This window comes from Ascaphus truei, chromosome 3 (assembly GCF_040206685.1).
Source record: "Ascaphus truei isolate aAscTru1 chromosome 3, aAscTru1.hap1, whole genome shotgun sequence".
Classification (NCBI taxonomy): Eukaryota; Metazoa; Chordata; class Amphibia; order Anura; family Ascaphidae; genus Ascaphus; species Ascaphus truei.
In genome coordinates, this window is record NC_134485.1 from 420,666,842 (window position 1) to 420,738,930 (window position 72,089).

General features: G+C 47.2%; 2 protein-coding genes across 6 annotated transcripts in view; both read right to left on the reverse strand.

The window, feature by feature from the left end:
- Nucleotides 1-2,733: 2,733 nt before the first annotated feature.
- On the reverse strand, nucleotides 2,734-55,238 carry LOC142490443 (sialidase-3-like). 5 transcript variants are annotated; one of them, XM_075592759.1, is made up of 4 exons: nucleotides 28,357-28,467; nucleotides 25,624-25,843; nucleotides 14,527-14,741; nucleotides 2,734-4,440 (listed from the first exon to the last, which is right to left on the reverse strand). In XM_075592759.1, exons 3-4 carry the CDS (start codon nucleotides 14,722-14,724, stop codon nucleotides 3,481-3,483), a joined length of 1,158 nt encoding a protein of 385 aa, XP_075448874.1. In that variant the 5' UTR covers nucleotides 14,725-14,741; nucleotides 25,624-25,843; nucleotides 28,357-28,467; the 3' UTR covers nucleotides 2,734-3,480. The 5 variants fall into 5 exon arrangements, with proteins under 5 accessions (XP_075448874.1, XP_075448876.1, XP_075448873.1 ...); XM_075592761.1 differs by lacking the exons at nucleotides 25,624-25,843; nucleotides 28,357-28,467 and adding an exon at nucleotides 55,066-55,233; XM_075592758.1 differs by lacking the exon at nucleotides 25,624-25,843 and having other exon boundaries at nucleotides 28,357-28,487.
- Nucleotides 55,239-68,081: 12,843 nt separating this feature from the next.
- Nucleotides 68,082-72,089, reverse strand: part of LOC142490445 (sialidase-3-like) — a 17,933-nt gene continuing 13,925 nt past the window's right edge. The window contains exon 3 of the mRNA XM_075592764.1: nucleotides 68,082-72,089. This exon is cut by the window's right edge and continues 439 nt beyond it. Coding sequence (XP_075448879.1) covers nucleotides 71,527-72,089 — 563 coding nt within the window. The 3' untranslated portion in view covers nucleotides 68,082-71,526.

A 72,089-nucleotide genomic window follows, 5' to 3' on the forward strand; every position in this document is an offset into this window, starting at 1 on the left:
AAAAAGACTGAACAAGAATGGTGTTCATGGAAGGATAGCCAGGAGGAAACCACTGCTCTCCTAAAAGAACATTGCTGCCCGTCTGAAGTTCGCCAAAGAGCACATAGATGATGCACAAGATTTCTGTAACAATGGTCTCTGGACAGACGAGTCAACGGTAGACATTTTTGGCCTCAATGAGAAACGTTATGTTTGGCAAACACCAAGCACCGCGTTCGGACAAAAGAATTTCATCCCAACCGTCAAGCATGGTGGTGGGAGTGTGATGGTTTAGGGCTGCTTTGCTGCCTCAGGACCCAGACGGCTTGCCATCATTGACACAATCATGAAATCTGCATTGTATCAGAAGATTCTAGAGGAATCTAGATTCTAGAGGTCCGTGAGCTGAAGCTGAACCGAAAGTGGGTCATGCAGCAAGACAATGATCCTAAACATACAAGCAGGTCTACAAAAGAATGGCTGCAGGAGAAGAAATTCCGCGTTTTAGAATGGCCTAGTCAAAGTCCGGACCTAAACCCCATCGAAATGTTGTGGCCGGACCTGAAGCAAGCTGTCCATGCCAGGAAGCCCTCAAATATCACAGAGTTGAAGCAGTTCTGTAAGGAGGAATGGGCCAAAATTCCTCAAAACCGATGTGAGAGACTGACCAGCAGTTACAGGAAACGCTTAGTTGAAGTCATTGCTGCTCAAGGAGGCGCCACCAGGTACTGAATGTAAAGGTTCACATACTTTTTCACACATGGATATTGAATGTTGAATAATTGGTGGATAAATAAATGTTGAAAAAGTATAATTTTGTGTCATTTGTTTCACCAGGTTATCTTTATCTATTATTAGGACTTAGATTAAGATCTAATCACATTTTAAGTTTGAAATATGTGAAAATCCTAAGGGGTTCACAAACGTTTTCTCGCCACTGTACATTACAGATGACATTTAGGGGGTGTTCTTACATTTGGAGCAGATTTATTTGCCACAAAGAGAAAGAAAAACTGCCCCCGTTATGGCCACAAATGTTGATACATCCCATTATAATATTGCCCCCGATATTTCCTCCCCTACCCCTACTATACCCAATCCTTAAATGTTATGGGGCATACATTAAACAAAACTGGGACAAAGCACCTTGATTCATTGACATAAAGTGACATTCAAAATGACACAATTTGTGCCTTTTTTGGAGCAAAGTTAGTTTGTCACTTGATACATATAACCCAATGTTGTATCATTTTAGGAAGGCTTCAGCTTTGTGAGTGTGCATTATAGAGGAGTCAGAGGATGTGTCATACTTCTCTAATGATGTGTGCAGTGGCGTAAGTACAATTTTTGGGCCTCCCCCCGCTCCTCTATCTCTCCCCATGCCTCCTCTCTAAATCTCCCCCTTTCTCTCTAACTCTCCCATCCTTCTCTCTAACTCTTCCACCCTCCTTTCTAAGGCTGGGGCCATGGTGCCTTTGCCCGCGCATAGGCTGGGAAGTGACCCGCGTGAAGCGGGTGCTTTCCCTGGCCATGGTGGATGGGCCGTGGTGGGTGTGCCTAGGGGCGTCACGGAGCTGGTTCGCCCTCATTGTGCGAACCACTCATGTGACCGGCCTGTCACGCCAAGAAATCAATTTCAACTGATTTCATAAGCAACGTGCGCCCCCTCCTGCTTCCGCGCGCACCCGCCCCGCATGGACGCAATTACTGCCTCCACACAGTCTGTGGCACCGTGGCACCATGTCCCCAGCCTAATTCTTCCACCCTCCTCTCTAACTCTCCTCCTTCTCGCTATCTCTCCCACCATTCTCTCTAACTTTCCCCTCCTCTCTTCTCTTTCTCCTCTATAACTCACTCTCCCCCTCCTCTCTAACTCTCTCACGCTCCCCCCTCCACCCTAATTCTCTCACTCTACCCCCTTATCTCTAAGTCACTCCCCCTCTCTCTCTCAATCCCCCCTCCTCTCACACTCAATTCCCCCTTCCTCTTACATTCAATTCTACTCCCCTCCTCACACTTAGTGTTGCCAGGTATCCAGTATTGAAGCAGACTGTCCTGTATTTGGAAACTCTGTCCAGTAAACAATTAGAGGTAATACTGGACATGTATGTGTATACCGTTATTATCTCTCTGGACATAGTGAGCTGACCGGCTTGGAGGGCCGCGGGATTTCCCTGATCAGGGAGAGAGCAGGGCTGTGGCTAGGGAGCAGGGCAGCTTCCTGCATCCTGATTGGCTGCTGCTGGCTAATGCAGCCAATCAGAAGGAGGTTTCTGGAGCCTGAGGGTTGAACCAAGGAGAGGAGGAAACAGCATGGAGCAGAGAGATGTGTACGGGTGTGTCTCCAGAGCGTTTGTCTCGAGCGTGTGTCTCTTGAGCACGTCGCACCTTTTACCATTGTGTCCAGTATTTTTGGAGACTCCACCTGGCAACCCTACTCACACTCAATCTCCCTCTCTTTCACTTAACTCCACCCCACCCCATATTACCTTGCTTTGTGGGCAATGTGGGACAGGGGCGAAGCCTCAAGTCTCACTTCGGTGGTAAGCTGGGGCCACGCGGGCGGATGCAGAAGTTGGGCTGGTATATGGGTACATCAACAAGAGGGGCTTGGTGGAAGGGCTCCCCGCAGCAAACAAAGGCCCCGACAGCCTGACACAGAGGTAGGCCGGACCCCTGGCCATGCCCAACTTCCAGTGCTGGCCAGCCGTGGCACCCCCCTCCTCCCGGCTCTCAGGCTCCCCCCCTCCCGGCTCTCAAGCCCCCCTGCATAGCGTTTTGCAGTAGTGTAGTTATGCCCCTGGATGTGTGATACTTCTCTAATGATGTGTGATACTACAGTATAACGATGTGTGATACTACAGTATGATGTGTGATACTACAATATAATGATGTGTGATACTACAGTATGATGCGTGATACTACAGTATAACGATGTGTGATACTACAGTATGATGTGTGATACTACAGTATAATGATGTGTGATACTACAGTATGATGCGTGATACTACAGTATAACGATGTGTGAAACTACAGTATAACGATGTGTGAAACTACAGTATAATGATGTGTGATACTACAGTATAATGATGTGTGATACTATAGTATAATGATGTGTGATACTACAGTAAATGAAGAAGCGCTGATTGCTTTGTGTCCACGGGCAGCAGTTTGTGATATTACAGCACTTTTTCTGATAGTGATTGTATATTAATGTGTGAGTGGTTACATAAATTGCTTTCCTTCTATGACATCACCATCTGTTTTTTTTCTGAACACAGAAAGGAGTTTGGGTATGAATATGCAAAACACCTCAAAATAGAAAACTTTTAGCTCCCATAATCCTTTTACTCTTATTTTCCTTTAACCTGCTGTATGACACAGTTTTTATGTCTATATCTTGGAATGGACGTTGAAACCAAAGGGACCGTGAAGTGTTAACAGGAGTAGAAGACAAGCACCTCATTTTAGATGAGGCTGTTTGTTGATCTTACTTTTAAGTCATTTCCTAAATCTTGCAAACAAGCTTTTCTTCTTCTTAATGTTTTCCAGAACATCTTCTAAAGTAAACAGACAGAAATTGATCTCCTCATGCAGGACTTTTTCTCCACTTTCAAATAAGATGGCAAATGTGTTAGCATCTTGGCAGTCAGCAAGGTCTGAATAACCACTGGGACCATCGTAAATAACCCAAGGTTTGGACCAGGACTCGGACAGCAGTGGAGTCTTATTTAAGTGCACCCCAAGAGCTTCACAAGCTTTCTTTGAGGGGTGTGAGAACAGAAGCCAATGACTGTGCTCCTGCCCGGGTTGTTGTTCCCCTAGAAAGCTAACAATACTCCCTTGACATCCGCCCTTCGTCTCTTTCAGCTTTCTGCTCTTCTCCACAAACTTGAATTCTCCACCAACGTTTAGGATTATCGCTTCCACCCTTTTATCACCTGTGGATCGTGCATTGCAGTAGATCATCTTCTTGCTATCCTCACACACAATTTCCGCCAGCTCGCATTCACCGGTCTCATACTTGCAGATGCGCTTGGATACGCGCCACCTGTGGCCCTGGTCTTCACTGTAGAGGTAAAACGACTGTGGTTTAGCAAACCACCAACGTATCATCCAATACTTAGCAACGTAGGCATAGGCGGGTATGATGAGTTTCCCAGACTGTGTCTGGATGCCATGTCCCGGAGCCATGAAGAAAGTGGCCAGATTTCTAATGCCACTGGTCACCTCCTCTGTCATGTTTGTGATGGAGCTCCATGTTTTCCCAAAATCCCTGCTGGTGACGTAGCACAGCTTGGTGGCGTTCCCCCAGGTTATCATGTGGTCCTCAGTAATCCCATCTGGTATGCAGTTAAAAAACAAGAAAACAACTTTACTGTTCCCTTCGTAGACAGGGCAGGGGTTCATTGTACGATGTTGCTTCAGAGTGGCTTCATGTAAACTTTGAAGACCTTCCCACTGAGGACAAAAAGAATATTAAGAGTTATATCTCGCAACACTTTCCTGCGCATGTGAAAACGCAGACTGGTATTTTGTACTCTTGGGGATGGAATAATAAAGGTGGGATCTAAGTGAATGCACAAAAATATCTTCAGAATTTGAATGTGGCTGGCTCTGCGCCGATGAAATACACAGTGGTTACGGTTTCTGAATTTGTCCACAGCGCTGAAGCACTGAAGAGATCAAAGCATCAATCGGGTTCCAGAGATATCAGCTGGTTTATCTGGTGGACACAATACGGCTGCAGGTGTCAGCCCCAGTCCAGAGGCCAATAGCAGGCTACAATGTCATTGGGAATATTGGGAGATAATCTTGCAAGGTTCTATTGGTCATATAGGTTATATGCCACCCTTAGGCAAGTACTAATAAAGACGCCCCCTCCCCCCCAAAAAAAAATTAGATAGAAAATTGTTCTCCCACCAAAAAAAAAAAAATTCCCCCCAAAAATGTTAAACAAATTTATTTTTCCCCTAGATAGGAAGCAGGGGGTCCCCGGAGCTGAACCGCATTAATTTTGGCATTGGGTACCCCCTGCTTCCTGGGATACTTACCTCCTTAAGGGTGCCTGTACCTGCTGCTCAAGTTTAGCTGGCCCATCTCATAGGCGGCATCCTATTGGCCCATGTGACCTAAGGAGGTAAGAACCTCCGGAAGCAGGGGGGTCCCTGGAACCGAGATTCATGCGGTTCAGCTGCGGAGACCCCCTGCTTCAATCCTACCTGTTAAAAATATGAAATGTAAAGAAAAGGAACGCAGCAGTGCTGCTACACTCTCCCTTTTGCCGGCCCCTGAGACATGCCGCCCCTAGGCGGTGCTTTACCCTGGGTATGCCGGGGGACTGGGCTGCCAGGAGGGATTCATCAAGGTCGGATTACTGCAATATAGCCCAAGTAGTATAACATAAGCAATTGTGAGGGGACAGCTGCTGTGAGCAACAGAACTATTACTTTTGTATAATAAAAAATGAATGTGTTTTTTTTTTTAAAACTAAATCCAGTGTAATTATAATCTCATCTGATTGCCCTACACGTATTGCCCTACACGTATTGCCCTACACGTATTGCCCTACACGTATTGCCCTACACGTATTGCCCTACACTTATTGCCCTACACTTATTGTCCACCGCTTTTATTTGTCTGGCAAATGATAACTGCATTTCTTCCACAAAAGAGCAAAGAAAAAATGTGGGGATGAACAAATTCCTTGCACATAAGGCTGAGATTATAGTGGGCGTGCGCCTCTCGCCCGAGCAATGGGGAACTCGGCTTCCAGCGGGGTTATAGAGAGTGAGGGGGAGGGGCAGTCTTTATTTCTTTCCCTTATTCTGATGGATTTATTGAAGTTAGTTTGTCGTATGTTAATGCTTATGTATACCTATCTGTAGGAGTGTTGTCATGGAACAGGTATACCCCTGTCTACATTTCTGTTTCACCCCCCCCCCCCTTTTCCTCGCAGCCCTGCTTGTCAGCTTATTAGTGCCAGCTGTATGTGTTTGGTTCTGCACACAAAACACAGTGCCATTTCCCCTCTCCCAGCAGCTTGCTGTGTAAAGATGCAATATTATTGCAACATGTTGTAGCTTCCCCAGACACTCCTGTGAGTTGCCATGGCAGCCCCAGCCTTTCTCTCAAATGGGCTAGTCTGCTTTCTCCCCCTCTGCTCTGCCCACAGATGGTCTGTCCCCAGACTATCTCACTACCCAGCTTTCATTGCCATTTCCTTTCCACCATATTCCCTGGACTCGTGAGTACCTCACTGTAACCCCTGTAATGGTGCTGCAGGATTATCTTTTCACCTCCCTTTACTACTGAGCACACACAGAGATTTAGACCTACACCTCTACACAAGCAACTGTATTTACCTGCTTTCCCCAAAATAAAGTAAGAAAAGAAACAGACCTTGTCGTGCTTGGAAAAGAGGGCGAGATGACACTATCTGAGCTAAGTCATCACCACGTGACCCTCTGGCTTCCAGAATAGTGAAAAGATATCGTGTGCCTTACAGACACTTACAGGAGCTGCTACTCCAGACTCCATTATATACAGAGCGGCCTCTACAGCAGTACAAGCAAGCAGCTTACACAGCTAATACAGAGCAGCCTCTACACCACACAAAGGAAGCACCAAGTAGCTCAAACTGCAAGCAGCCTGCAGCCTTAACAGACAAGCAGCAGCCTAAACTGCACAGCAGCCTTGCAACATACAGTGCTTCTTACACAAACCTAACTGCCTTTTTCTCTGTCTGAGTTCACCCTCTGCACAGCCCTATAGTGAGGAGCCACCTTCCCACCTACCCCTGCGCACGTTCCCACGGCCAGCGCCATCAAGGGCCATGCCGCCGGACACCCGCCAGGACACGGGTCAGAGCCAACGGACACCTGTGAGTACAGCTACCCCTACGCTGCACGCTGCAGGACACCGCTCGGCATCATCTGAGACAGACGCCCATCGCTGACAAGGTAAAAGACCGCACGCCACACGCACTGGCAAAAGGCCTACACACACCTGCAGCATGGCAGAACTCAGAGCCTCACCAGACATCACGCAGGAAAGTGAGAACGCCGTGCAACCGCAACAGGTGCAGGCAGGCGCAAGGCCCAATTGACAGTCACACTGACACAAAAGGCCCGCGAAAAATATGAGACTGACATTGAAGCGCACCGCGCTAAATTAGAGTTGGCCTTTGAAACAACCGCACTTGGGGTATGCAATGTCGCCGGCGCTGGCAATTCTGTACAACAGCTCGAGCAGGCAATAACTCAATTAAAGATAGATCACGCACGCTACCAAGAGCTGTCAGAGGCATACGTCACTTACTTGGCCAGGGCTAATACCGGCGAAAGCCTGCAAGAAAGGGACTTACAGCACAATATTGACTTGACACGAGACAGCCACGTGCGAACCGCCATCGTAGACGCCCAAAGCGAGAGAAAAGAGCTCCTCCTGGAGACCGCATCGCAGCACTCGAGCACATCCAGGCACTCATCAAGGTCAGCAAGATCAGCACAATCCAACGCGTCCAGCGCAAGCGTAAGCGCTACCAAGGCGCGAGCCACCGCAGAGGCCGCACGCGCCAGGGCCGAATATGGTCGGAGAGAGGCAGCCGTAAGGATAGAAAGAGCGCGCATAGAAGAGGAGGAGCAGAATGCTGCCAATGCCGCCGCCACTGCTACTGCCGCCGCTGCCAATGCCGCCGCTGCACGTAAAAAGGCAGAATTGGACGCGGACCTAGAAGCTCTAAGCAAAGAGGAGGACGCCGCTGCCGCCATAGCCCAAGCTGAAGTCCTAGAAGCAGCCGCGACACAGGACGGCGGGGAGCAACCGTACAGACGGATTGCCTCAGAGGATCCAGTCCGACGCACTGAAGACTACGTAAGGAGCCTCTTCAGTGTAAACACCAGTGCACCATCTCAACACGGATGGAGCGACTCCACAGACACCGCAGACCCGCTAGGACCACTAGGAGAAGACGCTGCTCCATCAATGGCACATGCTGCCTGGGATAGCCACAGCCGCAACAGTGATCCACACGCCAGCACGCACGCAGATGCACCACAACAGGCTCGCAATCCAGGTACATCCACGCGGGAGAAAACAGCCCCTCACACTAGCCAGCAGCCATCACGCGTCCACGCCAAGGAAGAGGCGACCGCACAAACCGTCCCAGCAACTACCTCAGAACGGGACAAACACGCCGATGCCTCAGGTCTGACAGACATAGCCAAGTACATGATCCGGCGCGACCTGGTACAAGCTCATCTGCTTCGACGACCGCCCTGAGAACTACCGGACGTGGAAGTTCACGTTCATAGACGCAATCAACAGCTTGGACTTCTCAGCAAGGGAAGAGCTCAACCTGTTAGTCAAGTTCCTGGGGAACGATTCCAGAGAGTACGCAAAAAGACTGCGGGCAGCGAACGCGCATCAACCCCAAGTAGGTGTGGACCTAGTGTGGGAAAGGCTGGAAGAATCCTACGGCAGCCCCGAAGCAGTCGAGGATTCGCTCTTCAAAAGAGTCGAAAGCTTCCCCAAGATCACAACTAAAGACTACTCGAAGTTACGAGATCTTGGAGACCTGCTGCAAGAACTGGAGTTCGCAAGGAAAGACCATTCCTTAATAGGTCTCAACGTCCTAGACTCAGCTCGTGGAGTGAGACCCATCCTGGAGAAGCTACCCTTCAACCTCCAAGAGAAATGGATCTCACAAGGCTCCAAATACAAAAGGGAGAAGCAAGTCGTCTACCCCCAATTCTCAGTTTTCTTGAGCTTCATTCGCGAAGCAGCAAGGACGAGGAACGACCCCAGCTTCTTCTTAGGTGCGCAAACCACATACAGTGCAAGCAGCCTGAGGAGCGAGAAACCAGCGACGAGATATGGTAACCCCCAAACACCCATCTCGACCCGCAGGACGGACGTGCCTCCCACGACCCAAAATACTCCCGATCAGTCGGTCGCCGGAGACAAGGAACCAAGGGACCCAAACAGGGAATGTCCCATACAGGGAATGTCCCATACACAAGAAGCCACACCCACTCAACAAGTGCTTTGGGTTCAGGATGAAGTCCCTAGAGGAACGCAAGAGGTTACTTGGAGAATTCGGAGTTTGCTTCAAGTGCTGCGATTCCACGACTCACCTAGCCAGGGACTGTAAGGAAGAGATCAAATGCACAGTGTGCGAAAGTGACAAGCACGTGACAACGTTACACCCAGAGGCGATGACACTCCACCAACTCAAGAACTCATCCTCCGTAGCGGAGCATGGCGGGGAGAAAGAAGGAGAGTCAACATCCGTCACATCTCAGCGCACTGAGGTATGCGGAAAAGAAGGTGACAAAATGTCCTGCTCCAAAATATGCCTTGTCGCAGTGCACCCCCAGGGACAACCTGAGAAGGCTATTCGGATGTACGCAATCCTCGACGACCAGAGCAACCGATCGCTGGTCAGGTCAGAGTTCTTCGACAGGTTTAACATACAAGACGGTGCTTCTCCTTACACTCTCAGAACGTGCGCAGGGAGAATTGAGACCACAGGGAGAAGAGTGAATGGCTACACCATATGCTCAATAGACGGCAAAGTGAACATGCCCCTTCCCACACTCATCGAGTGCAACCACATGGCCACAAACAGGGACAAGATACCCACACCAGACGTGGCACTCCATTACCCCCAGAGAGATATATGACAAATAACACAGATACAACACAAACAGTGATTCCCTGGCGCACTATCAGATAATAAACCTGACGAATTGGAGTAGTCCCATGAATCAAAAGATGATATAGAAGAGATCCACAGTCCACAATGTCCCGTTCTTTTACACTGGACGCTTGTCTGGAAATACAAATGAAACAACCATTGCGCAGTACCCTATGGTCAATGTTCCACACCCCCACCGTTGCTATCTACTTACTTAAAAATAGATAAGAATGGGCCTCAAAAGGTTTCTTTAAATCTCCACACGATTGGCTCCAACTGATTCCTGCTGCTGGTATCACGATTTACACTTCCAGCATCAGCATCACCATACCGATTGGGAACAAAAAGGGGCACCAATAGTGTAACACTATAACATTTATTATTAAAAAAAAGGACAAGCATAAAAACATGCACTCACATGCCAGAATGCCCTATGCGTGTCCTACAACGTGCCGTCCACTTCACATGTAAGGATGCCGAGTGATTGCAGGAGGAGGCAGGAGCCGGCGTGATTCCCCGTTTCGTGGCCGCGACTCGGAGCGCCTAGTCCCTCCTCCGATGACGTTCCCCGTCAATCAACCTCCTTTCCTTCCACAGGGTCTGCACGTCGCAGCACGTACAGCAAGCTCCACCCTACGCGCGTTTCGTGACTCTGACGTCACTTCTTCAGGGGTATGGAGCTGTGGGGGCACTTAAGGTGTTTTATACCTTTGTGCAAAGCTGACATGGGGTTCCCATTGGATGAATGTCTGATTGGGAACTCCTACTAATTGTCCACTTGTTGGCTGATAACAGGCAGTTCGTGTGTAGCAGGTTTAACCACTTCATGCCTGGACAGTCAATAGCACTAAATGATCACATTCTAGCATGCTGTGAAATACTTTACAAAGACAAAATTGATACATCAGTGCCAATGCATCTATTAAAATACATAAGTAAAACTCTAATAATTATAGAAATAAAAAGTATTTAGCAACCTTGTGGCTTATTATTTCAATGTGCGAGTTGGCTATTTATACTAGCTCACTGTCAATGACAGCATATAGGACTCAGAGGTGGAAGGAGATTACTTTAATTGCAAAAATCAGATAACCTGGTTAGGCAATACTCAACAACAGCAGTATACAGACCTAACTGTCCCTCAGAAATGCTGCCAGGTCAAATTCGATGTTGAGTCCTTTCGGGGTTAAGGTTTTGAGGGTATATATCCAGTAGCTTTCGCGTCTGGATATAAGATTGATTTTATCGCCCCCCCCTCCAATTCTGCTTAGGGCAGTCAATTCCTTTGCAGATTAACCCTTCCGGATTTTGTCCATGTTTATTTTTAAAGTGACTGGAGACACTATGTGTCTCCAGACCCTTTTTGATATTATAGACATGTTCCGCAAGACGTCGTTTCAATGGTCTACCTGTTCGCCCTACATATTGTAGTCCACAAGGGCACTCTAACAGGTAGACCACAAAAGGAGTCTTGCAGGAAATGAATGATTTAATGGGAAATTTAATACCTGTAACATTAGATTGAAATTGCTTGCATTTACTGCTGTACCTACAGCCAATACATTTATCACATGTAAAGAATCCGTCCAATTCCTTAAGCCACGTTGTACTTTGTGCTTTTGTGGAATTAAACGGACAGCTCGGGGATAGTTGAAGCTTTAAATTATTGGCCCTTTTGAATACTATTTGGGGGTGTTTAGGTAATATTGATTTAAGGATTGCATCCCCCTGTAGTATACTCCAATGTTTTCTAATTATTTGTGTTATTTTGTTTGACATCCCATTATATTTGGTTATGAAGGGGATAAACTCTACACCATCTGGTTGTTTTGATTTCTTATTGTCCATACAGATAAGGTCATTTCTATCAATGTCCTTTACACTCTCTAAGGCCTTCTCAACCATGTTAGGATTATATTCTCTCTGGATGAATTTATCCTTAAGATCATTGGCCTGCATCTCAAATGTTTCTGGTTGAGAGCAATTCCTTTTAGTTCTTAGGAACTGGCCCTTGGGAATATTATTAATCCATCTATGGTTGTGATGGCTAGATGCCAAGAGATATGTGTTGGCATCTACTTCATCGAATTGAGACCACAGGGAGAAGAGTGAATGGCTACACCATATGCTCAATAGACGGCAAAGTGAACATGCCCCTTCCCACACTCATCGAGTGCAACCACATGGCCACAAACAGGGACAAGATACCCACACCAGACGTGGCACTCCATTACCCCCACCTCAAAGGAATAGCCAACCACATCCGGCCGGTGGAACAAGGCGCCAAGATCCTGCTGCTGCTCGGTAGGGACATCATGAGGGTACATAAAGTCCGTAAACAGCATAACGGACCCCACAACGCGCCATACGCCCAAAGACTTGACCTAGGATGGGTGATAGTGGGCAACACGTGCACCAACAAAGAGCACGGGCAAGACTACGTTGACGCCCGCAGAACGGTGGTGACAGAATGTGGACACGCATCTCTCTCTGAACCATGTCTTGGCCATCTCCAAGTGACCGAAGGGCCAAGTGAAGAGAAAAGACAAGGTCATACCCCTGAGACCAACAAAGACATCCTCACGCCGATGGGATGCGACAATGGCTTAGGATGCTCAGCAGTCCAGACAGCCAAGGATGATGAGTCGATTCCACCGAAGGAAGAGAGTAACCTCCCAAAGGTGACCGACAAAGGGATCGTCCAAAAAACAACAAACAATCAGACAATACTCCCGCGAGCAATGGCACAACTAAGACGTACAGTTGTTCCTCTCCACAGAGTATCAAGCAACAGAGCAACCAACTGCCACGGCTGGCATAGCCGCAAAAGATTGCGCCCCACTGGTGAAGCCACAGTGTCAAAAGGACTGTCCCCTCACACATCCAAAAAGAGACAGCCACAGAGACATTTCATAAAGGGTTTTACTAGGGCAAAAGAGACCGTTCTTCGTTACGTCGGGGGAGACAATAACCTCCTGATGGCAGTAAACAAAGAAACACAAAAGCGTTTCACCAAACTACGCGGAGATGTTCTCGTGCAAGAGAAATGTACCGATGAACTACGGTGCACAGCATTCCAGACAACAAGGGACGATGACAAGCAAACACCATCAAGGGAGGATAGAGGATTCCCGAAGTTAACAGTCAAGGAGCTCTCTAAAGACGGACTAAGCAGTTGGGTGACTCCGCTACCAGTCCGTTCACCAAAAAGACGCCTCCTGAACAATAGAGAACCTGTCATCTCTAGGCTCACTTCGCTCTGCCGCAACCCACAAAGGGAGCCGGAGATCAAAAGCAACTTTGTGGCCTTCATCCAAAAGATATTCCTTACCGGCCACGCAAAGCCAGCACTTCTAATGAAGAAAGGTGAAGAATGTCGGTACCTCCAATCACCTGGGGCCTACCACCCTCAGGAACCCGATCAAGTCCGGGTAGTGTTCAACCCTAGCGCTCAGCTCCAGGGAGACTCCCTGAACGACGCCCTCCTCACTGGACCAGACTTGACGATCAGTCTTCCAGGGACATTAATCCGCTTCCGCATGGAACCAAAAGCCATCTCCTCCCGCCAAACGCCAGGTGATAGGATGACAAACTACCATGACTGGCACATCCACGAGGTGATGCACTCTGTAGAGAAAACTACAGAGTCAAAGGGACTGTTCTCTCACAAAGTTGAAAGGAAACAGTGCCAGAGACTCTTACAAAAGACATTGTGTTGCATCAAGCTAACCAAGAGCTGTGCAGCCACCCGGCTTCCCTTACTGGAAGGTTGGCCAAAGAACTTTAACGCCAGTGGTACCGGCCGGTATCACCTTGCTATGGGAATATGGACTTTTGCATTGTTATATTATGTTTGCATTGCACATATGTTCCACATAGCCTGTTATATAGTGGTATCTACAGATACCAGACGGGGAGTGTCATGGAACAGGTATACCCCTGTCTACATTTCTGTTTCACCCCCCCTTTTCCTCGCAGCCCTGCTTGTCAGCTTATTAGTGCCAGCTGTATGTGTTTGGTTCTGCACACAAAACACAGTGCCATTTCCCCTCTCCCAGCAGCTTGCTGTGTTAAAACACAGTTTCCTCGCAGCCCTGCTTGTCAGCTTATTAGTGCCAGCTGTATGTGTTTGGTTCTGCACACAAAACACAGTGCCATTTCCCCTCTCCCAGCAGCTTGCTGTGTAAAGATGCAACATTATTGCTACATGTTGTAGCTTCCCCAGACACTCCTGTGAGTTGCCATGGCAGCCCCAGCCTTTCTCTCAAATGGGCTAGTCTGCTTTCTCCCCCTCTGCTCTGCCAACAGATGGTCTGTCCCCAGACTATCTTACTACCCAGCATTCATTGCCATTTCCTTTCCACCATTTTCCCTGGACTCGTGAGTACCTCACTGTAACCCCTGTAATGGTGCTGCAGGATTATCTTTTCACCTCCCTTTACTACTGAGCACACACAGAGATTTAGACCTACACCTCTACACAAGCAACTGTATTTACCTGCTTTCCCCAAAATAAAGTAAGAAAAGAAACAGACCTTGTCGTGCTTGGAAAAGAGGGCGAGTTGACACTATCTGAGCTAAGTCATCACCACATGACCCTCTGGCTTCCAGAATAAGTGTACAGTATATGCATGTCTCATGTATGTATTTGTGGGGGGTATTCATATTCAGGCATGTGTTTTGGCTCTCAAAATATTTCCGTTTAAAAAGAAAGGCTCTTCTTCCATGAAAGGTTGCAGACCCCTTCCCTAGTGTATAGTACCATAGATTCATCTTGGATACAAATACACTCACAGTTCAACACTACACCACACAAACTCTACTGATAGATCTGCATGTAGATTTACCTTCACATATCCAGTTTTGTACACTCCTCTCCTCATGACCAGGTATTCCGCACTCACGTCTGTCTCGTTTCTCCGCTTCTCCGCGAAGGCCAAGAACATGTTCTCCTCTTTGACGTAGATGAGTGAAGGAATCCTGTACACCGGCCCATTGGATTCCATCTTGAACAGGGTCGTTCTTTCGGGCAGTGCAGACTTCATGGCTTCTTCTATTCTCACTATATGATAATAATTAATAGATTAATAATTATATAATAATAATAATAATATAATCCACACCACAGACTTCATTCAGCAAACTAAACAGAACCAATAATTGTTCTATAATATTGTATCATACAGCTGAATACAGAAGAATTTCAGGGGAACTGGCCTGAGTTATCTCTCGCTGTTTGAAGCCCATGATTTACAGTACATAGAACCAAGAATTTTCATATTCCTTGTGTCATTCACTTGTGGTTGTGACATACAGTGGCAAAAAAACATTTGTGAACCCCAATGATAATTACGGAAATTCCATCATTTTCCATGATAGCCTTACCATAAATTTTTTCTTAGATATCCAATAGGGTTTATATTAACCAATTCCATGTCTTTGGAAACAAAATGACGTACGAATTAGACAAAGAATGAGTAATTAAGAGTCAGGGTATGTGCAAAAGTGAGTGAAACCTGTTTTTATCAGCTAAATTAAAAGAGATAATTAGAATCAGGTGTTTAAATAATTAGGTAGATCTTCAGGTGGGAGTTTGGGAGGCCCGACCGTTTATAAAGATCAGAAACTTTGTGAGTTTGGTCTTTTATATACAGGTGTGGAATCAAGTCATATCACGATCAAAAGAAATCTCTGGGGACCTCAGAAAAGTAGTTATTGATGCTCACCAGTCTAGAAACAGTTATCAAACCATTTATAAGGATTTGGGGCTCCACCAATCCACTGTCAGACAAATGGAGAAAGTTCAAGACCACAGTCACTCTCTCCCAAGAGCACCTAGATGATCCACAAGACTTCTGGAACAATATTCTCTGGACAGATGAGGCAAATGTAGAACTTTTTGGCCTCTATGAGAAATGTTATGTTTGGGGAAAACCAAAACTGCGTTCGAACAGAAGAACTTCATCCCAACCGTCAAGCATGGTGGTGGGAGTGTGATGGTTTTGGGCTGCTTTGCTGCCTCAGGACCTAGATGGATTGCCATCATTGACACACCCATGAATTATGCATTGTATCAGAAGATTCTATAGGAAAATGTCAGGCCATCCATCTGTGAGCTGAAGCGAAAGTTGGTCATGTGCAAGACAATGATCCTAAACATACAACCAGATCTGCAAAAGATTGGCTACAGAAGAAGAAATTCTGTGTTTTAGAATGGCCTAGTCAAAGTCCGGACTTAAACCCCATCGAAATATTGTGGCAGTAGCTGAAGTGAGCTGTCCATGCAAGGAAGCCCTCAAATGTCCACCGAGTTGAAGCAGTTCTGCAAGGAGGAATGCGCCAAAATTTCTCAAAACCGAGGTGAGACTGACCAGCAGTTACAGGAAACGCTTAGTTGAAGTCATTGCTGCTCAAGTGGACACCACCAGGCACTGAATCTAAAGGTTCACATACTTTTTCACACATGGATATTGAATGTTTAATCATTTGTGGAGAAATAAATGTTGAAAAAGTATCATGTTTTTGTGTCATTTTTCTGATTAGATTATCTTTATCTATTATTAGGACTTACATAAAGATTTAATAACAATTTAAGTTTGAAATATGTGAACATCCTAAGGGATTCACAAACTTTTTCTCGCCACTATCTACGGCCAAGCTTATTCTTTATTTAACAGTGAGGCCCATATTTACTAAGCACTGTTACTCCATAACACACCTTCTGGTGCCCGAAGTATGTATGTTTCAAGCTCACTTTAATGTATATACAGGTATGTATGTATATTTTTCATTTTATAGCGCCAACCAGGTAGCCAGCACTTCACCAAAATGGTAAAGTGCTGGGTCACTTTACCATTCTTACAAACATTACAATACAATTACTATACAATGAATATAATACAAATTATTGTATCAAAACATAAGTGTAGCCTGGGGACGGAGTCCTCGCCCCTAAGAGTTTATAATAATCAGCACGTGAGGAGACTGGCAGGGACGGTAGGAGTAAATTTGAGCGCATGGGCTGAAAGGTGTCGTATGGAAAAGCACCAATTAAATATATATGGACAATATCCATTGAACTTTTCCTATTCATGAGCTGCTTCTAATTCTTCTTGCAGTTGAAATGTACAGCAAACTAGTAGCTCTAAGGTTTTCGATTTCAGGAGGGCCGACTTTTGAGATATGGGACATTATATAAAGGAATCTTTGGCAGGGGTGGAGGTATTTGGGCGGGGTGCAGGAGCAGTGGGAAAAGCTAAAAGGTGCAATATTACCGTTAAAGCCACAGACACTCTATGTGTCACACAGGTTGGTAGAAAGCCGATACAGTTGCCATAGTTGGTGGCAGCTTTTGTAAAAGCTAAAACATACAGTAGTTCTTAGGAAATATGAGCAGACTCCGCGGAAATAGGATAGAGAACTATATCAGGTTAGGCAGGAGAAGGCTAAGCAAATAATCATGTCAAAGGCCCAGGCAGAAGAGCTCAGTAAAGAAGGGGGGTAAAACCATTTCTAGGTGTATAAGTGACAGGATAAAAACAAAATGGAGATTAGTAAGTCGAATGATAGAAAGGAACAGTCTTGTTGAGGGAGAAAACGTTATAGCAGACCACGTAATAAGTAGTTTTTCCTCAGTTTTCACAGCTGACAATGAAGGGAACGGATCACAGTTTGCTAACGGGAATACAAAGGGAGAAGCGGTGGACAGAAGTATATTTATTTACAGAGGACAAATTCGAATTGGAACAGTCAAAACTGAAAGTGGCCAGATGGGATACATTCAAGATTAAAAGAGCTGAGTGGTGTGCTGGGAACACCAGTAGCAGAAATATTTAACCAGTCACGGTTAACAGTTGTACAGATGAGATGGTGCATGATATACAGCAGCGGTGCACGCTAAATTGTCCAGGGGGTCGCAGGTGATTGCAGAGGTCCCGCGCTCTTCCCCAAGGCATTTAAATTAAATGCCGGGGGATCGCGTGAGGCCTCTGCAACTCAACTTACCTTGATTCAGAAGGCTGCTGGGACGTGTCGCCATGGCAATGCCGCGTCTTTTGATGCCGCAATGCCATGTGACGTCACGTCACATCACATGGCCTTCACCATGGCAACGGGTCACGTGGCGGGACATCATGTGACACCTTGCGTCATTTGAGGCCGGCACAAGAGGTGCAGGGGGCGCGAGCACAGGGGGGTGAAGGCAGGGGGGGGAGCAACTCTAGTTTGCGCACCCCTGATCTACAGCATAAGGCTTATCAGGAAAGACCACAAGACCTTAATATGTACAGCCTAGAGGACAGAAGGGAAAGAGGGGGAGTAAAATCGAAACTTTAAAATAGGGGTTCAACAAAGTACAGGAGGAAAGCATACTTCAGAGAAGAAGTGATAGAGTAAAGGGTCGCACTCTGAAGCTGGGGGGGGGAGGCTAAGGGGAAATGTGAGAGAGCACTTCTTCATGGAACGGGTACTGGAGTACTGGAATAGCCTCCCAGCACAGGTGGTAGGGAAGGGAATTCCAAACATGCTTGGGATAGACATAAGTCTCTCCTCAATATGAAACAAAGTCAAGGATTCAATCATTCTGAGGTTTTACAGCACATGGAACAATGGGCAGACACAGTGGGATAAGTGCTGTTATCTGCCGCACAAATCCTATGTTACCATCATGCCCTTTGTGCTTCTGCTCGGTATTTACTGTTCCATGTCTTATGTGCCTCCGCTTGTATGTTCATGTAGCCTGGAGCTCCCGTGGCTCCTGGAGACCCCCCTCCCCTTGAGCAGCTCGGTCGCGGGTGCCGACAGACCCGACGGCTGCTTCCAAGGGTGGGGGCTGGAGCAGGGAGCAGCGCGGCTTCTCCTGCCTGCGGCCGGTTGCCGGGGACGCGATCGGGCGGTTGCTAAGGCCGCGATCGCGTCTCTAAGGTCCCGGCGGCCGGCCAAGCAGGGCGCCGCCAATGAGGATACTGTTGCGCATGCGCAGGGATGCGTAGGCGCAGGGACAGCCCCCGAGACAGGGATAGCTCGCGCGAGAGCAGGGAAAGCTGAGGGAAGGTCGAGGCAGCCCGGGAAAGCTTGCGCAAGCGCAGTGAAGGTAGGGAAAAGCCCGCGAACCCCTAGCCTACCAGGGAAGGCTCTGAGCTGGGACTACATATCCCAAGAGCCTTTGCGAGCCCCATGTGACCCCAGGGAGCCAATAGGGCTTAGGAGACCCCTGAGAAAAGAGATACATTTGGCGGGCTTGCAGCACGTTAGAGGAGTCAGAGACCGGAGCAGCCCAGGGAAGGAGGTAGGGTACAGGAGTCAGGGACTCCCTGTACTAGGCCAGCACCCCCAGGGCTCGAGATAGCTCAGCTCCCCAGTAAGGTGAGTGTTGCCAGGGGCAGCCCTCGGGATAGGGACCCTGCCACTTACATTAGTGGGAGCTGGGAAAGGAAGGTTACAGAGAGTTGGAGTCAGGGTGCTGTAGGGAAGTAGGGTGCGGGGAGCGAGTGCAGCTTCTGCCCCATATAGGTACCTACACCCCAGGTAGGCCCCAACTCCCCACTAGGTTAGTGGGTAATTGCTGAGGGAGGCCCAAGATAGGGACGCTGCCCTTAGTGTAGTGCTGCATTGTCAGAGTCACGGCTGTCAGTGCCGTGAGGTCTGACAGGCAGGCACCTTGTTGCGCAGCACGTTGACTGCCAACCTCCAGTGAGCTACAGCTTGCTGCTGTAGGCGCTGGGACTAGTCAGAGAGTAGTGGGTCTGGAGAAGGGCTATAGCTGTTCTAGTCACCTTGAGGTAGCGCTAGGGGTAGGATGCCTGAAGGGATAAACTGGTAACTGAGAGCAGGAATTCTGGAGAGGATCTGCACTAGGCTAGCCAACAGTAGGTAGACGCCCAAGTACTGCATGAAAGAGTACTCTAGTCCATTCCAGATCACTTACCGAAGGGACTTGGGTAGTTGGGGGAGTGGGACAGGTCATTACCCCTGCAGGCCATAGGAGTTCCCCCAAGCCACTACAGGTTGCTGTACTACAGGGACAGGCCCTAGGTTAGGGTTCCTGTCACGTTAGTACTACTTAGATAGATAGGGACACAGCGGCTGCTGCTGTTCCTGTGGAAGCGGGTGGACCCACGTTGAGGTCCACAGAGACGATTCCAGAGTGGGACCGCCCTAGCGGTGCGCACATGCCGGAGTTCGCTTGGATAATCAGACGGATTCATCACACGTCTGACCCTTTGTGAAGATGCTGACCCGAGCACCGGAGTGCTCGGCAGGTATCTAATACATAAGTGCACCACCGGGCCCTTAGCTTAACTGTGACTGCGCAGTCACCCATTGACTCTCTGCAAGAGTGCGGGACATTGGGTGGGGATTCTCGGGACACTGGGTGGGATCACCTGGTGTTGGGGAAGCGTCCTGCGTGACGCAGTAGGTGTCTCCGCGAGAGAGGGACACAGGTTATATTGTGGTACTGCCGTGATATGTTGTTTGCATGTTAGTAAAGTCCTTAGTTATTATATACCCGTGTATGTGATTATTGTATTGTCCTGCGAGGAACCACTCCCCCTCTGGTGGGAGCCATCGCAGGTGGAGGCGCTGAATTGAGTAAGTGGTTACCCCTAGTATAATTGCCCCGGGTTCCCCGTGGCGGAAGCTCAGCCCTCCTGCGAGCCAACAGGTAACGCACCACACCTGAGTAACACCGTATGTTCCTTGCACCCCACACTATATCTGCGATTGGGGGGGGGAATACCCGTTACATTTGGAGGCGCTGCTGAGATCATGACCTGGGGTGCCCGGTATATTTTTTTCTAAATTGTGCTATTTTTGTTCGCCATGAAGAAGTCACGTGCTGATTTCCCGCCCGCGCGGGAAAATGTTGCAAACTGGCCGGGTTTGGCGGGAAACCCTAAGCTCCGCCCCCGCAATGTGAGTGACTCAGTGATAGAGCGAGCCCCTCCTTCAGATTCCACCAGGGGGAGCAAGTACTGTAAGCCTTCACCCCTAACTGCTGTCTCCATCAAAGAAAGTACTGGGGGCAAAGAAAATTGCTCACCGTTATATGGACTCTGGCCGACTAAAGCCGGGTGCGTATCCTTTTTGGTGTGCCCGTGTATGACAGAAGCGTTGAGTCCGTTGGGTAGTATGAACTTTGATGTTTTGACGTGCCTGATAAAGGGGCGGTTGGACGACGCGAACGAGGATGGGTGCCTGGAATGTTTCTGTAACCAGGGTGACTGCCCATGTTGTAAATTGGCCTGGGGACGCTTATGTGTCTGCTGCAGGGCGCCGACCCTGCAACCCGTGCTGCTACAGTCCACCAGGGGGAGCAAGCTCAGTGAACAGCGATCAGCAACCGCTGTTCCCACTAAAGACAGTACAGGTTGTAGAGAAACACACCCGCAGTTGTATGGGGCATGGCGGACAAAAGGAGGAAAAATACCCTTTCTTCTGTGCCCGTGCCTACAAAAGGATTTGAATCTATCTGGTGGTATGGACTTTAACCCCTTTAGGCTACCAATAGAATGGCGGGTGGCAGTGGTGGAGGATGACGGGTGCATAAGATGTGTTTGTGACCAGTGTGACTTCCCAGGTGGCAAACCGACCTGGGGTCCCAAGTGTGCTTGTTGCGGAGCACAGTTTCTAAAGCCTGTGCTGCTGCAGTCTACAGTCCCAGATCCCAAGCAGGAATCTCAGATGGCAGAACACAGAGATGAAGATGCTGTTACTTGCTCTACCTCAACCACGGAGGTGGAGGAGCTGACAGACAAGGCTGCCCTGGTTCCCTGTTGCAACCAAGCGGGAAGAACTGAGGCCCAGCCAGCTACGGAAAAGGACGAACCATCGGTGGCGATGCGCCTACCGGCGAACCACCCCAGCAGTGAGACAGAGGAATCACAGGGGGAGGTGTTCCCCCTAGAAGAAAGCTGTTCCGCCATGCGAGTGGACCAGTATCTACCACCTACCGTTCAGTTGAAGAGAACAGTCAGCTCTGTCGTGGTGTCAGGTGAAGCACCGCAGATACCTGACAGTGTTCCACAAGAAGAGAAAACCATTGCAAGCCAGCAGAGTGGTAAGGAACCCCCTTGCCCCCCACAGGCTCCGATGGAGGTGGCCGTGAAAAAGGTCAGAGTTACGGCTCCTGAACCGAGTGTGAGCCCGTGCGCTCCGACTCAAATGGTCCCAGGACCGGGATCCAACGCTCCCGAGTTTCAAGCCAGTAAGTGGACTGTCCCAGAAGTGCCGGGGACAGGTCCCGATACAGCCGAGGTGGGAACTGACAGCGTCCCCGAGGACCTGTTGGCTACCGTGAATCACCACAGTGGTAAGGTATCTACCCTTTACCCCCTGCCAGGTGAAACAGAGACTTTGAGGAAAGAGACATTGTCCATTGCTCGCTTCCCAGCGGAAGCCTCGCAAGTACGTAGGGACAAGGACTGTGTGGCGAGGGATTTAGTAAAAATTGCCTCCCTTAAGCCCAAAAGGGAGCGTGCCATTCGCCAAGTAGTGGACCGCGGAAAAGGTCCTGGCCGCCTGGTCTACCGCATCCATGCCGCGGGTGACCGGGTAAAGGTCTGCTTCAGAGACATGGTGCTACTCCTTCCACCAGGGGGAGGAAGTAGCGAGGAACCAGTGACTGTTGCCCTCCGGTGTGTTCTTCAAGAAATTTTTCTGGGGGAGGCTCACGGACGCAAAAGTGAGGTACCCCCACTTGATCAGTTAGGGGCACCCCACGAATGGTCTCAGCAAACAGCTGACGCTCAGCTGGCCTCGGGTATGGTATGTGAACTGTATTGTAACCTGATGTCTAAAGTCACCAGTGATAGGTTGTACATATGCCCTGCATTTTCATTGTATAACTGTGTACCAGGTTATGTCTGCCATCCAAGCGAGGTCGTTGGAGTTTCACCAGGGGGAGAGTGTAGCCTGGAGCTCCCGTGGCTCCTGGAGACCCCCCTCCCCTTGAGCAGCTCGGTCGCGGGTGCCGACAGACCCGACGGCTGCTTCCAAGGGTGGGGGCTGGAGCAGGGAGCAGCGCGGCTTCTCCTGCCTGCGGCCGGTTGCCGGGGACGCGATCGGGCGGTTGCTAAGGCCGCGATCGCGTCTCTAAGGTCCCGGCGGCCGGCCAAGCAGGGCGCCGCCAATGAGGATACTGTTGCGCATGCGCAGGGATGCGTAGGCGCAGGGACAGCCCCCGAGACAGGGATAGCTCGCGCGAGAGCAGGGAAAGCTGAGGGAAGGTCGAGGCAGCCCGGGAAAGCTTGCGCAAGCGCAGTGAAGGTAGGGAAAAGCCCGCGAACCCCTAGCCTACCAGGGAAGGCTCTGAGCTGGGACTACATATCCCAAGAGCCTTTGCGAGCCCCATGTGACCCCAGGGAGCCAATAGGGCTTAGGAGACCCCTGAGAAAAGAGATACATTTGGCGGGCTTGCAGCACGTTAGAGGAGTCAGAGACCGGAGCAGCCCAGGGAAGGAGGTAGGGTACAGGAGTCAGGGACTCCCTGTACTAGGCCAGCACCCCCAGGGCTCGAGATAGCTCAGCTCCCCAGTAAGGTGAGTGTTGCCAGGGGCAGCCCTCGGGATAGGGACCCTGCCACTTACATTAGTGGGAGCTGGGAAAGGAAGGTTACAGAGAGTTGGAGTCAGGGTGCTGTAGGGAAGTAGGGTGCGGGGAGCGAGTGCAGCTTCTGCCCCATATAGGTACCTACACCCCAGGTAGGCCCCAACTCCCCACTAGGTTAGTGGGTAATTGCTGAGGGAGGCCCAAGATAGGGACGCTGCCCTTAGTGTAGTGCTGCATTGTCAGAGTCACGGCTGTCAGTGCCGTGAGGTCTGACAGGCAGGCACCTTGTTGCGCAGCACGTTGACTGCCAACCTCCAGTGAGCTACAGCTTGCTGCTGTAGGCGCTGGGATTAGTCAGAGAGTAGTGGGTCTGGAGAAGGGCTATAGCTGTTCTAGTCACCTTGAGGTAGCGCTAGGGGTAGGATGCCTGAAGGGATAAACTGGTAACTGAGAGCAGGAATTCTGGAGAGGATCTGCACTAGGCTAGCCAACAGTAGGTAGACGCCCAAGTACTGCATGAAAGAGTACTCTAGTCCATTCCAGATCACTTACCGAAGGGACTTGGGTAGTTGGGGGAGTGGGACAGGTCATTACCCCTGCAGGCCATAGGAGTTCCCCCAAGCCACTACAGGTTGCTGTACTACAGGGACAGGCCCTAGGTTAGGGTTCCTGTCACGTTAGTACTACTTAGATAGATAGGGACACAGCGGCTGCTGCTGTTCCTGTGGAAGCGGGTGGACCCACGTTGAGGTCCACAGAGACGATTCCAGAGTGGGACCGCCCTAGCGGTGCGCACATGCCGGAGTTCGCTTGGATAATCAGACGGATTCATCACACGTCTGACCCTTTGTGAAGATTGCTGACCCGAGCACCGGAGTGCTCGGCAGGTATCTAATACATAAGTGCACCACCGGGCCCTTAGCTTAACTGTGACTGCGCAGTCACCCATTGACTCTCTGCAAGAGTGCGGGACATTGGGTGGGGATTCTCGGGACACTGGGTGGGATCACCTGGTGTTGGGGAAGCGTCCTGCGTGACGCAGTAGGTGTCTCCGCGAGAGAGGGACACAGGTTATATTGTGGTACTGCCGTGATATGTTGTTTGCATGTTAGTAAAGTCCTTAGTTATTATATACCCGTGTATGTGATTATTGTATTGTCCTGCGAGGAACCACTCCCCCTCTGGTGGGAGCCATCGCAGGTGGAGGCGCTGAATTGAGTAAGTGGTTACCCCTAGTATAATTGCCCCGGGTTCCCCGTGGCGGAAGCTCAGCCCTCCTGCGAGCCAACAGGTAACGCACCACACCTGAGTAACACCGTATGTTCCTTGCACCCCACACTATATCTGCGATTGGGGGGGGGAATACCCGTTACATTCAGATGAGACAACCCCTTGTTACTTAGCCGCTGTTTATATTCCCGACGTGTTGCTGTTTTTCAGGCAGGTGGGATTCCCACTTTACCCAACTTATTTAATGTATTATTATTTCCTGGTTTTCTAAGCTCCATACATACGGTGCATGAGCCTGCAGCGGAGTGGAGCAGCTGATATCTCATTGTCACACATGTACAAAGCTAAACACACACACGCAGGTTTATATAGTGTTACATACTGCTGTAATAATAAGCCAGTACAGCTCACATTTTATGCCACAGAGGTTTAACCCAGGGCGGCTGATGAGGGCAGCAACTGTCCTGGGCCCCGGCAGCTCCGGGGGTCCCGTCCGACCAATATATCAGAAGGGCCGATTCCCCTGCTCAGCAACCCGGGGGCCCAGGTCCCATACAGGCTGTACGCAGCCCTGGCATTACCCAACGGCTTCTGCACCATCATGACATTTTCAATGCAGTCTATAATTTGTACTGTAAGGCTGCGTCCAGGGTCTGCGCTTAGGCACTGACCCGTGCTGAGGCGCGCTGACGCTTCTCAGTGAGCCCCTGCAGCCGCAATGAGAACGGCTTTAGCCTGGGCTCGCGCACGCTTCCGCAAGCATGCGGAAGCGTAGGTCTTTTTCAAAAGATAGATTTTCGCGCTCACGGGAGCGCAGGGCCGGTCACGTGAGCGGTTCTCCCAATGAAGTCGAACCAGCTCTGTGACGTCACAGGCCGCCCCTCCCCCCCCCCCCCCGACACGCCCCCGGACGGCGCGCGGACCAAGGCCAGGGAAAGCACCCGCTTTCCCTCAGCCTCCGCGCGCCTCCGCACGGCTGCAGTCCTATGGACGCAGCCTAAAACTCAGCAACTTCTAATGAATACTGTCCCTGCCTTTCTATGGCTTGAACTAAACGCTCATGAAAACCCTGAGCCAGTTTGGTAATACTAAGAGGTCTAATGACTGAAAGTCTTCCAGCTGCAAAACCGGGCAAAACGAGTGTAATAAAACAGCACTATATTTACCAAAGAACAGGAATCCCACTGAAAGCACCTGGAGTTTTTTCTTTGATAAATCTGGTGTAATCCTCGTGTGCTGGTTAAATAACCCACTAGAAGAGGACGTGCCGGCGGTGTGGGAGAGTGTAGGCCTCGAGTCCCCGATGTTCTGATCATTCTGACACCGGCCACTGCATGTCCAGCAATGACGGAGTTAACTAGGGACAAGGCAGGAAGTGGTGTAAAGCTGGAGGGGAAGATATGGGAATATGTTTACATTCTGCAGGAGGGGAGACAAAGCATTGGTTTCATATTTAGCTGCTCTCTTGATGTGTAAATATACATTCCCTGGCTGCAGGGCTTTGTTTGTGTTAATGTTCATTATTAAAATAAACGGACCACAGGGACACGCGGCTTCTGTTTCCTTAGTGTCAGGAGAACATCAGTACTCGATTTCTGTTATTACCTTTTTATGGGCTCCTGAGATATAAAGCGACGATGGCTACTAATGTGGGGGAGGTAAAAAGCAGAATACTACTATCTGATCACTGGAGAAGTGAGACATTAGTGTCTCTAACCCCATCGGGGTCACGGGGGGCAGCAATCTGCTGCTTTTAGCAATATCAATATACAGTAGCACATTGCACTTAGTGGTTACTACGGCGCGAGCGACGTCGCTTGCACAAAAATCAAACCTATGGAGGCCAACGCACATGTGCACGTGAGCGGCGAGGCGACTGATGCGTGGCGAGACGAAATTGTTTGTCTTTGCCGCACGGCGGCCGGGTCACATGAGCGGTTTGCACAACGAGGGTGAATCAGCTCTGTGACGTCACGGCCGCGCCCCACGGCACACCCTCTTTACGCCTCTCCGCCACCCCCTCCTCCCCCCATCGTGTAAACCTGCAGACTACGGATCTCGGCAAGTACAGGCGCGCATGACATCACGCGCTCGCGCGCCTGTACTATGCCCGAGGCCTTATATTACTGTCCCTGCAAGTCTGCCACATTGCACTTTGATTGTAAGCTCTACGGGGCAAGGAATCCCGTCTCCTAGTGTGTACCTATAATTAGAAGCACTTGTCCCTGTTACGTACAGTAATATGCCTTGTATACTCTTTCTGTAAAATATCTTGCTGTCATCGGAGTCAAAATGTAACATGGTTACCAAGATCATTCAAAAAATATTCTTGTATAGCGCTGACAGAGTACGTAAAAATACATACACACTTATGGGTGAAATTAATATCTTCCGGCAGCGCTGACACCTAAATATCTTGCTGGAATAGGAGTGAAAATATAACATGGTTATCTAGATCAGTGATGCGTGAAAGTTGTTTTGCTGTGCCCCCCCCTGCCTGCTGTCCTCCGTTGTTGCACCCCCCCCACCTTCACTCGCGTGACCATGGCAACCGTGACATCATTTGACGCCGCGTTGCTATGGTCACGCGTCCTGCAGCCGGCTGAATCTCGGTAAGTAGAGGTTGCAGAGGCCTCGTGCGGTCCCCCGGCATTTCATGTATACTGTTTGTATTGGGGAACAACGCGGGACCTCTGCAACCGCCCGCGTCCCCCCCCCCAAAACAAATTTCCCAGTTTGGGCACCGCTGATCTAGATACAGACACGTATACTCATCACTACATCACTGGCGTCCCTTAGAGATGAATACATACTGATATTCCTGCTTTGCAATGTGTTCTAGGTCCTTCAAGCAAGAAGCTCGATCACAATGCATTCCCCATCATTCACTGGTACGTGTCAAATGGAATGCACTCCTGTATCGGCTATTAACCTCCTGACAGAGTGTGTAACACATTGTAACGCAGTGTGTGTCACTTGCTCTTGCGGAAGATAAGATGGGGATTACAATTAATGTAAACATTTGGACACACATCACATCATTTCTTCCTACCGGTAGTTCATTAATACATTCTCCCCAAAAATATAATATTTGGGAGACATTTCCTAATATATTTGTTGCGACTTGATGTAAATGTTAAAGATGCTAAAACGGATGATATATATATATATTCAGCTGTAATGTGAAGTTTAGGTGATGGTGATGATTGTTCATGCTGTCCTGCAGTGACACGGTGATGGCGAGGGCCTAACACCCACTGTTTTCATGCAGTGTCCCTCTCCCAGTCCCTCCCTTCTCACTCCCCTCTCTGTACCTCTCACCAGTTTGTTACCAAACTCAGTCACCCGCATCGAAAGTGAAACCGACTCCAAAATCTGGGACATGTTTCTATCCAGACCAAAAGTGAGCTGGGCAATTACCTACAAATTCAGGACTGCCGGGATAACTTAGGAAGTGGCCCCACTGAAAGTAAAAAGGTTTTTAAAGCCCTCCTCTTGCATTCTATCCCAATGCCACCGCTGCAATTGTAAATGAGTGGGAGACGTATAAGACAAGAATGAGAGCCCGGAAGATTAGATTGTAAGCTCTTTAGAGCAGAGGTTCCTCTTACCCAGTGTTTGGTTATTTTATAGTTAATGCACCAGTCTGTTTTACTTTTCCTCATTTAATATCATGTATAAGATCTCTCTATAGCGCGGCATACATGGTCGTTGCCGTACAAATATAAATATACAGCACTAAAATATACAAGAGTATATGTTTGTTAAGAACCTCCTGCTACAGGTTTCAGAGACTTTTTCTCCCCACCAATTATGCTGCGAATGTATTGGTTTTGTAAAGCAAACCCCATTCCTTCAAACCTGCACTGAATTTACAGCAGTAATACAAAAAAACTTACATGAAACAAACTAAGTCGGAGCTGAGCCGCTGTCCTCGCTTGCTGCTGGAAGCTGATGTAGGATGAGAGCTGCAGATGTGGCTGGATTGTTTTTCTCAGCTGTTTGTATGGGATCCACCCAAACATTGTCTGTGTTCTCATTGGTTACAGCAGCCTGGCTATAATAAGCCTTGTACTGCCTAGTGCTGCCCTGTAATGTACTGTATCTACTTTCTGTACGCATGCTGCATTTAACCTCTACAACACTGGCAAACACAGTTGCAGAGTATTTTATACCCACTCTGTGATTAACAGCCTTTGCAGGTGTCAAACATGACCCATATTTTGTAAGCACAGATTCTTGGGGCATCTCCGTCATTCGTATGTGACACTCCTTGCCAGGCTTTTAAGAAGTTTAACTATAAATATGGCCTTGCTCAGTCTCTGTTACCTGGTCAGGGTGCTGGATCTGCGCACGTTGGGTGTGTGTGCAGGTCGAATAAGGATGGACGACGGGAACTTTTGTAGCACAAACAATACTGTAAACCTTTATTAACATCCGTTGATAAGGTACTTCTCATCAGTCGTATTCAGTATTTTTACAGGTTACTTCACATTGTTGCATTGCTTGTACTGTTATCTTCTGCTTGCTCAAGTGCCCTCATCTTAACACCCTAGGGAGGTACTAACACTTGACTTGACTTGGTTTAGCTGACCCACCCCCGTTCTGCATAACGTTAGTTATGCTGTCTCACTAAGGAGTCCTTTTGCTGGCTCTGGTCAACTTATCACTATCAAGGGATCTATGTCCCGGTCCTGCATTCTAACTGTTCTGGAACCAAAGGGAAGTACGCTGGGTAATGTATGGTCAGGCAGCTTAACTAGTTTCCTTTTACAAGCACCACACGTTCTATAAGTTTTCTTCACTTTATTGAAAAGCAGCAGATCACAAATGTACTTGTAGATGGTGTAGTGAGAGAGAGTTTGTCTGCAATAATAGTGCTTGATAGTAAGGATAAAAAGTAAAAACGATGCTTCTTACCAGGAACTGAGGGCATAGGTAGTGCTTGCTAGCCTGGTGGGGTGAAAAGGAAGCAAAATGGAAGGTGCCTCACAGGAACAGAGCCTGGGCTAAGGAAACTGTGAATACAGGCAGGGGAGAGTGGAACAGTCCACTATGCCAGGGGAATACCAGCGGTAGTCATAGCAACCACTGCAGGAGGCTAGGAGATAGAGAAAGGAACTAATGTGTCCATATCGCCTGCACTGGGAATAATAACTGCAGGGAAGGAAACTACAACATAAAGGGCCAGCAGGCAGAGCTGCAAAAGGGGAAAGGGAACAGAACTATGATTCTAGTTCCAGGACACTAACTGCCACTTCTAGGAGGTATATGCTTCCTCTAATGTGAACAACTGTATTCACCGTGGCCATTTCTATGGGTACTATCTAAGAAAACTTATCCTAACTACAACACAATAAACAGGGACATAGCCTTCTTAACTTACTTCTATACACCCAGGAACATATCTACAATATATACAGTGAGGCTCCTCCAACTGTTATTCCTCCAGGAACCTGATTCTAGAACATTCCACCTGGTTATATATATCCTAGTGGTGACGTCACTACCACCAGACATAAAGTGGGTGTGGCTTAGTTTATGCCAAGTCACCCTCTATATGTAATGGGAGAGGGGAGGTACTCAGTGTGAGCCCACACAGTTAACCTTCTAGGGCCTTTAACCCTGCCATAGTAGTCCTCATAGAGGGGCTACATGTTGATCTGAGAAGCATCACCTGATGCAAGCTAACGGTACTGCACAAATTCAGTAGTACAGACACTCTGGGCAAATGCGGTGTATCAAGCAAAATGTGGTGCAATTGTGCGGCAAAAAAATCTGCACACTATCAAAGGACGCAGTAGATCCCTCTAACACGTTTTACTCTGAGTAGCGCCTTGTCAAAGAGTGGATAACATATATAGCAGAGGTTGTTTAAATACCGGTTCCCTTCTACGCATGTTATCATGGGTCCGGATACAATCATCTACACCTGTAGCTTAAATCAAACGAAAGAGAGTCCAATATAGCTCTGATAATCAGTTAAATCGAAGAAAGCTGGTCAGGTTTAATGGTTAGATTGGATATAGATGGTAACTTCAGAGACACTTGTTACCAACCCCATGATACAGAAAGCCCTGGACTTGTAAGGAAGGGGCAGCATGACTTAAGGCCGATGGGCCCTTCCCATAAAGAGCTGTGATGTCAGGCAATGGGGGAGCGGTCAAGTAAGGGGTACTTAGAGCAAGGGGAAGGATCCTAGCTTCCTCTTTCTTCTAGGATCTAATGGAGCAAAGTCCGAATTTCCTGGTTCCTGGTATCCTGATCCTGAGAGACGGCTGCACAGTGCGGAGGAAGAAAGACACGCTCTAAGGGCCCAGTGAAGATGATGTTGGCAGTGAAGTCAGCAGAAGAGACTTGTTGATGAGGGAGCTGCAGTAGGAGGCGTAGCGTGATGTTGAGTGGCGGCAGGCTCATGTGCTCTGTGGGGAGGCAGGGATTTCAGATTAGGATTCTGCTCTTTTTTTGGCGCAGCTTGGGGTATGTGTTGGCGGGAGTACTGTTACCCATGCCTCAAGCTGGATGCCTCTCCAATTCCCAATAAACACACCATAAAACTTATTGGGAGAAATTGGAGGCCACAGCTTTATTACAACAGATAAATATCCCATAATAATTCCCAACTAGGGACCAAGCCAGGTTGCTCCACTTGAGGGATACCGTCAGCTTGTGCTGATCTAGCCATTCAGTACCGTGGTCTAAATACACAGAGTCCCCATTGGTAAGTCACCACCACACCAACCGAGCCTAGTCTGGCATGGTACTGCATTCCTCAAATTCCATCCGGAAGGTCACCAACATTCCGGTCACAACAGCCTGGAATGGTACCGCCTCCCCCAACTAAAATACTTCTGAGATCTGAGACCTCCTTTCAGGAGCCATGTAAGAGATGTGTGCAGAGGTATGCTAATGGAGACCGTTTAGGGTGAAATTAATATAAGGCTTTATTGCCTGTTCCTTTAAACAACACAGCAAACAAAAATATACATAAACAACAAACACCTACCCCTGTGTAAGGGCTAACTCCCTCCCCATTCCCTATCTGTAAGATTGGGGGGGGGAAGCCCCTTACCAGCATACCACCCCCAAAGTTTCAATGGTACCTTAAGCAGGGGGCCTTTCAGGTCAGTGGTGTCCAGGTGTCTTGGTGTGTTTGAGGGTCCAGTCTCTGGCAGGTTCCTGGGTCCTGTGTCCAGGAAAAGAGGTCTGGTCCCCTTCTGTCTTGTTTTCAATACCCAGTCCTCCGGTGCACTCAAGACCTCTTTCCACATGTCAACACCCTTGCGTATTGAGGAAAATCTCTTTCCTGTGTCTCACATGACACTCTTTCACAGAGCACTGATTAGTCCAGATGGAGAGTGGCTAATTGAGTGGCTGCAGTTAACCAGCTCCATGCTGGATTCAGAGCTCTGAGGCAGCTTTTCTTTAAAACAGGTGTAGCAGGGTACCCTCCCTTGCCTCCTCCCCGGTAGTGGTCCCGTCGCGTGGAACGGTTTAGTGAGCAGTGTCGGCCATGTTCTGGTTGGCACAGCCACATACATATGGACTACGTGTAAAGCAGCGACCATCTTGGGGTTGGTGCTGAAAGAGGAGGAGGTCCTGTCATTCACAAAATTCTCCGCGACCTGGAGACAGCGTCAGTCCTGGCAGAGCCGGCGAAGGGAGGGTAGCACTGCCCTCACATATATTTGGGTGGGACTGTTCTGTGGACATCGGGGTCTAGGTGCCCAGGGCACCCTCAGTCTTGTGGGGGATACTGTTACTATTACTGTATTGTGATATCTGCAGACTAGGGGACCATAGTAAAACCCGGTTGTACATATTTCTTGTGATTGTGGTTATTGGAGATATACCAAATATGTATGTAACGGTGTTTCCCCCCCAAATCACAAACCGGGGCCATTTCTGGGTGTTTGTGGTGCATAGCAAGTAGACAGGAAGACAGCAGAGTAATCTCCCATAGATCCCTTTTACCACTGCACAGACAGGCTAGTAGGATAAATGGCAAGGAAATAGTGCTTCTTGACAAAAAATGGGAGTGAACTATAGGGGAGACCCTGGTAATCGCACCCAATTCTAGGATGATCAATTACCTAAAACCGCCTTATGGGCAAAACAATAAACTTTTAATAAACATATATATGCACACACAATATAACGACGCAAAAATATCAATGGGTAATAAAAACAACTAAAACACAGGTACGGGTATATGTAGGAGGTAAATATGCAATAGATATCTATTATTCTAGATCATTGATAGAACCCTCCTGATTGGTAGCTCCGGTGGGGAAGATATGCGGTGGAGATGGTAGTGCCTGATAATATAGCTATAGCGGATAATGCTTACTATTGCAATGGCCAAATCTACCACCTAGATGCAGGGAAGGGTGTATGGAGGTATATCTAATGCTGTTAGTAAAGCCGTACCAGGCAGAGGTACCTCAGTCTATAACAGTCAATGATAGTACAGAAAGTGCTGTGGTCAGTGTAGCTACTGCTGTGGCAGTGTTCTAATAATAACACTCCCACCATGTGTATCATGTGCAGCATTCACTCGTGTACCCGCAGCTAACGGCAGTGGCCTGTATAATGCACTGTTAGGGCTCTATCGCCAAGAGTAACCGAACCTCCGGTACACAAACTAACACCCTCCCTCCCCAGTGACAGAGCGATCTCACCCGTGACCTCCGACGTCAACGCGATGACGTCATCCCGACGTACGTTTCGCGCTCGGGGGCTGGCGCTTTCTCAAGGAGGGAGGGTGTTAGTGACTGACCACAGCACTTTCTGTACTATCATTGACTGTTATAGACTGAGGTACCTCTGCCTGGTACGGCTTTACTAACAGCATTAGATATACCTCCATACACCCTTCCCTGCATCTAGGTGGTAGATTTGGCCATTGCAATAGTAAGCATTATCCGCTATAGCTATATTATCAGGCACTACCATCTCCACCGCATATCTTCCACCACCGGAGCTACCAATCAGGAGGGTTCTATCAATGAACTAGAATAATAGATATCTATTGCATATTTACCTCCTACATATACCCGTACCTGTGTTTTAGTTGTTTTTATTACCCATTGATATTTTTGCGTCGTTATATTGTGTGTGCATATATATGTTTATTAAAGTTTATTGTTTTGCCCATAAGGCGGTTTTAGGTAATTGATCATCCTAGAATTGGGTGCGATTACCAGGGTCTCCCCTATAGTTCACTCCCATTTTTGTCAAGAAGTGCTATTTCCTTGCCATTTATCCTACTATCCTACTGTGCAGTGGTAAAAGGGATCTATGGGAGATTACTCTGCTGTCTTCCTTTCTACTTGCTATGCCAGTACCATCCCTTTGCACCGGCTATAACATTTGCTATCTGGTGAGCGGTATACTATTAGTTATTCTTGTTTGTGGTGCATACCTGCTGGCAACAGGAGGGCCAAGTCGTCCGCGATAACTTTGGGACTTCAGGAACAGGCTTCTGGGGTCCATACCCTATGATATACTTAGCAGTGCAGCGCCTCCATCTGCCGTAGGCTCCAGGGATATGGAGGCGATCTCCCACGGTAGAATTGTAACTCTCCCCACAGTTAGATCACACACCAGGAAGGAGGTATATTGCAAACAGGAACGGGTTTATTACTACTCTTAGTGCAGTAAGGTACAGGTACTCAGCAGTCACCTGCCGGATCACAGTCTCGTATATCAGCTCTCAGGTATCACAGGAGAGAGTCCCTGGACCATCACTATGGGCCTAGGGCACCCGCAGCCATCCTAGATCTTCCCCACCCCACTAGCGGAGGCAGCGGTATAATCACTCTACTCCTCCCCGGAGGGAAGAGCACATGGGTTGGCCCCAATCCCAGGCTCCCAGACATGACCTGCCTTCCTAATGGGGAAGGAACAACAACCACTAACCTTAGGGCGGTCCTGCCCTTAAGTACAGCCAGGAGGGCGGGCATCCCGTTGGCCAAGCCACAACAGGATATGCCATCCCCTTCCGTCACTCAAGTACAGTACCAAAGGATGAAGTGGGAAAACCTATAATAACTACTGGCAGACCTGTGAATACCAGGGTTTACTGCCAGCGCATAGGGTAGATTTAGTAACCAGGAGTTAACTGTTACAGGTATATCGGTTCCTGTGAGGGGCTATCTCGCCAACGCAGGGATCCTCATGGGTGGAGGCGCTGCACCAGCTACCCCAGGCTCCCCCAAGCGTAGTGGCTTAAGCCTCTTGTGAGCCTAACAGGTAGCACCATAACACCCGTAACACACATATCTCCCTGAGGAGGAGGGAAGGGGTGTTACACGGGGATAAGTCCATGTTACAAGCCAATACAGACTGAGTTCTCCTCCCAGAGTAACAGTACTCCCATCACCACCAAGGTCAAAGTCTGACTTTTGAGACTTGAGAACTGGATTTCCCAAAACAAACAGTTTTCAAGCACTGACAAGACTGTAACAATGGTATTTGGGACCAAGACTACATTTTGTAAAGCTTCCAGTGACAGAGCTCCAGATCTGAACCAATGCTAATACCACCCTAACTCCTGTTACTAGTTTTAAATACCTGGGCATATGGTTTGACTCCCACTTAACATTCGGAATGCACATTAATACCCTGACATCCAAAACCTATGCCAAACTAGGGGTACTTTACAGGAACAAATCCTCCCTAAGCCTGCTGGTCAGAAAGCCTATCACACAGCAGATGCTAATGTCAATTATAGACTATGGGGACATAGTATATGGCTCGGTCCCCCAAACCCACCTTAGCAAACTTGACACTCTCTACAATTCAATTTGTCATTTTGTTCTCCAATGCAACTACTGTACAACAAACATAACTGCGAAATGCTCAAAGAACTAGATAGGTCATCACTAGAGTCTAGGTGCAAAGTTCACCTTTCCTGTCTTGCCTTCAAATACTTTCTGGGCAAGCTACCCGTCTATCTGAACAAGCTCCTCACCCCTACCACATGCAGCAACTATCATCTGAGATCAGACTCCAAAAGACTGTTCATGGTCCCAAGGCTCACCAAAGTATCCGGCGCTCCTCCTTCTCTTACCGTGCACCCCAAAACTGGAACAACCTACCAGAGACTCTCACATCCACCACCAGTTTAAGTTCTTTCAAATCTAAGGCTGTCTCACATTTTAATCTGGTCTGTAACTGTTACATACGCCCATAATATACATCTTCTCTAACTGTGCATGCAATGTCTTGTATATAATGTATACCCTGTTCATTTATGTAACTGTATTTTTAACCATGTATTATTTGTCATATTAACTATGTCTAGGACATACTTGAAAACGAGAGGTAACTCTCAATGTATTACTTCCTGGTAAAACATTTTATAAATAAATAAGGTCATTTAACAGGCCTAAATCTGGCCTTGCCAGCCGCCACTAGCCTCACTGATTTTTCCAGTGCGGCTTGCCATGCTAAAATCAGGATATCATTCCAGATGTCTGATACAGGTACCTCATCCTCCCAAAACGGGCCTTTCAGCCCCACTTCAAGGTCCTCATGCCTTACTGCAATCCCCCCTAGATCCAGCATGAATGCCGCCATAGCCTTATTTAATTTCTTCCGAGATCTGTCTACCGCTGTGTCATTTCTGGTCCCAGGCCAGCGCAACGTAGGAGACACCTCTGACCAGACTATCATCCCATGTCTAAATCTTGGTTACTAGCTGCCCTATATCCCACCGCATGCTCCTCATTAAATCTAACAATTGGACCAATGCCAAATTGCTCCCCCCCACATGATGATACTGGAGTCAGCCCCCTCCGGAAAAGGTGAGAAAACACACACACACTCTCTCTGCCGGCCGGGCCCTGCGCTCCCTCCTCTCCTTCCTTCTGTCGGCACCAGAATTCTTCTGACCGAAGGGGGGAGCTGTAGCAGGGCGCGGGGGGGGGGGGGGGAGGGGGGGCGGGAGGGGGTTTTATGCTCCGTCCTTCAGCTCCCCGGTTCTGTGAAAGTTGAATCCTGGTACAGGAGGGAGAGGAGGAAGTGCAGAGCACTCGAAGGTATGGGGTTCAAGGCGTCCCTCTTGTCGTAACGCCGGCCCCACAGATTTGGACAGTCGAAAGGTTGGTGGAGGGATCTTAATACATTGGCCAAGGGCTTCTCTTGTCTACATCGACAAGCCAATAATATTTAATAAAAAAAAAGAATTTCTGCAATTGATTGCATTAAAGAATAACAAATCCATTGTGCTAAAACCCACAAATAACAGAGGAGTAATAGTGGTGCAGCTGGCCACTGACTACCGACTAGAGCTAGGGTGACCAGATTCTGAAATGTAAAAACATGGACATATTAAAAAATATTTAGAAAACAAATTAAATCTCAAACTGTACCCACCCCCTTTGTTTATTACTTTCCTCTCCCCCTCCCCCATCCTCTCTCCTCCCTCTCCCCCATTCTCTCTCCTCCCTCTTCCCCCATCCTCTCTCCTCCCTCTTCCCATCCTCTCTCCTCCCTCTTCCCATCTTCTCTCCTCCCTCTCCCCCAACCCCTCTCCTCCCTCTCCCCCAACCCCTCCTCCCACTCCCCCACCCTCTTCCCTCCCTCCCCCCTCTTTCCTCCCTCCCCCCTCTTTCCTCCCCCCTTTCATCGCTCCCCTATCCTCTTTCCTCCCTCCCCTATCCTCTTTCCTCCCTCTCCCCCACCCTCTCTCCTCCCTCTCCCTCCATCCTCTCTCCATCCTCTCTCCTCCCATCCTCCCTATCCCCCATCCTCTCTCCCTCCTTCCTCCCCCCAACCTCTCCCCCCATCATCTCTCCTTCCTCCCCATCCTCTCTCCTAATTCCTCTCTCCTCCCTCTGCCCTCCCCCCTTCCTCTCCTCCTTCCTCTCTCCTTCCTCTCCGCCCATCCTGTGAAACAGCAGCAGCCATTTTAAATTCCCTCCGAGGCACATTTTTAGCAACTAATATCTCCAGAGTTAAACTACAGAATATGAAAAAGATAGATATTTCTAAATACAAAGGGACCACATAGTTTAATTTTTATGATGGGTAGATGGGATCACTTCTTCAAATATTAATACAGTTTAAATGGTGATTCTAGACTGGAGGGAGAGATTATTATTACTGTTTATTTTTAATGCAATTTTGGTAGTTAAAAAAATAATATAGATAGACAGACAGACAGACAGAGATAGATAGATAGATAGATGTAGCCAAGTGCCCCTGGCTATAGCCTTCTACTGGCCTCAACACTATAAGTCCTGATAGGAACAGCCAGTGTTGGGGTTAAACTCCTGCACAGGGCCTAGCCTGCAGTTGCAGCCTGGAATGGTTACTATGTTGCCTTACCCAGGGCAGGCCTAAGCCGGCAGTTAGAGTGTCATACCTGGGGAGGGTACTGTCTGGGTCACATGAGTATGGTGTGATGCCTGTCAGTACATAGACCTGCCCTGTTATGGAGCGGGTTTACAAGCCCTTCCCCCCGGGTATAAAAGCTGACACTCCACCAAATTGATTAGGTTGTTGGTGGCTGATGAAGAGCTGGCTAACTGCTGTTAGGCGTGGTACCCTTTTCCCTGCAAGAGGGTAAAGCCGCTGAGGAGGGGCTCTTGGGGCCTCAAGCCCCTGGGGTCTGCTCCAGAGAGAAGTGGAGGATGCCATGCAATATGCCCAATAAAGATGCCGTTGTACCAGCAATAATGTGTGGTCATTGTGAAGGAGAATTGCCTGTGGGGACCATCCTGCTTCTAGCGGGATCCTCATGGGATGGAGGCGCTGCACCCTGAGAAGGAAAAGCCTGCCTTGCTGCTCCCACACAACATCTGCGGAGCAACTCAGACCTCATGTACCAGCTGGTGAGCTACAGCACCAGAGAACAGAGTGGCCAGATCTCCCGTGCGAGGGGGGAACAGGTGCTACATATATATATATACAGTTCAACTTTGAGGTCAGGTTTACTGTATGTCTGCAATGCATCATCAGTCCTGGCAACAGAGGGGATCAAAGTGGCAACATACAGGCATACCCCGCATTAACGTACGCAATGGGACCGGAGCATGTATGTAACACAGGCATACCCCGCATTAACGTACGCAATGGGACCGGAGCATGTATGTAACACAGGCATACCCCGCATTAACGTACGCAATGGGACCGGAGCATGTATGTTACACAGGCATACCCCGCATTAACTTACGCAATGGGACCGGAGCATGTATGTAACACAGGCATACCCCGCATTAACGTACGCAATGGGACCGGAGCATGTATGTAACACAGGCATACCCCGCATTAACGTACGCAATGGGACCGGAGCATGTATGTAACACAGGCATACCCCACATTAACGTACGCAATGGGACCGGAGCATGTATGTAACACAGGCATACCCCGCATTAACGTACGCAATGGGACCGGAGCATGTATGTAACACAGGCATACCCCACATTAACGTATGCAATGGGACCGGAGCATGTGTGTAACACAGGCATACCCCACATTAACGTACGCAATGGGACCGGAGCATGTGTGTAACACAGGCATACCCCGCATTAACGTACGCAATGGGACCGGAGCATTTATGTAACACAGGCATACCCCACATTAACGTACGCAATGGGACCGGAGCATGTATGTAACACAGGCATACCCCGCATTAACGTACGCAATGGGACCGGAGCATGTATGTAACACAGGCATACCCCGCATTAACGTACGCAATGGGACCGGAGCATGTATGTAACACAGGCATACCCCGCATTAACGTACGCAATGGGACCGGAGCATGTATGTTACACAGGCATACCCCGCATTAACTTACGCAATGGGACCGGAGCATGTATGTAACACAGGCATACCCCGCATTAACGTACGCAATGGGACCGGAGCATGTATGTAACACAGGCATACCCCGCATTAACGTACGCAATGGGACCGGAGCATGTATGTAACACAGGCATACCCCACATTAACGTACGCAATGGGACCGGAGCATGTATGTAACACAGGCATACCCCGCATTAACGTACGCAATGGGACCGGAGCATGTATGTAACACAGGCATACCCCACATTAACGTATGCAATGGGACCGGAGCATGTGTGTAACACAGGCATACCCCGCATTAACGTACGCAATGGGACCGGAGCATTTATGTAACACAGGCATACCCCGCATTAACGTACGCAATGGGACCGGAGCATTTATGTAACACATTACTCTGTTGTTAACCTATTCCCTTTTAAACAGATACAGTGGCGGCCGCCTTTAGCCTCCTGCGGTCTTTTCCCCGCGATTTTAAAAAGCGCGGGCTGATGCGGGCCATTTCGGCAGTTTTTGGGCGCCTGCGGGCATTTTCATTGTGTAGCGCTAAGCGCTTTCATTGTCTAGCGCTATTAGCGCTATCTGGGGATTTCGGGCCGCGCGGAAAAGGCCCGTGAGAGACGGAAAACATCCCCGAATTTTTACGGGGATGTTGGAGATTAAAAGGGGCCGCGAGTAGATGTCTACAGTACTTCCAGATACATTTTATTATTTAACGCCTTCTATTTTTGTTTTATTTCAGTCTTCCAAGATGCTGGCTTTATGGCGCCCTCATTCCCTCTTCTTGGCTTTGCAGCATTGTTCTTGTTGGCAGCCATTTTAAATTCCCTGTGTCAGAGGTCGCACAAATTCTCTGGGGAAACCTCCGATTCAGCTAAATTAAAAAAATAAATGACCAAATCCTTTGCACGCACAAATTGCAGCAGAGGAGTTAGGAGTGAGATAGCATTCTCCTTCCCCTCCCCCTAAACGTGAAGGATACATACAGCATGAACTAAACACCGCTGCTCTGACACCGATATGGAAAGTGGTTCCTTTGCCAGAGTTCACGAACTGGGCAAATAGCTGAGGAATATAATCACGCATACTGCAGCTCTAGCTTTTGTATGTTTGGGAGGGCAGCCAAGGTACACACACAATCCTCTGAGGGATCCTCCCAAACTGCTGCTGATGGTGATTACGTGTGAATGCTGCTGCCAGGCACAGTGCTGCACTGATAGGGAATGTGTTAAGAGACTAGAGCTGTGAGAAGCATACAAGCACATCGGCGTCCGCAGCGGATTGCCCAGAGTCTCGCCTTGCGAAAAAGTTGTGAAAATAATAAAAACTTTTTTTTGGGGGGGGGGGGAATAAATAAAAGTGAATATCTTCCCAACAGAGGCAAATTTTGCTCAAACATTCGCAAAAATGTAGCCAATTTTATTCAGACAATGCTAAGATGTAGTGCTTTTCCCAATTTCTGCACAATGAATTGAGAGGACTATATATTTCTTTCAGCTGAACAGCATTTGAACAAAGTTTGTGTACTTTGAGCTGCCTATTTGTCATTTAGCGCTGGGGCAGCATGTTCGTGTGTAGAGATGGGCAAAGTTTTCTCTGCCCTGAATAGCAGGTGTTGTGGGTTCTGATCCTGTTGGGCCCTGTGACAGGGACATGTCGCTATTTAAATAAAGCAGTCTCAGAGCTCTGAGAATCCAACAGAGATAGTTAATTGCAGCCACTCAATTAACTAGTCTCCACCTGGACTAATGAGAGCTCTGTAAAAACCCTCGTGAGACAAAGGAGAGAGATTCCTTAGCTCACATTTGGGCTGACAGAAGGAGAGCAGAGAAGCCTGCACACAGACACTGTCTTGAGCGTAAAGGCTGTGCTGAGATCAAGACATCCAGACACCCAGAGACTTATATTTCCTGGACACAGAGGACCCAGGAAATTGCCAGAGACTGACATGGAGGGCCACCTGCTTAAGGTACCTCCGGAGACTTTGGGGTGATAGGCTGGTAATGGGAATAAAGCCAGGGTATATGAGACGATGCACTAGCGTAGGGAAAAAGTAGTAGCTGGCACATAAAGACAGCAAGGGGAGAAACCCCCTGACGCGTTTCGCGCGACGTACGCGCTTTATCAAAGAGTAAAAAATACATACAAATTATCATCCCTAAATATCCACGATACCTGAGTTCATGTGATAATCATGTGTTAACCACTAAGAGTGTTGCTCCAAGAATGTGTTTCATTTGGGGTTATTAGACTATCTACAGATTTAGGTATTGATATTATTCATTGCATTCATTGAATTTTGACTAGGATTTCAATTTCAGTAAGGGATTGTTTTTAATTTTCAACTTGTGTTGTTTTTACTTTTTGCTTATCTGAAAATTGGGTGTGGGACACAGTTTCAATTTATGTAAAGGTTTTACACTTAGAGTTTTCTAAAGGGGCAGCCCCACATCCAATCAGTGTTATTGTTTACATGCCCATGAGCCCCGTTCCTGTAGAAGACCACCCCACCTATGATTATAGAGGAGGGGGGTTACGGATACCTCAGGTGTGGGGCGGCTTTTGATATACTTGATTCTCATTGGCTGCGGAACGGGAATATCATGGGAATTTAGGGATGATTGTATGTATTTTGTACTCTTTGATAAAGCGCGTACGTCGCGCGAAACGCGTCAGCGGGAGTTTCTCCCCTTGCTGTCTTTATGTGCCGCAAATAAAGAATTTTTGTACATGTAACTAGCAGTCCAGCTACTACTTTTTCCCTAGTGCACCGTCTCATATACCCTGGCTTTATGAAAAATTTCAAGATGGAAGCACGCCGACGGTTCAAGAAGACTTTCAACTGAGTGACTACAAATTCATTTCATTTACTCACCAGCATTATTGTCTTTAAACACCAAGCCCATATAGTGCAGGTTAGCAAGTTGGGTGCCTGTGGAATAGACCAGTTAACCTGCGGGCTTATGTCTGAGAACATAATGGAAGCATGTTAACAGGACTCAGTATATCTCAAGTAATTTTGTGAGTCATATTCTCTGTTTATTATACCGTCGGGGATTCATTATCTTAAAATATTGGAATTTGCCTCAGGGAAGCATCGCTTGGGGGGTGTTTCACTCCTATCTCTCTTTGGTAATGGGAATATCCCTCCAGTCCTGCAGATAGGGTCTGGGGAAGTAAATTAGTAAGATATTACACCATCCTCCGCAGGTTACCCAGCTATGTGTCCCGCCGACAGTGCAAATATCCTCTGATATTTCACCGGGTATCACGTGTTTCTCATGTTGGCGGAAAGTATCACACTCCCCCTCAGGTGCTCAGCCGGTATTGCTTCTTCCTCCGAACGTTTTCCCGACAGCTACAAGACAGCACGTCCCACAGATTGTCAAACACCCGAGGAGAGATGCTGCACCGAGTATCACACCCTCCTCTCTGATTACCAGCTGTAGAGAGGGTGTTGGTGCTAGGGACAAGCCTTATTCGCCGACTGACTGGAATGGGGGAGGTGATGGGGAAGAAAACAATCTGCAAACACTCCAACTTCTTTTGAACTTTATATTGAATGGGTAGAAACAATGAGTACCATATACAGAATACAGGAATATCTCCCCGCAACACTACGCATTTCGACAACATACAGACTTCATCAGTGGTATTTTTGCGCACTTGATGTAGTGTCACACATATCATATAAAAGTCGCTATTAAAAGAGTTTTTTTCCTCCAGTGGGAAAATACATTTGATAGAGGCCATCCTTGGTATCTTAAAATTGTAGCCCTCAGGAAGTTCCTCAGCCTCACTTCCTGTCCCTCCTTCCGCTGGGGAGGACTGTTGGGATTGGTTCTCAGTGTGCCCCCTCCCTCTGATGGAAACAAGAGGAGGGGCACTCTCTCTCTTTGTGTGACATGGCTTTGTCCGTCGGCCAGTCACTGCACAGGTGGGTGCGGCTTCGGCTTTCGCGCCGCTCCCTTCTTTTAGCTGGGGTTCTGGATTTGCCGCCAAGCCCTTGCACATCTCTCGCCACATTTCTCTTGCAACCTGCTTGCACGCAGCATGTGCGCGATCTAGGCATGGCGGGAGTCGCCATTTTGGATTGGCTGCAATCCGCGTGGCAGTGAATGGCGCAGCAGTCACCATTTTAACCTCCTCCATGCCCCGCAGAGCACATGTATCTGTCGCCGCCATCTTTAGTGAGCCCTCTAAGCCCATGATAGCGCTACTCTCAGTGCCTATGGTGCAACTCGTTTCTAGACACTTACTACTGTCAATGGTGCTCTAACCAGTGAATATAACGCATGGCATACCCCAGGCTAGGCAGAACTCTCTCCTTGTACACCGCACTCGCTGACGGTTCATTACAAGCACTCTGTGGTGTGTTTTCTAGATACTAGCTAGTGTACTTGGCATTCCTAAGTACTGGCGTCAACCTACTTTTGTCCACTCATAGTGCAGACCCTATGCTGAAGTCCCTGACCTAGTTAACAGGCTACCCCCACAGGAATCCTACACTATCTGCCTCAAGGCGACTAGAACAGCTATAGCCTCTGTACCCAAATTTACATCACCCTCCTACGGCACCTAGGGTGTACTGTGCAAGAGGACAGTCTCTCCTTACTACCCCTAGTCTCCAAAAATGCCCATCCTTCTGCAGCGCTTGCTCTGAAAGTGTACATTCTACTTCCAGCTCTGCTTTGCTGAAAACCTATCCTGTTTATCTCAGCAGCGCCTCCAAATATAGCCCCTCTTCCCCCCCCTAATCGCAGATCAGGTCCCCTAAGGTGTTCTGGGGTCTGGCTATATGTCTCTGTGTGGTGCATGACATATAGATTATTAGAGCATGTTTTTGTTAACCCTTAAACATTTCTTTGTGTAGCCCCTTCTCCCCATCCCAATAGCAGATCGGGCCCCCTAAGGTGTACTGGGGTCTTGCTACGTGTCTTTATATGGTGCATACCTGCTTGCAACAGGAGGGCCTGAGTCTCCCGCGATGACATGGGGGACAACAGGAACAGGTTACTGGGGTGGATGCCTTCGTTCTGGTTCAATGGTGCAGCGCCTCCATCTGTAGTAAGCCCCAGGAATGCGGGGTGGAATCCTTACCACAGAACTTCCCATCTTCAGGGATGAGAGATTCCAGTCTCACACAAGGATTATCTTTAATAGCAGTAGTCTCTTTATTCACTTGGGCAGCAGCAGCAGCAGACAGGTACACTTGATGCACAGTCCACTAACCGTTCTCCCTTGTGATGGTCCTGGCTCCACTCTGGGCCCTACGGGCATCCAGAGTGGGGCTAGCTCTTCCCTCACCCCCTAAGCAGGGTGAGAGGTACTTGGCCCACCTCACTAACTATATCTATATCAGCTCTACTCAGGAGCTGATCACTCCTCTGCTTCCTAACACTATCTCACACTCTAACACTTCACATTAAATAGGAAGTGACACTGCTTTATGTAACCTCCAGTAGGCACCGCCCCTGCGTCTCTTGATTGGACACAGGGTCACGTGACCTACCTTCACTCACACAACCCAGTGTCATAAGCGGGGGAAACCCATGTCAACTCCTGGCAATCTGGCCTTAGCAGAGTTTACACACAGGAGGAGGATACAACTATAGCCCCATTTCTTACCAGGGCTACACCTGTAATTAATAACATACACTCTTTTCTCATGTCTTGAAGATAGATTACCATTTCATTACGTGGTCCACGGGAGTGGATGCATTCTCCGAGATTATATAAACTACATCTGCCCTCTATTGGCTGCTGATACGTACTTTTGTTTGATATATTTACCTACTGTACATACAATCGTTTACAACATTGGAGATTTGCATCCATTCTTTTCATTATGTGGTTTACAAATCATTGCCGTTATTTTTTATTATGTGGCCCACAAATAATTGTCATTTAATATAGACGCATGGGGCTTTTGCAACAGGTTCGTATGTAAATAACATTTTGCTTTACACATCTCTTTTTAGAGATGTATCCATTAGTCCTTAACATTTTTATTCCACATATACACCCTCGCTGACTTGATACATAGATATATTCAGTCCCAGTTAAGGCTCTGCGTAATAAATTGTATCATTGTCACAATCTAACATGGTACTATGTCGCAACACTCGTTGATTTTTTTAGATTAGAGTAAGCAAATTGTTTCTATCCATTGCATTTACAGTACATTTGTTTTATGGATGTAGTATTGTTGCAAATTAAATATTCAAATGTAACATTTATGGGACATAGACCTCAATCCGAAAGAGTCACTGTGTGCAAGATAGCAGTATTATATCATTCAGATTAATATAGCCATTTTGGGAAGGACAGTTGGCATGGATGCATGCAGATCCAGCGCAGATCCGTACAGAAGGTAAATGTCAGCTGGATAGTCACGCTTTGATAACACGCCGGAAGGCGTGAAACGCGGTAGGTGTACCTTACCTATCCTCTATGTCCATTTTTATGCTACCACGAGCCAAATAAATAGGATAAAAACTATCTTGTGCTTTTCGGTAGCAGGGAACCACCACTCCTGGTCTCATTGGGGATTTTCTTTTTGCTGCATTGATGGCAGGAAGCGCGCATGTGGCACCGCAGAGCCAACAAGTGCTGAGTACTACAAAGACTTGTCTCACAGCACCAGGGGGCTCGTTGACATGTGCTTGATCTGCCAGCATTTGCTTTACTCCAGGGGATCTGCCCCAGGTCGACGCGCACCTGCTGGCCAGTGTGATCCTCCCCCCACAAGCTGCCGACACTCAAAAATCTGAGGTTTTTCCATACTTATCCTTCATTACTTACCCCGTGGATTGAATATCGTATATACTGCCCATATTAAAGCATAATTAATCAATAAACAGACTCCACACCTACTATTTAATAATAGATGTATAAACACACACCACATGATCTCTGAAGCACTGATATTGGACTTTGTTGTTATATTTCCATTTTATTGTTACATATGTAGTCCAAAAACAGCTTTATTTTGTCCAATACAGTTGATAAACGCATAGACAGTAACACTGGAAAGCTCATGCAGTGGTAAGAGGAACAAACTAATTTAGTGACCCCCCTTATTATACAGAATTGATAAAGTTTCAGCACAACATTTTTTTTCGTGACTAATTTCATCCCCAGCCCCTTTTTTGACCAATTAATTTCCAATAAACAACCATCTTGATTTTCCCATTATAATGGAAATTTTATGACAAATCATTGTAGTTACTCGTTTATTAAAAGGTTGCCCTGTCTGGCATGTTAGAAAGATGTGGTTTTTTTTTTCACTTTATGTTGTGTGCATTAAGCAGAATGCAGACCTTGACGCAAGCACCAATAATAATAATCTATTTCTAACTTCTACATTGTGTAACTGTTTAATGAGGTACTAATAGTTTAAATGCGGACTATGGTTAATATATTTGCTTTATTACAGGTTAGTATTATTATCTGTTAGTTCTATATCTGTATATGCGTTGCTATTGCTAAATTGAGCAGATTATGTGTGTAACTTGTTAGTGTGTTTCATGTTAGTACTGTATTACAGGCATACCCCGCATTAACGTACACAATGGGACCGGAGCATGTATGTAAAGCGAAAATGTACTTAAAGTGAAGCACTGCCTTTTCCCCACTTATCGATGCATGTACTGTACTGCAATCGTCATATACGTGCATAACTAATGTAAATAACGCATTTGTAACAGGCTCTATAGTCTCCCTGCTTGCGCACAGCTTCGGGACAGGTAGGGAGCCGGTATTGCTGTTCAGGATGTGATAACAGGCGCATGCGTGAGCTGCCGTTTGCTTATTAGGCGATATGTACTTACTCGCGAGTGTACTTAAAGTGGTGTATGCCTGTATGTGAATTCTTCATTTCTCTTATCCCGGAGTCCCACAGAGAGTTCACATGGTAACTCCTGCTGTTTGTTCTTACTCCTCCAGGCAGCACAGAGTTATTGTACATGCAGCCAGGAGGACAAGGGTATTATAACAAACAAAAGTATTCAATCTTAAACCTTCTCATAAGTAGGGTCACCATATTTTTACCAGGACATTGGGATAGATTTCAGGCCACACAAAAAAAAAAACCCCCCACTGAACATCTGGTCACCCTACAGAAGGTTCTTTGAGATTTACCAATGTCACTAAGGCAGCGGATCCCAATTCACATCCTCAAGCACCTCCCGATTCTCAGGATATCCCAGCTTGTACACAGCTAGTTCAGTCAAAATAATGTAGCCACTGATTGAACCACCTGTGATTACGCATGCGTATTCTTAAACCTGGACTCGTGGGGGTACTTCAGGCCTGGGAACTCGTGCACTAAAGGCTATAAAATCACTAAACGCTATTAAAATTGGTGCTAATATTCTTCTGCATGCTATAATCAGTCTTTCAACATTTTTTTTTTTAAACACCAAACACCCCCATGCAAATACACAACATGACTATTATATGGTAATATAATACAAATAACTACTATATAGTATGGTTTAAGTCTTTAAACACCTTTGATACCTGATGGTCTCCCAATGCATATCAAAGGAATGTCTTCAGACAATAAAATGGGTAAGGATTACACAAGGAAACCAACATTACACTCCCCCAGTGCCAAAGAGGCTAAAAAAAAAACCATTGCCTTACAGACCTCCATGGGATCTACCAACCCGCTACAGACAACTGCCTACATCACGCCACCCCTCTGACACACACAAATATAGTTTTTTGTTTTTTTAATCCATTCAATGTATTGACAATTCTCTCTTTTCCACTTAACGTCTCAAGGAAAAAGGTAAAATATGGAAACTTACTAAACACAATGTAAAGATGCAGTCAGAAAATCAAACTATGGTGCATTGTGTGTTTTATTGCGTACAGGTCATACAATGTCAGATTTATTTGATACAAAGTGATACTGCTGCAGTTACAGCCCAAATGTTTATATATCCCATTACAACATTGCTCCAACAGTAGATAAAGCTGCTCGCAGAAAGGACTCAGTATGAATAAGCACAAACCACGGCAAAATAGCAACGTTTAGCTCCCATTATCCTTGTGCTGGTATTTGTCGTCACCCTGCAGTATGACACAGCTTTTATGTTCTTATCTTAGAATAGACATGACAAGCAAACAGGGAACAGTGCAAGCCCTGTATTATAGAAAGCACTTGCGCAAATGACGTTGTGTTTGCACATGGCGCAAGCGTTGTGTATATAGGCCCAATGACGACGCGCACGACTAGGCGCAATGGCCATGACGTCACAAGGGTAGTTTTTTTTTCCTGCCTCACAATGTCACGTGGCACAGCGGCCGGTCGAAAGACAAATTTCTTTGTCTTTCCACAAAGCTGCCACACCAACGCGCTCTGCCTTGCGGGCGCCTGCACTAGATACATTGTCATAGGAAGACAGGCATTTGTCATTGACGCGCACACTAATACAGATTAAGCGCAGTAGAGAACAGACCGGTCCTTACAGTGCGCTGAAATAATTTCCTAAATCATGCAAACAAGTCTTTAACAATTATTGTTATTGGAAATTTTTTTATATACACCGTATCAAAACTGCATTTGACAGATTGTGATTCTTTACAATGTGATGTGACAATCTCCTCGCTTAACAATCAGCACTGTTCGTTAACATCTTTATTTACCCTGGTTGCATTTCTGTATGTATAACACCTTACCGGTTTCCTGTCCCCGATGTCCGTCCGTCCGTCCCCCACCCAATCATTGTGGTTTTTATTTTCATTTGAACCTTTATCTAACTTCAGCTACCATAACAAATCAAACTCAGTTTTAACCATTTATTTACACTTTTTTTTAGCTTTTTGTTTGGATTTTCCCCACCCTACAATCCATCTCTATTTTTTTTTTGTAGCTTTTGTTTAGGTTAAATATTTGGTTTTTAAGGTTATGATCTCTTTAGGGTATTCTATTTTTGCTGTGTGTGCGCGAGTAACTGTCTGGTTATATAATGTCTCCGCTAAAACCTCCCTTAATGTTTTCCAGAACATTTTTTAAAGAAAACAGACAGAAATGTATATTTTCATACGGGCTTTTTTCCCCGCTTTCAAACAACAGGGCAAACATGGTATCGTCTTCGGCATTTTTACAGACGGCAAGATCCGAATAAGCACTGGGACCATGGTAAATAACCCAAGGCTCGGACCAGGATCTAGACAGCAGTGGAGACTTATTCAAGTACACCCCAAGATTATCACGAGTCTCTTTTGATGGGTGTGAGAACAGAAGCCAATAACTGCACTCCTGCTCTGGTTGTTCTTCTCCAAGAAAGCTAATAATACTCCCTTGACATCCACCACCCTTCTCTACCTCCATCAGCTCTTCACACTTCTCCACACTCTCATACTCTCCACCAACATTCAGGCTTATCGCTTCCACCCTTCTACCACATGTGGATCGTGCATTGCAGTAGATCTTCTTGCTAGCCTCACACACAATTTCCGCCAGCTCACATTCACCGGTCTCATATTTGGCGTCAATGAGCTTGGATTTATGCCAGCTGCGGCCCTGGTCTTCACTGTAGAGATAAAATGATTTGGCATCCCGTGAACCGGTCATCGATATAACGTAAGCGTAGGTGGGTATGATGAGTTTCCCAGACAGCGTCTGGATACCATGTCCTGGAGCCAAGAAGAAAGTGGCCAAAGGAAGACTACTAATGTGTCTTATCCCTTCCACAAGCTCTATCATGTCTGTGATGGAGCTCCACGTTTTCCCACAATCCCCGCTGGTGATGTAGCACAGCTTGGGGCAGATGCTCTTTTCTTTCATTTCTCCCTCAGTGATCCCGATAGGTATGCAGTTAAAAAACAAGAACACCATGTTACCATTCTCCTCGTAGACAGGGCAGGGGTTCATTGTGCGATGGCCTTTCATAGCGGCTTCACGTAAAATTTTAATATCTTTCCACTAAGGAAAAAAAAGAATATTAATAGTTATATCTCAACACTTTCCTGTTTATGTGAAACAGACTTTTTTTTTTGGTACAAAAACCCCCCAAAAGAATGGGATACCAGTGATAGCGCAAAATATCTTGGCAGTGTGGATGTCGCTGGCTCTGTGGCAATGAAGTACAAAGGAAAGACATTATCAGAATTTGTTCTGAGTGCTGCAGCAGCCTGTATTGTTCCCAAACGTACTGTAGTTGGTGTAGGTCATCCAATTTGGAGTGGTATTTAAGTAATAATCACAGAAGAACAGGGCATTACTGGCCAATAATGCGCTGGCTGGAAGAGTTGAAGGCCCGAGACGAAGCCGAGGGACTTTAACCCAGCCAGGGCATTATTGGCCAGTAATGCCCTGTTCTGAGGGGATTATTACTATTATAGGCTAAATGTAGGCTTATTTCATAAATAATAGACACTTTTGTATAGTTATATAGATTTAAAAAATAAAATGGTAAATAAATGAACACACACACACACTAAAAAATGCAGCCACTTCCATTATGGCGCCATCAGCATTACGTCATCAAAAAGTCCCTGTTTGTAACTATAAAGTTCATGGCACCCATCTTTTCTATGTTTTAGCAGTTTCAAGCCTACAGTACAAGCTTTTCTCCGCTTAGTGCATAGTACCGTAGAGTCCCCCTGGATAAAAATACATTTACCAGTTCAACACTACATTGTATAAACTCTACGGATAAGTCTGCATGCAGATTTACCTTCACGTCTCCAGTTTTGTACACTCCTCTCCTCATGACTAGATATTCCGCACTCACGTCTGCCTCGTTTCTCCGCTTCTCCGCGAAGGCCAAGAACACGGTCTCCTCTTTGACGTAGAGGAGTGAAGGAATCCTGTACACCGGGCCATGAGAATCCTTCTCGAACAGGGTCGTCCTCTCTGGCAGTGCAGACGTCATGGCTAATTCCATTCTCACTAGATCATAAAAAAAAAAAATATATATAAAATATGAAATAATGCTGCATTAATATAATGACCACAAAGAACTTAATGCAACATCTTTGACCAAGCTTAATTCTTTATCGAACAGTGAGGTCCATATTTACCATGCCATAACACTCTGGAGCCCAAAGTATGTACGTACAAGCTCACTTGAATGTATTTTTATTTTATAGCACCAACCGGGTACACAGCATTTTACCATTTTTACAAACATTACAATACAAATGGGATAAATGTATCAAGAGAGATGGAGAAGGAGGAGCAGATCAGTGAGTAAAGACACTGACTGGCACGGAGTTGCCTCAGGCACCAAAAAATAAACAGATTGTAAGCTCCATGGGGCAGGGACCTGTGCCTGCAAAATGTCTGTAAAGCGCAGCGTAAAACTAGCAAAAAAAATAAAATAAAGTTCTCCAGCGCATGGTTTAAATGTCATCCCCAATACATATAAGGGAGAGGAGGATTAGAAAAGACCCACAAAAAGTAGTAAGATGTGGATATGCCACTGTGTCCCATATATGTTATAACTAAAAGTGAACACTTATATAAGTCAGGATGTCACTGGAAAAGGTTGGTTCCCACAATGCCCCTAGGGGTGTAGCTCAAGTAGAAAGGAGAAGGATATAGTATATTATCATTTATGGACAAAAGATATAGTAAAAAGAGAAAGGCACACTCCGAAGCGGCCAAAACACCATAGCATGAGAATTAGCTTTCCAGCATGGACTTTGCACGGGGAATCCGTGCAGGACGCAGAACGAAGCTGGTGATCGAGAGCTGGGTCGGACATCACGACGACACACCGCAGGGGGGGGGGGGGGGAGGAGACGTGCAAAGTCCATGCTGGAAAGCTAATTCTCATGCTACAGTGTTTTGGCCGCTTCTGAGTGTGCGTTCTCTTTTGTTAATAAATGATAATATACTACAGTATATCCTTCTCCTTTCTACTTGAGCTACACCCCTAGGGGCAGTGTGGGAACCAACCTTTTCCAGTGAAATCCTGACGTATATGTTATAACTAAAAGTGAACACTTACTTATGGGACACGGTGGCATATCCACATCTTACTATTTTTTGTGGGTCTTCTCTCCCTTATATGTTTTGGGGATGACCATCTCAACCACGCGCAGGAGGACTTTATTTCTTCTCTTTTGCCGTTTGTGGAGGAATTGGAATCACCTCCTTGGACTCTAGCTGCGGGACTCAGAGACGGAGTATACACTTTATATTGTCTTTAAGAGTATTTATTTATCCATTGCATGTGGTACTCAGTTGGCGCTACTAGTGTTTTTCTTCTATGTAAAACTAGCCGCGCTATACAAGAACATGCTATTATTTTTTAGATAAATGGGAGAAAGGAGCCCATGTCTAAACAAAAGCGTCTTTATTTCATATAGCACATTTCTCCCAATGGCGCTTCACAATTACAGTATAGCACATAGGATTGTTACAGAGTCCCTGCCCAGGCGAGCTTACAATCTATGATTGTTTGTGCCCGAGGCACAGGGAGATAGTGACTTGCTCACAGAGAGGACACTGGAAAATGAACCTGCATCAAACTCAGTGTTAGTCAGTTCCTTTAATCACAAGCTGCTCCTTCTCCCCAAGACGTTATAATAATTAGTATATCAGGAAACTGAAACAGTAGGAATAAATTGGAGTGCATGGGCTTAAACGTGTCATATGGATAAGCACCAATTCATATTTATTCATCCATCTATGGACCAGTGTGCATTGACCTTTTCCTGTTGAAATGTACAGCAAATTAGTAGCATGTAGTTACGTACAAATTAACACTGAAACCATCAGCATCAATGCAGAGATATACTGGAAAGTGCACAGTGATTGTTTTCATCAGGGTGTTGGGACTGATATTAACCACCTCTACATTAGAAAACAGTTGTCAACTGTGAAATCAACAGGTTAACACTCACAACGGGGCCTGCACCCAGGCAGTTACTTTACCTTTAATTTAACTTTAGTGGAGTGCCACTATGATAGATAGAAGTGCTGATAGTGACAAACCCAAAGTGCGAATGATTATTAAATAAAGAATGTGCCCCAAAAAAAGGTGAAAAAAATACAATATTATATTAAATATGGAATTTAAACATTTTTTAAAAAAATATATATAATTATATAAATAAATTCAAGAACGAATAGACAATACCGTTCTGTGGCTAACAAAACGCTTTTATTTGTGCGAGCTTTCGAGATCTCTGATCTAATCTTCCGGCGATGGTACATTGAATGAAGCAAGGTTTAACAAAACAGTGCATATAAGAATGTTATCTGTGACTGGAACCGACCCCCCACCCGCCCCTGTAGTATGTGATTTATGATAGGTTAGTGAAAATCTAAACTTGTAGAGAGCCCACAGTGTATACAGCGCTCTAGAAAAAGGTGTGGAGTGTATATCAATGGTGTGGAATAGGTAATCAAAGGCAATCTTAGAACACCGAAAGAGACAGTTGTATGAATACAAATTTATGCAACTGTTCGGGACAGTTAGCGATGACCTTAACCGAGACCGAAGTTTTATGAGTCACTATTGACATGACAGAACTCTTCCCATGAGTGCTAAAGGCCGTGTCTATACATACTGCGCTATATGTATGCACACACAGCTGTCTTACACATACAAATACTCTATGTAATTCCATCCCTATATACCAATAGGGAACACATAGTATCTACACACACTTTTAGTAATGCTACAGCCTCTTACATTTCCACACTTACTCACACCATTGATATAAACTCCCACTCCACACACCTTTTGTAAAGCGCTGTATACACTCTGGGCCACACATGCACTATTTAATACCTCAAGTCATAAATCGCATACTGCAGGGGGGAGGGAAAAAGGGGTGTTAAGTTTCAGTCACAGATAACATTCTTATAAGCACTGTTTAAGTTAAATCATGCTTCATTCAATGTACCATCGCCGGAAGAGATCAGTGTAAAGCTCGCACAAATAAAAGCATTTCGTTAGCCTCAGAACGGTATTGCCTATTCATTTTTGATTATTAAAGCTCAGCTAACACGGTACCAATACACCTATATCCATCAGTTAACAATATAAAGACACATTTATCCTAAGTAGTAAGGATGCAAAATATATCCCAGAGTTCAGGGGGTTAATAGAATAAAGTTTGAGTAACCCAGTCCCAATTAGGGTTGCCAGGTGTCCGGTATTGAATGGGACTGTCCTATATTTGGACACTGTTCACTAAAAAAAATGAGGTACTGTAATACTGGACATGTACAGTATGTGTCCGGTATTTTCCTTCCTGGACATAGTGGCCTGACGCACCTTTCACCATTACGTCCAGTATTTTTGGAGAAGCCACCTGGCAACCATAGTCCCAATAGACCTTACATTGCAAGAGACTGGCAGCTCTCAAATGGACCACATCAAGAAACAAATCTAAAAAGAGCACATGCTCCATAGCATAATAAAGTATCAACAATTGTTGATACTTTATTACACTATGGAGCACACAAGAGTATATATATATATTTTTTTCTCTCAATCCCAGAGTTCTAGGTAATAGGATTATGCTACGCAGCAATTTTAACCCTTTCCCTACCAGGGGGCCCAGCAATGTATTGTAAACACTGGCAAAAAAAAAAAAAAAAAGTGTGAGGACTGCCACATTTGCACCCTGCAAGCAATGATTTAAAAATCAGTGTTTCTGCAAAATCAAATATTTGACTGAAGGCAGTGATCAGGATTAACATGATAAAGTAAAGATCAGGCTTCAGATTTAATGTGACGAGTCAATAGCATCAAAAGGGAAACGGGCTCCAAATCTGGGACATTTTTTCTATTCAGACCAACACAAAATTGGCAATTACTTACAAATTCAGGACAGCCAGGATAAGCTGGGCAGTGCCCCTCACCCCTCCGCCAAAGTAAAAGATTTTTTTTTTTAAAGCCCTCCTGTTGCATTCATTTGCAGTAACACCATTGCAGTTAGTGGGAGACCAAGTGACACCCACAAGGGTAATGAAACGAGACTGGCGTTGGGAAAAATCAACACAGGCTTTTATTTAACCAAGGTTCAGCAACAACAACAAAGCACCGCTTTTCCTCCGCCAAAGTTCCAGAGTACAAAAGATAGCTTTCTCTCAGTCAAAGTTCAGCATTTTCTAAGCAGTATAAAATCTAGCCACACAACAAACCTCCGCCCCAGTGTCCAGAACCAGTTGCCAATTAGACTGCAGGCTGCCTGTCTTTTAAAGGTTCCGACCCAGGTGGATCGTTAGTGCTACTGCCACCTTTAAGGATGAGTTAACTATTTGTTGCCTGCCCAAACAGTCTGCTACAGAGACACATAAGACATGAATGAGAGCCTGGAAGATTAGATTGTAAGCTCTTTAGAGCAGAGGTTCCCTCTTCCCAGGGTTTGGTTCGTTTATAGTTAATGTACCTGTTTTACTCTCTCCCGTGTAATATCGTGTATAAGATCTCTCTAACGCACAGTATGCATGGATCGTGCCATACAAATAAAAATATACAAGATTTTGTTATAATAATAATAATCGCATGTTCTTGTATAGCGCTGCTAGTTTTACATAGCGCTTTTAGAGAGACATTTTGCAGGCACAGGTCCCTGCCCCGTGGAGCTTACAATCTATGTGTTTGGTGCCTGAGGCACAGTGAGATAAAGTGACTTGCCCAAGGTAACAAGGAGCCGACACCAGGAATTGAACCAGGTTCCCCTGCTTCAAGCTCGCAGTGCCAGTCAGTGTCATTACTCACTGAGCCACGTTTGCAAGAAAAACCTCCTCTTACAGTTTTCAGAGACTTTTTCTTCCCATCAATTATACAGTGGAGATATACGTTTTGTAAAGCAACCCCCATTCCTGCAAACTGCAGTGAAATTACAGCAGTTATTCAAAAAATTTACATGGAACAAACTATTAAAGCTGCAGTTCAAGCTGTCGTTTAAAAGAAAATGTTTTCTTCATTCAATATGTGCATCAATACAAGCTACACACTGACAAGTGATTAGCTAAGTTGTTGATCGATCCGTTCTCCTGTAATCGATCGCTGAAATTCGGCTCAGGGTGCCCTAAATGCATCTTGGGTAATCTTCTGCTGCACTGACAGCCAAAGTTCTGGGGAAGATCATGTGACGAGACAGGCACTAGATTCAATTGGTTCACTGCTAGAGAGAGGGCAGGGCTCAAAAAGGTGATGCTGTTTCAGAAGGGGAAGGGGATGTGACTTTGTAAGTAACGCACTTTCCCCCACCCCCTGGGAGGTGTATGGTGTGGTGCAATACCTGTGGCTCACAGGAGGCCTGAGCCTCCGCCGCTGGGAACCTGGGGGGTACCTGGATTGATGCTTGGTAGTGCCTCCACCTGTACGGGATTCTATATGTAGAATAACCCTGTTACAGGACCCGTATGCAATAAAACACGCACTTAGTAAAAAGATAACAGTTTTACTACAGGCAAAATAAGAAATATATGCAGTTCCACCAACCAGGCCACGCACGGCCTTACTCTCCAATACGCCATTACCATACCCTGGAGTCACAATCACCCAAAGTACCTGAGGGGCCCTTGGGCACCCAACCATCCTGGTGTCCACAAGATAATACCCCACCCAATGTGTGGTACAGCGCCGTCCACTAAAGTGTTTGTTGGTGTATGTGTTGCGTTGGGTACCTGCCGGGTGATCCCACACCCGGGCGCGCAGATGATGCCGGTGAGGCAGATGGGATCCACGGATCTGTTCATGAACCGCGACACCTCCGCCTCTACCGTGGGTGGGTCCCTCGTGGATGGTACCACCTGTAATAGTCTCTGTAGCACTGATGCATGATCTGGTCCCAGATCACCCTGATCCAGGATGCAGCCGCGTCCTGGCTTTGTCCCTATGCTGTGGTTCTACGGAGCAGTGCCCCTATCTATGGGCCGGTCCCAGCAGCAACCACAAGCTACACAGGGGAGTCGGGGCCTAGCTGGGTCTTAACAGATGGTATCTGGCCTAGAACAGATGCCACTGACACCTGCACACACAACCTACCCCTTCCTTGTCCCAGCTCCGACTGCTGGCGTGGTCTCAGTGCGCGACATGTACCTATCTCCAAGCAGGGGGATCCGGGCGCGTGATTGGCTGGTAGGTGTCATGTGTTGTACAGCCCCTGGGGCTGCTGGGAATTGTAGTTCCACTATGGAGCTATTGGGTGTAATGGCCTGTCACGTGAGACCAGGTTTATCAACACCTTTTTATACCAGGATCATTGATTGAGCAAAGCAAGGTAAGAAAAGACATACACACAATGTAATACACTTTACAGGGTTAACATACTTACTGGGAACAGGGCTAACAAATAAATCTATCCTTTTAAATGAAATTCACAAAAATGACCTCTGCAGGAGCCCTTTCCAATGACCGGAAGGTACTCACGAAAGTCCTGGAACTGATTTCGGCAATGCCAGACGCGACCGTTACGTTCTTCAGAAGTGGGACTTAGAAGAATTCTTGTGTCAAAATCTTTGAAGCCGGCTCGCGTCTATTCAGTATAGAGCATCTTTGAATTTGCCGCTGTTGGTGTGGCGCTTGGAATCTGCTGTGCTCCTGATTGGCTGCAAGGCTTCTTATGGGTTTTTCGGTCCCATTCACAACCCTCTACAGCCTATCAGAGTGCGGGAATTCTCCTGACAGCCAGTCACCGATTTGCCGGTATTGTAAAGCCGGGTGGGTACCTTTTCTCAATCTGCAAAGGGGCATGCGCCAACCTGGCACCTCTGCCTCTTTGCATACTGAGCCCACCCGCTGTCCAGGCTCCATAGAGTCTGGGATCAGGTAAATGGTGGCTGGATAGCCCTGTGTTAGCCCGGGATGCGGGTACTCATGCAGAACTGCAGTACCCCTCCTGTTCTAACACATTGGCATCCCTGAGGCTTTCAAGTCTGGACTCTGCATAGACCCATAGGCACCTAGCTTGGTAGCCATCTGGTTCTCGGAATCCATGACTTGGAAATCCCACAGTTCATTTACAGGTTATCAGCATATATACATGTAGCCCATGTAAGAAATAGTGGGCTGCCTATCCTTCTCCTACTGGAGTAAGCCCTGTTAAGGGCAGGCGCCAGTAGTAATCATGGGTTTTCCCCCCACCAAGCCCTGCCTTGAGTGATAGAGTTAGGCCCCTGACTCTGTGGCATGCCTGAGACAGAGGGGAGGTCCTGCTGACATCATAAGGGGCAGGGCTGTATCTATTTAGTGGGCTGCTCCTGTGTGTGTCTGGGAGTTGAGTCTGGGAGTTGAGTCTGAGAGGCCGGAGGAGAGTGTGTGTGAGGAGTCCTGCGCTGGCAGTTGTGCAAGAGGTGAACCAAGAGAGTGGAGAGTGCTGGAGCAGAGGGAGCATGATCTGGAAGTGGCAAGGAGACAGGAGAGAAGACTCTCAGCAAATCTGAGTTGAGCTGATAGCACTAAGTGCTGTGGACCAATGCCCCTCACCCTGCTGAGGGGGGGGGGAGATTTACCCTCACCCAGAGAGTATATCCTGGAGGTGGGGGTTGGGGTATTGAAGCCCTAAACAGCCCATCCTGCTAGGGTACAACCTGGAGGAGAGGAGTGGAGGAATAGACCTGTTACATTTGGAAGCACTGCTGCATATGAACTGCTGCGGTGTATGAACTGCTGTGTGCTGTATCACTGTTACAAAGACAATAAAGACATTGCTGCTTTTATATAAAGACTGTGTGAGAGCTGGATCATTCGCCCTGGGACCAGGGTTTCTCTGTAAGGGTTCCACCCCACATCCCTGGGGCTTATAGAGATGGAGGCGCTGCACCACAAGGACTGCTAAGACGATGGAGGCATATACCCCAGAAGTCTGGCCCTGTTATCCCCCACACCAACGCGGGAGACTCAGGCCCTCCTATTCCAAGCAGGTATGCACCACCATAGTACATGTAGCCAGCCCTCACTACACCTTAGAGGTCCAATCTGCGAGCGGGGAGGGGGAGGGGGGGGGAACATGGGCTACATACATATTAAACATAACTCTTTCATAAAATATGCCGTGGCCTGTCTTTTGTGCGGTAAAGATGTCCAAGTCCCTATTCTGGTGTCAGGAATGGAGTGAGTGTATATATTGCCTACCCTCACAAGCCTCATACTTGGCACACTTTAGAAACATAACTTTTAAAAATTTTACACACACAAATCCACTTTCAGCTTTATCACATAACATGGAGCACCCCCTCAACCACTATACCAGGTTTCAGAGAACCTGGGCATGTATCTGGGCACCTCTCTTTCTACTAGGGACACCTCTGTATACAAGGGACCCCGTGTATGATGGCAAGTATCCATTAACCCCTTCATGCCCGTTTACCTTGTCTGGAAGATGCTGCAGCAGGAATTCTGGCGGTGAGTCGTAAGAATATTTTTAGAGTCAGAGTTTGACCGCAGTAATGTGCTTGGCTGAATCTGAGAATCTCACTCAATTCCTGGATCCAACTCTTGGGGTATCCCAGAACTCCGGAACCCCGATACATCGACACATTCTGTAAAGACTTTCTCCGACAAACCCACCTTGAAACTTACAGCCTAGAAATCTCCCGGTCCCAGCACCCCAGGAAAGGCAAAACACACATAATTCTTTATTGTCGCATCATTTGCACACAGTCACAGTAATGCATTTAGGACATCTGGATCCAAGAGCTGACACTCTAGGACCTCCACACACGGATCAGGGGTAACCAAGTGGGTTAAACCTTTATTAGTGAGCCTCGTTAACCCCTTCATCGTCACAATGGCCGCCTGTCGCGGTGGAACAGAACTTATACCTCAAACACTCTGGGTTTAGATTGAACAAGACTTTTGGTAAAATAAACTTGCAGGTTTATTTAGTTTTTAGACAGACAGACACAGTTAAACAACTAACAATTGACATAAACACTTACTGGGTAATGGGAAATGAAATACTCTTGATGTCCAGGAGTAGCAGTTCATTCAGTCACACAGGAATTCCGAAATCAACACGAAGCAAAGAGATGAGGCTGCAGGCACCTTTTTAAGCTAAGGGACCTGGTTTTTAACATTATTTATTTATTTATAAAATATTTTAACAGGAAGTAATACATTGAGAGTTACCTCACGTTTTCAAGTATGTCCTGGGCACAGAGTTAAGATGACAAATAATACATGGTTACAAATACAGTTACATAAATGAACAGCGCATACATTATATACAAGACATTGCATGCACAGTTAAAGAAAATATATATTATGGGCGTATGTAATAGTTACAGACCAGATTAAAGTGTGAGACAGCCTTAGATTTGAAAGAACTTAAACTGGTGGTGGATGTGAGAGTCTCTGGTTGGTTGTTCCAGTTTTGGGGTGCATGGTAAGAGAAGGAGGAGTGGCCGGATACTTTGTTGAGCCTTGGGACCATGAACAGTCTTTTGGAGTCTGATCTCAGGTGATAGGTGCTGCATGTGGTAGGGGTGAGGAGCTTGTTCAGAAAGCTGGGTAGCTTGCCCATGAAGAATTTAAAGGCAAGACAGGAAAGGTGAACTTTGCGCCTAGACTCTAGTGATGACCAATCTAGTTCTTTGAGCATTTCGCAGTGATGTGTGTTGTAGTTGCATTGGAGAACAAAACAACACATTGAATTGTAGAGGGTGTCAAGTTTGCTAAGGTGGGTTTGAGGTGCCGAGCCATATACTATGTCTCCATAGTCGATAATTGGCATTAGCATCTGCTGTGCGATACGCTTTCTGACCAGGAGACTTAGGGAGGATTTGTTCCTGTAAAGTACCCCTAGTTTGGCATAGGTCTTGGTTGTCAGGGTATCAATGTGCATTCCGAATGTTAAGTGGGAGTCAAACCATAAGCCCAGGTATTTAAAACTAGTGACGGGTTAGGGTGGTGTTAGCGTTGGTTCTAATCAGGAGCTCAGTCGCTGGAAGCTTTACAAATTTAGTCTTGGTCCCAAATACCATTGTTACAGTCTTGTCAGTGTTTAAAAACAGTTTGTTTTGGGAAATCCAGTTTTCGAGTCTGAAAAAGTCAGACTGAAGTATATGTTGAAGGTCAGAGAGGCTATGGCTGTGTGCATATAGGATTGTGTCGTCTGCATACATGTGTATTGAGGCTTCCTTACAAGCTGTGGGAAGATCATTAATGAACACTGAGAAGAGTAGGGGCCCCAGAACAGAGCCTTGCGGGACATTACAGGTGATATCCAGGGGGTTGGAGTTAGAGCCTGAGATGGACACATGTTGGGATCTTCCTGACAGGTAGGACTGAAACCAGTTTAAAGCATGCTTCCCTATTTCAGAGCTCTGGAGTTTGTTAAGCAGGATAGCATGATCAACTGTGTCAAAAGCCTTTGCAAAATCTAGGAATACTGCACCAGTGAGTTCTCCCCGTTCCATTCCACACTGGATTTCATTGCAAACTTTTAGCAGGGTAGTTACGGTGGAGTGTTTGGGACGAAAGCCAGATTGGAATTGGCTAGGGAAATTTGTCTTGGTATAGAAATCGCTTAATTGGGAGTGGACACATTTTTCCATGACTTTGGATAGAATTGGGAGAAGTGAGATTGGCCTGTAGTTTGAGACAGTGTTTTTGTCCCCACTTTTGAAGATTGGGACAACTCTGGCAGTTTTCCAGGTCTTAGGGATATGGCCTGCAGACAGGATAGAGTTGACTATGGAAGCAAATGGTTTGGAAATGGCTGGGGCACCAAGTCGTAGGAACCTAGATTGTAGTAAGTCAGGTCTGCATTGGCTGCTTAGTTTTAGTTTGAGGAGCGCTTGTGTAATCTCCTCTTCAGATACTGGGCCAAATTGAAAATTGTGGGCAGTGTTGGGAGGGGGTGGGGCTATATGGGTACTCCCAGGATGAGATTCAGGTTTGTGGTTTGGGCTGCGTTTCGCTAATAAGTTAGTGGCACACCCCACAAAGTAATCATTGAATGCATTTGCAATGTCAGTGGGGTTTGTCAGAGTAATATCCCCCTTAGTGATATTACTTGGTTGTTGATGGTTAGGAGGCTGGAATATATTGTTGATAACCTTCCAGAAGTTAGCTGGGTTTGATGTATTTTGGTGGAGATTGTCAGAGTAATATTGTGCTTTTGCATGCCTTGTTTGCCTTGTGCACATGTTCTGCATGCATCTGTAGTGATTGAGATCCTTGGTAGTGCCAGTTACTTTGTAGCTTTTCCACAAGGTATCCCTGAGCTGGTAGAGTGCAATAAGGTCAGGTGTAACCCATGGAAGGTGGGCACCCCGTACCCTTATTCTGCGTAGTGGAGCATGGGTATCGCAGAGTTTTAAGAACTCTGATTGGAAATAGTCGAGCGCAGAATCAGGGTCGGGAATTAAATCGATTAGCCTCATCCGATTGGCAATGAATTAACTTACACCTATTAAACATTGCCACATAACATGGGAGAGCTGATATCACCCTCCCCTGACAAATTCTGCATCTGTGTGTGTAACTTTTCCCTCTTCTTTGTGCATCAAAAAAAAAAACACCAGGTCGACAGAGGTACAGTATATACTGTATAAACCAAAATGTAAGAAATCTGATGAACTAGTTTCTTACATTTGACAGAACCATGCTGTGTCAGAACAAATGAACACAGAGACTCGACTATTGATTGGGGATATTATTCTGTAAAGTGCCATATTACAGAATAAGTCCCTTTGTTTTTTTGGTGGCAATATTCACATTTTTAAAGCATAAAAATACACACAACTATAATTGAAATGTGTATTTATTATGTCATATCTCTTCCAGTGTACATCATGCAGTAAACAGCAGAAATATACAAACTGTGTAGCTGTACTGAGGAGCTTACAGTCTAATATTCCAGAGAAACAGGGAAATGAAGTACGGTAACTTCGTTGAAGTCATCTGCTATTAAATGTCGCCTCCTACTTCAAAGGCTAGTCCCAACTTTTGCTGGCTCAGGGAATAACATATTGGCAATGCGCTGCTGGGCCTCTGGTAGCACAAGGGTTAAATACACGTCCCAAACGTTAGATCGCCCGGTCATGCAGTTTGGAAGCTCAGAATACAATTTATAGCATAGAAATGTAGTAAGTACCATGTTATATTCACACTCTTGTAAGCCCTTGAGTACTGAATTGGCCAGTAACATACTGCTGCAGGTTATGGAAACCCCAGTAACATACTGTGCTGCAGGGTATGGATACACCAGTAACATACTGTGCTGCAGGGTATGGATACACCAGTAACATACTGTGCTGCAAGGTATGGATACCCCAGTAACATACTGCTGCAGGGTATGGAAACCCCAGTAACATACTGTGCTGCAGGGTATGGAAACCCCAGTAACATACTGTGCTGCAGGGTATGGAAACCCCAGTAACATACTGTGCTGCAGGGTATGGAAACCCCAGTAACATACTGTGCTGCAGGGTATGGAAACCCCAGTAACATACTGTGCTGCAGGGTATGGAAACCCCAGTAACATACTGTGCTGCAGGGTATGGAAACCCCAGTAACATACTGTGCTGCAGGGTATGGAAACCCCAGTAACATACTGTGCTGCAGGTTATGGAAACCCCAGTAACATACTGTGCTGCAGGGTATGGAAACCCCAGTAACATACTGTGCTGCAGGTTATGGAAACCCCAGTAACATACTGTGCTGCAGGGTATGGAAACCCCAGTAACATACTGTGCTGCAGGGTATGGATACCCCAGTAACATACTGCTGCAGGGTATGGATACACCAGTAACATACTGTGCTGCAGGGTATGGATACCCCAGTAACATACTGCTGCAGGGTATGGATACCCCAGTAACATGCTGTGCTGCAGGGTATGGATACCTCAGTAACATACTGTGCTGCAGGTTATGGCAACCCCAGTAACATACTGCTGCAGGTTATGGCAACCCCAGTAACATACTGCTGCAGGGTATGGATACACCAGTAACATACTGTGCTGCAGGGTATGGATACCCCAGTAACATACTGTGCTGCAGGGTATGGATACCCCTGTAACATACTGCTGCAGGGTATGGATACACCAGTAACATACTGTGCTGCAGGGTATGGAAACCCCAGTAACATACTGTGCTGCAGGGTATGGATACTCCAGTAACATGCTGTGCTGCAGGGTATGGATACACCAGTAACATGCTGTGCTGCTGGGTATGGATACCTCAGTAACATACTGTGCTGCAGGGTATGGATACCCCAGTAACATACTGTGCTGCAGGGTATGGATGGGCCAGTAACATACTGTGCTGCAGGGTATGGATACCCCAGTAACATGCTGTGCTGCAGGGTATGGATGAGCCAGTAACATACTGTGCTGCAGGGTATGGATACTCCAGTAACATACTGTGCTGCAAGGTATGGATACCCCAGTAACATACTGTGCTGCAGGGTATGGATACCCCAGTAACATACTATTCTGCAGGGTATGGAAACCCCAGTAACATACTGTGCTGCAGGGTATGGATACCCCAGTAACAAACTGTGCTGCAGGGTATGGATACCCCAGTAACATACTGTGCTGCAGGGTATGGATACCCCAGTAACATACTGTGCTGCAGGGTATGGATACCCCAGTAACATACTGTGCTGCAGGGTATGGATACCCCAGTAACATACTGTGCTGCAGGGTATGGATACCCCAGTAACATACTATTCTGCAGGGTATGGAAACCCCAGTAACATACTGTGCTGCAGGGTATGGATACCCCAGTAACAAACTGTGCTGCAGGGTATGGATACCCCAGTAACATACTGTGCTGCAGGGTATGGATACCCCAGTAACATACTGTGCTGCAGGGTATGGATACCCCAGTAACATACTGTGCTGCAGGGTATGGATACCCCAGTAACATACTGTGCTGCAGGGTATGGATGAGCCAGTAACATACTGTGCTGCAGGATATGGATACCCCAGTAACATACTGTGCTGCAGGGTATGGATACTCCAATAACATACTGTGCTGCAAGGTATGGATACCCCAGTAACATACTATGCTGCAGGGTATGGATACCCCAGTAACAAACTGTGCTGCAGGGTATGGAAACCCCAGTAACATACTGTGCTGCAGGGTATGGATACCCCAGTAACATACTGTGCTGCAGGGTATGGATACCCCAGTAACATACTGTGCTGCAGGGTATGGATACCCCAGTAACATACTGTGCTGCAGGGTATGGATGAGCCAGTAACATACTGTGCTGCAGGGTATGGATACACCAGTAACATACTGTGCTGCAGGGTATGGATACCCCAGTAACATACTGTGCTGCAGGGTATGGATGGGCCAGTAACATACTGTGCTGCAGGGTATGGATACACCAGTAACATACTGTGCTGCAGGGTATGGATACCCCAGTAACATACTGTGCTGCAGGGTATGGATACCCCAGTAACATACTGTGCTGCAGGGTATGGATGGGCCAGTAACATACTGTGCTGCAGGGTATGGATGAGCCAGTAACATACTGTGCTGCAGGGTATGGATACCCCAGTAACATACTGTGCTGCAGGGTATGGATACTCCAATAACATACTGTGCTGCAGGGTATGGATACCCCAGTAACATACTGTGCTGCAGGGTATGGATACCCCAGTAACATACTGTGCTGCAGGTTATGGAAACCCCAGTAACATACTGTGCTGCAGGGTATGGATGGGCCAGTAACATACTGTGCTGCAGGGTATGGATGAGCCAGTAACATACTGTGCTGCAGGGTATGGATACCCCAGTAACATACTGTGCTGCAGGGTATGGATGGGCCAGTAACATACTGTGCTGCAGGGTATGGATACCCCAGTAACATACTGTGCTGCAAGGTATGGATGGGCCAGTAACATACTGTGCTGCAGGGTATGGATACACCAGTAACATACTGTGCTGCAGGGTATGGAAACCCCAGTAACATACTGTGCTGCAGGGTATGGAAACCCCAGTAACATACTGTGCTGCAGGGTATGGATACCCCCGTAACATACTGTGCTGCAGGGTATGGATACCCCAGTAACATACTGTGCTGCAGGGTATGGATACCCCAGTAACATACTGTGCTGCAGGGTATGGATGGGCCAGTAACATACTGTGCTGCAGGGTATGGATACCCCAGTAACATAGTGTGCTGCAGGGTATGGATACCCCAGTAACATAGTGTGCTGCAGGGTATGGATACCCCAGTAACATACTGTGCTGCAGGGTATGGAAACCCCAGTAACATACTGTGCTGCAGGGTATGGAAACCCCAGTAACATACTGTGCTGCAGGGTATGGAAACCCCAGTAACATACTGTGCTGCAGCGTATGGATACCCCAGTAACATGCTGTGCTGCAGGGTATGGATGGGCCAGTAACATACTGTGCTGCAGGGTATGGATACCCCAGTAACATACTGTGCTGCAGGGTATGGATGGGCCAGTAACATACTGTGCTGCAGGGTATGGATACCCCAGTAACATACTGTGCTGCAGGGTATGGATGGGCCAGTAACATACTGTGCTGCAGGGTATGGATGAGCCAGTAACATACTGTGCTGCAGGGTATGGATACCCCAGTAACATACTGTGCTGCAGGGTATGGATACCCCAGAAACATACTGTGCTGCAGGGTATGGATACCCCAGTAACATACTGTGCTGCAGGGTATGGATACCCCAGTAACATACTATGCTGCAGGGTATGGATACCCCAGTAACATACTGTGCTGCAGGGTATGGATATCCCAGTAACATACTGTGCTGCAGGGTATGGATGAGCCAGTAACATACTGTGCTGCAGGGTATGGATACCCCAGTAACATACTGTGCTGCAGGGTATGGATACCCCAGTAACATACTGTGCTGCAGGGTATGGATGGGCCAGTAACATACTGTGCTGCAGGGTATGGATACCCCAGTAACATACTGTGCTGCAGGGTATGGATGGGCCAGTAACATACTGTGCTGCAGGGTATGGATACCCCAGTAACATAGTGTGCTGCAGGGTATGGATACCCCAGTAACATACTGTGCTGCAGGGTATGGATACCCCAGTAACATACTGTGCTGCAGGGTATGGATGGGCCAGTAACATACTGTGCTGCAGTAAATGGATACCCCAGTAACATACTGTGCTGCAGGGTATGGATGGGCCAGTAACATACTGTGCTGCAGGGTATGGATGAGCCAGTAACATACTGTGCTGCAGGGTATGGATGGGCCAGTAACATGCTTGGTGGGTGAGTGACTGGGTGGGGGGGTGACTGACTTACTGGGTGGGTGACTGACTGACTAGGTGGGTGACTTAGACTGGGTCGGTAACTGGGTGAGTGACTGGGTAGCCAAGAGAGGCACTGCATGTGCTAGCACCCGCTGCTCTAGCACAAACCTCCCTCCCTTCTGCTATGTGGCGGTGCCCAAGACTAGTAAAGGAGAACATTTAAAGTTTGAAGAACCGCCACTTACCTCCCCCGTTCCATCTTCCAGGGGGACAGGCAGCTCGGTGCGGTGGGATAAGCGGCGGTGCGGTGGGACTGGCGGCAGTGCGGGGGGACTGGCGACAGTGAGGGGGGACAGGCGGGTGCTGTGCTATGAGGAAGAAGGCGTGCCTTCAGCTCCTGCAGGCGTCGCACCAGTCACGGAGGGGGGAGGAGGCCTCGGCCAATCAGGGGGTTCGGTTTTCAAACTTTAGGCGTGCAAGAGCTCCAAATTGCAGGGAAATAGGCGTAGAAAAGTGCATGTTGATTAGGCAGCCGTGATGGGTCGCCTGCGGGCCAAATTCACTCGCCCCAGGCGTGCGGGTTTGTCAACCACTGTGTGTGCATACACATAGACATACACAACAGCAATTACACCAAACATTATTTTCTTATACAGGATTCGAGCCGGGGGGGGGGGGGGGGGAGTCCTGCAGGACTAATCCATTCAATATTTGAGCTGCGGCGCCCCCTTGTTTGTGAAATACTAACCGGTGTAGCTATTGGTATTTCTCCAGGGGATTTTAAATGACTGTCCAATAAAACGCCGCAAACAATGGCACTGGTAAATGGCGGCCATTTTGTTTCACCCGAAGCGAGTTTTAAAACTAGTAACTTCACAAGTAAATATCTATGAAGCTGTGTGTCCCTGGGATAAAAATAGAACAGTTCATCTCTGGGGGACCCCGATCAGTAGCTTGCTAAAATAATATTTTATACAGTAAGTCCAGCTGGGACGGCAGCAGTATCCCACCCACAGATCAGCATTCAGTATCTTTCAGATCAGTATCTATGATATAGCAGCTATGCCCAGTTACACACAGCCTGCTGAGATGACCCATGTAGAGGTAGAAATACTATATGTTGGTACAAGCTTGCTATTAATGCTTTACAATGCAGGCCGCTCTGGCCTCAAATGGGTTAATGTTTCATTGCACAAGGTTTCTATTAATCATATGCACTGTCGTCTGGCTTAGCAATCAATGAAATGCAGCAGGGAAGCGAGTTCAGACGCCCGTTACCTGCGTCGGCAGCCACCCCTGCACTGAGATCTGCTGTGCGCTTACACCCTATCTCCCGGGGATCCCGCTGATCTGTGCGCACCATCTCTGCAGTGCTATTTAGTTATCAGTGATGTGCGCTGGGTGCAAAGTGCTCAGAGAACAAGAGATCGGATTCTGTTTGCTGCCCCAGGACCTGGGTTCTAAGAGGCTCTGAATTAAAGTCACCCCTTTTCCCGGGATAGTCCTGGTGTGAAAAGGTCTGCACAGAAGTACAAATAGTTCAAGAATAATAGTAGACAGCATAACATGTCTGTTAAAAGAACCGCAACTTGATTACATTTTAAAGCTGCCATCTTTCTATTTGTCAGACTTGGAAGCAGTGGGTCCCATGCAGCCCCAAGCTATGAGGACACCTCGGTTCTGTGCATTTACTGGCAGGATGAACATACAATAGAAGGATAGCCACCAGGTTCATCCAATAGGAAGCTGCGGTGTCACACTCTAATGACATTGCAGCTTCCTATTGGCGCGTGGAAGTGAGGCTTGGGCGGCAGCCATGTTGAATGCCCAAAAAGGAGCAGAAACATTGGCACATAAAAATATATCTTGGGAACCCGGGGGAACCCTGGATACAAAAAAAAGTGAGGTCCAGCTGTGGGGTGGGAGAGGGGGGGTGGAGGGGGTAGGCGGGGGAGGGGAGGCTCGCTGGATACAACCCTGTAAGAAGTAAGAAAGTTAAACAAATGGAGTTGATTAAATAACATTTAGAGCATTTTTTATACTCGCTCTCCAGGATATTGGGGGTGGACGTTTCAAGAAACATGGCACCAACTCTGCACCATTATTCTTAGCTGAACCCTTTGCGATGAAAATGTTTTTGGTTACATAGTATAGGTGAGATTGAGAAAAAAAAGACATATGTCCTCCAAGCTCAACCCACACTCATTTCTACACGCTGTCTTCTCACACAATAGAGCAGTGCTTTGCAACCTTTAAGCGCGGCCGAACCCTTTGCACAGTGGTGGCAGTGGCGTGATACTAAGGCAGCTATTCTCAACTCCAGTCCTCAAGACCCCTCCCCCCACCCCCCAACAGGTCAGGTTTTCAGGATATCCCAGCTTCAGCACAGGTGGCTCAAACAGTGGCTAGGACTGAGCCACTAATTGAGCCACCTGTGCTGAAGCAGGGATATCCTTAAAACCTGCCCTGTTGTTGGGTCTTGAGGACGGGAGTTGAGCGCCCCTGTACTAAGAGGTTTGAGCTACCGTGACTTTTTTTTAATTTTTTTTATTCCTGCATCCAGAGTAAACGTCAAACTCCCCTATCTTACCAAAGGGAGATTTCTCTCAGGAAGCCTCTCCTACTTTCTGGTTTTACAAACTCTAAATCGTGCTGAAAAACAGCACAAAAAAATTCGCCCCCCATTTTAAACCCTTTTGCAATGTGTTGCCGGCAGCCCTGGCAATAAAGGGGGTTACTAAAATGTAGTAGTGCACATGAACACTATTTTTTTCAAGCCATTTTGCGCGCTGTTTTTATAACCTGTGACTCCAGGGTAAGGCAGCTTATAGATCTCTGGGTACCTACAATTATTAGTTCTAGAATGGCACAATTATATATTATTATTTTTTTTTTTACATAAAGATTTTTTGGTGGGTTGTAACATAGTCGATGAGGTTTCAAATAGACATATGACCATCAAGTTCAACCTACGGTATGGTAAATTTAGTTGACCGGGATACTCATCATATTTCCCGGTGTCATCCCCCACTCCTCAACTTCAGCTAAAGTCTATTTCAGGGCCTCAATCGTAGTAACATCAGGCCGTATGCAAGGCCAAGTTGTTGCAAGATAACGCAACGTTATGCTACAATAATGTGACGTTGCCTCTGTTTCTAAGTGCTTCTCCAGGTGGCCATCACCTGAGGCTAAAGGTTTTACTTGTAAACAGCTCCAGAGCGCAGGGTACCGGTGTGGGCATAGATCAATGTGGTCATATATACTACAGGAGCAGTGATGTAATACTGATGGCTATGGTGGTTACCCCATCACGTATTTTTCTATTTACAAACCTAAATGTCCCCTTTTTGTAAAAAATGTTTTAGAGAGCTGTTTAAAAATAACGTCTCCTTTCCTTAAGCCTGGGACATAAAGGGTTCAGCCGCGCTGAGCCGCATCCTGCTCTGCCTCGCCTGCTGAAAATGGAGCTTTTTCCTGTCCTTGCAGGCGAGGCAGTGAGCGCGCTCTGGGGGCGGGGCGGAGGCGGGGCAGAGGCGTGTCAGGAGGCGGAGCAGGAGGCGGGGCTAGTCCCTCGCTCCCATTGGATGTGAGCAGGTCACGTGACCGCTCACATCGCTTCCCCGAGCGGCAAATTTGAAACTTGCCTGTCTAGGCAAAGTTTCTGAGCCTCCGCACGCATCAGCACGCATGTGGAGGGGTAAACTATAGCCGCGCTGATGACAGATGCAGGGGGTTAGTGCATCTGCTCAGCCCGCCTCAGCGAGCTTGGACTTACTATGTCCCAGGCCTTACAGTATACATGCACCATAAGCATATGAAAGATTTCCCCCTTCACAAGCATCGTGCTACCCTGCGGTAAAGAACAGCACCACTATTTTCCTCAAAGACAATTTGGCCGCTGCGGCAAAATAATGCATTGCAGGCGTTGCTGGGAGAACATGGGTTCACGCCATAGGACAGGAACAGGTTTCAAAGCAAACATTTTTAAAAAAAAGTGTTCACAAGCTGAGCCGTTTCTGTAGATCACACAATAGTCACCCCATAATATTTGGTTTGTCTACAGAGCTCCCCCAAGCTGCGCATCTACTAGTGCCAAGAAAGGTGAACGCAAATAGGGCTCAAGATTTGTGCAAATTGCCCATGAGCTCTTCCAGTGTGAACCTCCTGAAGGTGATTTTCTCACACGCGTCCTCTACGCCAGTCTCAAACAGGCATCCGAAGGTGCCTGAATCCTGGCAGGCTGCCAAGTCCGAATACCCACATGGGCCCTTGTTCATGATCCAAGGGTGGTTCCAACTGGATGGCACCAAGGGAGACTTGTTTAAGTAGATGCCCAGGTCTTCCCTCCTCTTCCTGCTGGTCGGGTGAGAATAGATAAGCCACGACAGGATGTCGTTCTCCGGAAAGGATTCCTCAGCCTTCGCACTGGCATCACTTTGGTCCCTCTGACGGTTTTCCTCCTGGGCTAAGTAACTCACCACGCTTCCCTGGCAGCCATTGGGCGGCTCACACAGTTTCTTGCAGTAGTGGGTCTTGCCGAAATCCATGCCCTGGTTGCTACTGACAGCTTCCACTCTGTAGTGCTCGCGCGTCCGAGCGCTGCAGTAGAGGAGGCACGAGCCATCGCTGCATTCCAATTCTGCCACCTCGCACTCCCCGGTCCTCTGCTTCCAGAGCATGC

Coding starts and splice junctions, on each gene's coding strand:
- LOC142490443 (XM_075592756.1), bottom strand. CDS start 51,168: ATGGAATTAGCCATGACGTCTGCACTGCCAGAGAGGACGACCCTGTTC. Junction 50,205..50,958: donor ACAAAACTGGAGACGTGAAG/GTAAATCTGCAT, acceptor TTTTTTCCTTAG/TGGAAAGATATTAAAATTTT.